This window comes from Sturnira hondurensis, unplaced genomic scaffold (genome assembly GCF_014824575.4).
Source record: "Sturnira hondurensis isolate 20B ecotype Veracruz unplaced genomic scaffold, ASM1482457v3 Scaffold0014745, whole genome shotgun sequence".
In the NCBI taxonomy this organism is placed as follows: domain Eukaryota; kingdom Metazoa; phylum Chordata; class Mammalia; order Chiroptera; family Phyllostomidae; genus Sturnira; species Sturnira hondurensis.
In genome coordinates this window covers 3246920-3317056 of record NW_028087376.1, presented here as the reverse complement: position 1 = coordinate 3317056, position 70137 = coordinate 3246920, and the positions used below count along the sequence as shown (strand labels likewise).

Genomic DNA, 70137 nt, shown 5'->3' with positions numbered 1-70137 from the left:
AATCACTGCTGTAGGCGCTGGAACCCAGGCATCATATTTTAAAAATCTTCCTAGGTGATTCCAATGTGCGGCCAAGTTTGAGAATCAGTGCTCTGATGGAGTTTCCTCTGGGAAGTGCATCCTGATGGAAAGTCCCGGGAATTTTAGCACGGGGTTTTGTAGACTGTGATTGACTGCTGATTTGGTAAGAGTGGACCTCTTCTGAGCTAGATGAGCAGTTCCACCCATCCTATCTAGTAAGAATATTTCTTTCTATCAAGGGGACTTTGGAGAACAAGGAGGATGTGAACCTTCTGAGAAGCGAGTGAAGCCAGATGAGCCTGTAACTCACAGAGAAGCCTTGCAGAAAGTGGTGAAAGGGACCCAAGCTAACAAAAGGCCTAGCAATCAATACTCGGTGACCCACAGGTTGTACCTTATTGGTGCCAGGATAACATCTACTGTTGACTGGAGGTAACTTGTGAACCAGGGTCTTGTGCTGCGGGATCTGTTTACATGTCACTAAATAAGGCATGTAAATTATTAACAGCATGTTAGTACTGTAATAGTTATAACAGTCAATAGGTCTAGTTTAAGGAATAGACATGTCCATACTTCTGAAACGTGTTTTCAACCTAATTGGTCTACCTAAGCATGTATACATTTTGAGTACGTTCCCCAGTCTCGCTGTGGCAGGAACCGTGGTTTGGCTCCCACCACACCTTTTCCATCCTCTTTCTGTTGTGGAAACTCGAAAACTAAATACTTGCCTTCCAGGCTTCTCTGCTGTTGGAACAGCCCATGTGACGTAATTTTGGCCACTGGAATGCAGGCTCTGTGAGGACAGAGATTTTTGTTTATTTTGTTCTCTGCTGGTTAAAACTCACCTAATTTTACACTCTAAACACGTCCAGTTTAGGTGGAGGGGGGATAGGACAGATGTTGTTTAAAGGTACAAACTTGCGCCCTGGCTGGTGTAGCTCAGTGGGTTGAGCACGGGCCTGCGAACCACACGATCGCAGTTCGATTCCCAGTCAGGGCACATGCCTGGGTTGCAGGCCAGTTCCCTGCAGGGGACTCATGAGAGGCAACCATTGATATTTCTCTCCTCTCCTTCCCTTCCCCTCTAAAGATAAATAAATAAAACCTTTAAAAAAAAAAGGTACAAACTTGCAAGCAATAGTAAATAAACCTAGAGATCTAATGCATAGTGTAGGGACTGTAGACGACAATATTGTATCATAATCATCAAACTTGCCAAGAGACTAGAACTTAATTATTCCCAAACTAAAAAGAAATGATAATTATGTAACATGATAAAGGTGCTAATTACTGTCACATGGCAATCATATTACAAAATATAAATGTAAATGTATTAAATTAACATGTTGTACGTCCTAAATTTACATGTTACATATGAACTATATTTTAATAAAAAGTGTTCAGTTTACCTCAATTTTATTTCAGTAACGTGAAAAATAAGAGAGCAAATTGTTAAGATTAAAAGACAAACTACATATTAAAAAAACCAAAATATTTCTTAGCCTTCAGGAAGCTGAGGTGAGAATCCTGAGAAGGGAGACACCAAGCCCCTGTTTCTCTCAAGTTCAGGTAAATTGCAGAGCCACCTGAGATTTATCCTGCTAACACTAGATGTCAGGCTTGTGCTGTGCAAAGCAGCTGACCCACTGGAGTGCTATTTAGTATTCAAGACAGGTTCAAGCTGTTTAAATGTTTGAAGACGAAGGTTCATCACCACTCCATGCAAGAGTATGATTGCTGTGGCCTCATTAAATCTCCCTGAACCTTGATTTTTCTCTTGTTTATGATTCATTCTATATCCCTTGTGCCCAGAACTGCTTGGGACCAAGCTAGAAGGAGATGAGGGCGCTAGACTCAGTGCTCCCGGTGAAGAGTGTTCCTGTGCAGTTGTTTCCACCTCTAGGTCTTTCCCTGGGCCCTGTGCTTGCTTCTCCCTGGAGGCCTCACAGCTGCAAGCTCTGTTACACAAACCTGAGCTGGAAGGAGAGCAGCCCTGGGATGGGGAGCACTAAGGAAGTGTCTGTAGATGGTGCAGCTGGGCATGGGCATGGAGGGAGGAGAGGCGAGGGGTCCAGCCAATGCCTATCTCCAAAGGAGCTGTCTGCACTTTTAGAGCAGGAAGCCTCCTGGGTCCCTTCACCGAGAGCTGGGGATTTAGCCAAGGCTGTTGTAGTGTCCAGTTGTTTTGGAGTGTCCAAATCTACCAGGTTGGTACAAGAAACCAAATATAACACACAGAAGTTAGTGTTCCCAAAGTCTTAATGATTCCTAGACATTGGCCAGAAACTGGGGGGGTGGAGCATGTATTGTATCTGAACTATAAGAGAATGATTAGTGAGAAGAGAACTCACATATTTAATTTGTTGCATTAGTAATGTAGGAATTTATGTTCAGGATAGTATAGTTTACAGGTACATGAGGCTTTTGTCCACAGTGAAAGGAGCAAGCCCCCTCCAGGTATTAGAAACAGAAACTGCTCTCTCTCTGTTCACAGGCTTATTTACCCTTAGACTTACAGAAAATAACCCAATCACCTCGGCAGGGTATGTCTCATCCATTTTCTGCACTGATGCTTTTGAGAATGTTTTAACCTATTTACATTTATTGTGACACATTTTGGTCTGATATCTCCCATCTTCAATGGTTTTTAACAATCACTTGTGTCCTACTTTTGCTATATAGACTCTGCTTTTGCTCTTTATCATCGTTTGTTATTTTTTTTAAAGATTTTATTTATTTATTTTTAGAGAGGGGAAGGGGAGGGAGAAAGAGAGAGAGAAACATCAATGTGTGGTTGCTTCTCATATGGCCCCCCACCGGGGACCTGGCCTGCAACCAGGCATGTGCCCTGACTGGGGATCAAACCTGCAACCCTTTGGTTTGCAGCCCCTGCTCAATCCACTGAGCTATGCCCCCCAGGGCCATCCTTTGCTATTTTTGAAGATACTTCTGTTTCTACTTACTAATGGTACTATTGAGATTTTTAAAAAATTTAAATATATTTCAGGTGTGGAAAAATATAGAGAATAATAAACACCTATGTACTTCCCTTCAGCTTCATATCCGAACATTTTGCCATGGTGGTTTTATGTTTTCAGGGACTAAAGCATCACAGATGGGACTGAAGTCCCTTGTACTGAATCACATTTCTCTCCCTGTGGCTCCAGAAATACTTACCACCTGAATGTGGTGTTAATTGTACCCATAGATGCTTTAAAACTTGTGATATATGTTTTTTTCCATAAACATCATAACATTACTTTTGCATGCGTTGAATTTGTATAAATGGAATACTCAAGGTATCTATCTTTCTGCATCTTACTTTTAAAATTCGACATTGTGGAAATGAGATTTAACCACATAGCTCAAGTTGATTCATTTCCAGTGATGTTTAGGAGAGTATATCATTGTGTGGTATATACCTCAGCTGACTTAGCTATTGTCTTAATAATGGACATGTAGGTTTGTAGTGTTTCAGCTGGCACAGTCCAGTGAGCAGAGCTGGCCAAGTGCAACCATGATGAGTCAATCCCTAAATACCAGCGCTCTTGAAGGCTGGCCTCTGGCTTCTTCCACCTCATGCGAAGATTGGGAGAAGATTGAGATGTGTGCCACTGTAGGCACCTTGGATAGATTGCAGCCTCCTCCTCCGAGGGGTGGCTCGGGGGGAAAGGGAGAGCCGGTCAAGCACCAGCATGCTGGAAGAGCAGAAGCAAGGCCCGCCAGCCACGCGGGGGTGGGGTGGGGGTGGGGTGGGGTGGGGGGGGCGGGGGAGGTGAGCGACGCGTCCCCAGCCCCAGGTGAGTGTGGGTGGAGAGGTTGTTTTCAGTGTTCCAGGTGGGTGGTGCCTTGGGTTCCAGGGGTCTCTTCGAAGTGGATGTGAAAGGGAGGTGGGCGGCGGCGCGGAGCACTGGAGAGCCAGGTGGTCTACAGGGTAGTCCTGCCTTTCCCCATTCCTTTGCACCGCCTTGGCTGTCCCGTGTGGGAATTGGGGACTGGGTGTGGCCGCCGGTAGAAGGTGTGGCCCAGGGTAACCAGCACGGTGGCAGTGCCGGTTAAAGGCCACGGTGCAGTCCATTATCCAGGAGCACCTGCTAAGTGCGGTGTAGTTCCAGGTTCCAGGGATGCAACTGTGAATAAGACAGACTCGGGTACTTTCCACCTGATGGGAAAGTCTGTGTTAATCAAGTCTGACCATACCTCTGCCCATGCTCATAGCAACTCCATTGTTTGGGGGCAGTAGACCGTCCTTCTGAATGTTCAGGGACTTTCTGGCCTGGCATCTTGCAGCCTCCGCACCCTAGGTCTTGTAGCACACTCCCCTTGTCTCTGCTACAGGCTCCTTGGCCTTGCACTTGGAAAACGTTGTTCCTTTGGTAGAGCTTCCCCCCCTTGTCCTCATTAATTCCATTTCTTAAGGCTTCCTCCTCTAAGGCAGTGGTCCCCGGTTTCTGTGGCACATGGGTTTTCAGAGCACCGCATAATCTCTTTCCTAACACTTAATGCAGTTGTAACATCACACTTCTTTTAGTTACACAGGAACAAGAATTTTTTCCACTGAGTGTTTGAGTCCCTAGAGCCCGCCACATTGCACTGCGCAGAGGCAAATACATTTCCAACCATCACACCGCACTGCCCTCCATTTTCCACAATCAGCTTGATTGGTTTCTACAAAAGTTCATGCTAGGGTTTTGATTAGACTTCTTTGATATATAGGTCAATTTGGGGAGAATTGACATCTTAAGAATATTGAATTTTTCAGTCAATGAGCATAGTATCTGTCTCCATTTATTAGGTATTTTTTCAATTCTTTTGTCATTTTGTAATTTACAGTGTGCATATCTTGGACATATTTTGGTAGGTTTAGACCTGAGTAATTCATGGGTTCTTTTCCTGTGCTGTTGTAAATGTAAAAACTTATTAAAATTGTATTGTAGGAAATTTTATTGCTGGAAATTTCAGTTTCTAACAATTGATTTTTTTCTACCTTGACCTTAATTCTGTGATCTTGCTAAAGTTACTTGTTAGTCCTAGGAGATTTTCTAGATTCTTTGTGATGTTCTATGTAGACAATCATGATCTTTAGAAATAGTGGCAGCTTTATTTCTTTCTTTCCAATCTGCGTGTCTTTCATTTCTTTTCTGGCCTTCTTGCATTTGCTAGACTCCCGGTATGATGTTGAGTTCTGTTACTGTTGTTACACTTTCAGGTGCAAAGAGATAATTTCATCAAATCTCATGACAGTATAGCTACTGAAACAAGATGTTTAGTTTATGTTGTTTTGGCAGCCAAGGCAAAATTTACTTTGTGCATGAAAGTTAAGTTCCATTATAACTCCATCCCATTTGTGGGCAGGCTTTTCAGAGAGCTGAGAGAGAAGATGATATTTCACCCACCATTTTTAAGTTAGGAATAGCAGCAAATATGCTAAGAGGATATGATCTTACATTGCTCATAATCTAAGTTAAAGGCAGATAATGTAGGAGTTAGAGGGAGAGCTGGATGTTCATGCCACGAGGTAAACAGAAGGAGAGAAGGTGGTTCCCAGGGGGCTCCAAAGAGTGGCCAAGGCTTTAAAATAATTGTGTTTGATGTAGAGATGGCATAGACATGGGTATGAGGATACATTTCCTTAGTGGTAGAGGAACAATAGATCAACACCAATTAGCTATTATTCATTAATCCTGAAGACTCACAGGGAGACTTCTAGGCAAGTGAAAGTGGAAATTACTCACTAACCATTCAACCAAAAGGAGGACTTCAGAATGCCTAGGCTTGCCGTGGCTGGTGTGGCTCAGTGGATTGAACGCCAGCCTGTGAACCAGGAGGCCTAGAGTTTTCCCCATTCAAAACATCCTAAGAACATTGAATTATAGTCTTGGTCAGGGAAACCCAGATCACAAAGTCCTAGTATGAATTTATTTCTAAATATCAAGTGAACAGAGCAATATGCACTCGGATTCTTTAAAAAGTGTGACTGTGCAGGAAATAAACAATGATGTTTAACTTCTAGTTCTCTCCATGAGTCACTTACTACAATAATTTAGAAATAATTTTTAAATAATCTGAAGGAAAAAATACCCATAAAAAGCAATAAAACATGGAGAAGCGGGGCATGTAAGTTCCAGTCTTGCTAGGGGGCATCTGCTGGTGCTCTGTGGCCAGGCTTGGAAGGGCGGCGTAGTGCATACTTTGTCCAGAGCCCCTGCATCTGCTGTGCGACTCAGGTCGCACTGCTTCGCAGCTTGGAGGGGCCACTCACCAGGGATAACCGAAACATCCTCCTCACTGGCGTAACATGTGACTTTTGTTGAGAGTTTTCGCAGATGAACAGTATAGCATTCCCTACCCCCAGCAAAAAAAAAAGTCTAGCTCTGTTTAAGTCCTGCTACTAAAGAAACAGGTAGGTTCCCATCATTCTAAAGACTAATAAAACTACCAACAGCAGGAACTCCTTTTTTGTTGTTTTATGTCCAGACTTAATGAACATTTATATGATGGTTATGTCCAGAATAGGCAAGTGTATAGAGTCAGAAACTAGATTAGCAATTGTCTAGAATTGGAGGAAGGCCTGAAGGTGGGGGAGAAGAGTTAATTTTTGTCACTGCTGTAACGAATGACTGCAAATGGTGTCATAAAACAACACAGATTTATTATCTTAAAGTTCTAGAGATCATTAAGTCTAAAATGGGTTTCACTGGGCTAAATTCAAAGTACTGGCTAAGGAGAGATGTTTCCTTGCCTTTCCCAGCTGCTAGAGGGCACCCACTTCTCTGTGCATTCCTTCTTCCAGCTTCAAACCCAGCAACGTTGGGACAAGTTTCTCTGAGGCTGCCATCTCTGTCACCCACTTTAAAGGATCCTCGTGATGACAACAGGCCCACCTGGATAATCCACGATAATAATCTATTTCAATAGAAGCTGATTAGCAACCTTAATTCCACCCCAAACTTTAGTTCTTCTTTGTTATGTAACCTGAGATACAGGTTCCAGGGATTAAGACATAGACAGCTTTGAGGGGAATGCCATTCTGCCTATCACAGGAAGACTGGGGGGAGAGGGTTGGTGTGGGGTTTTGAGAGGGATGATGGACATGTTTTAAAGTTGATTGTGGTGATGGTTGTACAGTTTTGTGACTATACCCAAAACTACCGAACTGTTCCCTTTAAGTGGATGAGTTGTGTAGGATGTGAATTATATTTTAATAAGGCAAGTGTGTGTGTATATTCAGTATTTCTAAAACGGAATTCTGTTGTCTTCCTGACTGAACCAGCTCCTCTTTTCTGAATTCCTCATCTCAATTAATAACACATTCATACATCAGGATACCCAATATTTATAGCTGTCATAAATCACATCGTCTCACAGCTCTTAGGCAGAGTTCTTAAATGCCTACTGTGTTCACTTTACCGTGTCCCTTCTTAGTCCTCGTTTTTCTTAGTGTGACCGAATCTTTGCCTCTATGGAAGACAGTTATTTTTTTCTTGTTCATTGACCTATTTTGCAGTATAAGGACATCTGACACCCCCAAAACCAATTATATTAAAATACGGTTAAATAGTTTCTAAAATGAATTTGTGATACATTAATAATGGGCAGCATTACCAATGTGGTGAATAACAATATCTAAATGTAGGCCTAATAACTATTATAATTTTGAATTTCTGGACAAAATAAATAGAGGCCAAGGAAGGCCTTCATGGTGGCCTCACAGACTCAGAGACCGAAAGTAACCACATTGGATGGTCTGAAATTAAAACTTCCTAACCAAAAAGTGAGTCATGTTGGATTGTCCTATTCTAGGCCAGCATTTTACCCTAACTGAGCCTGTCTGTGGTCTTTTTACATCTGTGACAACATACCTGTGAAAAGTGACAGTAATTTCTCTTCCAGACCCCTCAGGGCACAATGTCCCACCAGAGCAGAGGCCACAGAACCATCATCGTTCTCTTAGTCCCCCAAGAGTCTCTGTGCTGTAAATGCTGTTAACTATCCCATATCCACCAATGCAAAAGAAGCATGCGTCTCTCTGTTGTACTTTATCCAGCCTCAGAGATATCCTTGCTTTGCTTTCCCCTGCCTCCCTAGGCTACCACCGGTGGATTTCTTGTAACCCCCTTTTGCCTCTTCCTTTGATTCTCGTGTGTAAAATAAGGCGCAAAACTGCCATTCTCTGGAGCATTTTTTCAGTCCCTTGAGGTTTTGCTTCCTGGCAATTGTCATCGGTTCGGCTCAAGTAAAGTCAGATTTGGAAGTTTCTTGCATTGATGAATTAGTGATGAGAATAGCCCTCATTTTGAGATATCTACATCAACTGTAACGTGGCATGAAATTTCTGTGGTTTCTATTACTGACAAAATCACAGGTACTGCTGGCACTACTGTAGTTTGTTGCCAGCACGTGATTGAAGGAAATGATAAATTTCCATTAGAGATGAGCGAAAACAAGCATCGTCAGCTTTCTCTCCTCTCCCGGGCTCTGCGGCTCCCTTTGAGAGCTCCCACCAGGAGTCCAGGGAGCCACGGAGCTGCGCGCCGTGCGCTCCGACCTCCTAGAGAGGAAGCCCAGGAGGCTTGGGCAGGCCGCCACGTGGCGCACTTCTGGTCGCTCTGGGCTTTGCAGCTTTGGGCAGGTGAGTGTTGGGTTTGCCCGCAGCAAGTTCCCTGCGCTCTTAGGGAAGGCTGTCGCCCTGCTGCTGAAGCTTTCAGAGACAGGCTGCGAGCCAGTGCCGCCCTCCCTCAGATGCTTTCGCTTGCTCCAGCTGGCTTTGGGAAAGGGAGGCTGTGCATGAAAAGGAGACGCATGATGTCCTCGGCACAGCCACAAAGTTGCTCCGTTCATCGGGCTAACCTAATTATTGGCAACTAAGGGCAAGTCGCTGTTGTAGGTTCCCGGGATGCAGCCGTGAATGAGACAGGGTGTGGGGCCGGACCTCAGGGAGCTTTGAGTTTAATGGGAGAGTTACATACTAATCAAATCTGATCATTTCACCCCACCTGGTCGTAACCAAGAGCTGCACAAGGCCCTGCGTGGCTTGGTCTCATGCAGTTTTTGCACCCTCATGTTGAAGCACACGCCCCTTGTGTCATCTTGGACTTTCACTTTTGGAACATGCTTTTGCACTTGCTGTTACTTTTGTAAAGGTTTTTCCTTTTAATCTAGTTATCTCCTGCTAAGTCTTATCCAGACTAGATTCTCCCTGACACTAGTCACATTGTGATCTTAAAGTTATTTACGAGAGTCTTTGAGTAACATGTGTGTTTCCTTTAGTCTAAAGCAAGCTCAGTGAAGAAAGGGATCACACCTTTGTTTCTTTCTCCACTGTATCTGACACTTGGCCTGGAATGAAATAAGCATGCAATAAATGTTTATGGAAGGAAGAAAACACAGATCAATGTATAATCTCAAACTAGGAGATGCGGTATACAGGAAAGGGAATGTGAAACTAGTGGAGTGTGTAATACGGGGACCTGCCCTGGTCTGTAGGGGCTGATGGGAAGGATGAGCTGGCATTGCCTTGGTGAAGAGGAGTTCAGGCCCCTGGGGAGGACTGCAGGTGGACAGGATCAGCGGCAAAGGTTCTAAGGCTGGAGCAGAGTGATTCACACAGAGCAGGTGCTAAGGTCCTGACTTAGTGGAGTAGAGGAAACTGAAGGCAGGCTGGAGTGGCTAAACTTAGGGGAAGGGTGGCACAGAGGAGCCTAGCAGGAAGCTAGAGCTTGCAGTGAGTTTCTTTAGGGAAGGTGCTGATTTTTTGGTAAATGTGACTGCTTAACAAGAATACAGAGTGTTCATAGGACATATAATTAAAGTAATAAGCCATACACTCTGCCATGTTGAGTAGCTTTTCTGGGTCCTTTGTGGTTATCACTGGGTCCTAGAATGGAGTGGTGTACAAAAAAGATGCTTGTGCCAAGGACCAAGAAAAGGAATACTTCCTCTGAGATTCGTCTGAATTTTCTTGGCTACTGATCTATTCTTCCATATTAACCTTTGAATCACTTTATCAGGTTCCAAGAGAAATCCTGCTGGGATTAGATTGGAAGCAATTTAACGTAGTTATTAAAAGCATGGTCTTTGGAATCTGGCAGCTCTGGCTTGGGATCCAAGTTCATCCAACCACCAACATTGACCTTGGTAGAGAAAGTTATTCTGTTAGCCTTGTTTTCTCATTTATGAAAAAGAAAAGGTTCAGAGGATTATTATAGTTATTGAGTGAGAAGATGAGTATTTTTCATCCAAAAATATGGCATTTGCTGCCCTGGCTGATGTGTCTCAGTGGATTGAGTGCCAGCCTGCAAACTGAAAGGTTGCTAGTTTGATTCCCAGCCAGAGAACATTCCTGGGTTGCAGGCCAGGTCTTCCAGCTGGGGATGTGTAAGAGGCAAACAATTCATGTTTCTCTCACATATCAACGTTTCTCTCCTCTGTCTCCCTTTCTTCCCCTCTCTCTAAAAGTAAATAAAAATCTTTTTTAAAAATTTAAAAATTGGGTATTTGTTTCTATTTTCTTTAGTCTTTTAGTTCCCAGTAAAATTATATTTTTAAAAATGAAGGTCTGGGTTTCCTCTCGTTAGGCTTTGCTTGTAGTTTTTTGGTGTCTTTTTCTCTGTGTGCACTCATGTTTGCCCTGTGCTCGTGTCCTACCCAGGACGGCGTTGTTCACCGTCGGGGAGTACAAGCTCTGGTGCCTGAGGCACCTTTCGGAATCTTTCCTCCTAATTTAAACCTGTATAAGTGTCTATCATTTTACTTCTTATCCAATGCCACAGGTTCCCCCCTTTGCTTTTCCCAACCTCCTTAATCTATCACCAGTGGATTTCTCGTAACCCCCTTCACCTCCTCTTGCAATTATAACCTCCTGATTGTAATGTATAAAATAAGGTGCTAAACTGCCATTCTCTGGAGTGTTTCTCAATCTTTTGAGATTTTGCTTCCTGGCAATTATCAGTTTGGCTCAAATAAACTCATAAAAATTCTTTACAGGTTTGAATGTTTCTTACGTTGACAACTTCACGGTATGGTCTGGACCCGTGGTGTGGATTTAAAAAAGAAAATATTTATACACCACTTACCTATGGGCATTTAGTAAATGATTGCTGCTGTTATTAGCAAATTTGATGGTTTAAAGGAGACCTCTTGACTAGGCCAGGCTCACTCATGGTTCTTTTTGCTTCTTCCCTCAGTCCCTGCCCTTCTCCGAGAGGGAGCCCAGGGGATGGCAGCCATGACTCGGAAAGCCTGGCACCAGGTGAGATGAGAGTCCCTCAGGTCAGCCTTCAAGGGATAGATTTGAAGACAATGGGCAATAGGAGGGATGATTCTGGCAAAAGTCTTAGAGCCAAAGCAGCAGGAAGACCTCTGTTGCTACTCTGCGGTAGGACTGGATGCTGGATGGTGAGGGGCTGAGCAGCCAGAGCCTACCAGGCAGTCACTGGAGAGAGTGTCCTGGGAAGTGGAATTGTAATCTCCTACACTCTGAGGATTTCTGCTGAGCCGGAGGGTCCCCAGGTTTAGAGGGATCTGTGAGAATGAGAGAGTCAGGCTAGTGCTGTAAGTATCTGGTCGCAAGGGTCCTGGGAAGTGGTGACAGGAGAGTGGCGGGAAGAAGACAAGAAAAAAGGAGCTTCTATCATTTATCCTCCTAAAGAAGTTTTGGTTTCAGAATCGAGGAAAGTACATCCTCCTCGAGGCCAGCGCTGCCGGCTAAGGCAAGGCAGGGCTATGATAGGAACCATCTGTACTAGGACAGGACCCCCGAATCGGGGGTCTGTCAGTGGCCTTGAGTCAGTCACTTAACCTTTTTTCACCTTAACTGAGTTCATTTGTAAAGGGAACATTAAGCACCTTGCATTAGTGGGACAGGGAAACTGATTCTCTGAGTTGTATTTCATGTTTTGAGACTGATGAGTTGCTGAGTGTCACTTTACCATTTCCTTCCTGGGACTTACTTATCCAGTAACTTAGCATCCAAGCACCATATCCCAAGTGCCAGTCCCAGATTTCTGACATTGGGCAGAATGTCAGAAATGTTCCACTGATACGTTGCGTTCCCTGTAGCTCCGGCCCTCTTCTGGTCTTCTGTGAGTACTGGTGAGTCACTGGTATCACCATCGCGAAGTCCTCACCACTTAGTTTCCAGATTGCTGAGTGCTTGTTGACTCTTCTTCCCAGGTACCGCTTCCAGAGAATCGCCATGTCTGATGGCTTCCGCCTGCTGTCTCTTCCACTCGTCCCATATTTATATTACCTTCACTAAGGACTTGTTGTTTCTTCTCTGGGATTTTGTTTGCAGAGCTTCCCAGCTAGTTTCTCTGTGTACCGTCAGTCTTGTGCCTCCCTCCTTACTGTCTGCTGGTCACCTGATACAGCTCAATTTCCTGAGCTTGGGTTTTTTTCTTCTAGCCCAGCTTTCTCAGACTTGAGCGTGCATTATAATCACCTGGAGGGCTCTTGATGCAAAAAGTGCTCTCAGGGGCGGGTGATGGGTACCAGTTTGCATCTCCGACAAATTGTCAGATGCTGTTGCTCTGGGGAACCACACTTTGAGAACCACTATTGTGGGTAGTGGTGACTCATTAAGTCATTCAGTTGGGTGGGTCAGGTTCCCATCTATTGAACAAAGTACTGATTGTACCTTGATGATGAAGCGTCAGATTCCAGAAATATTTTGGCAATAAAATTGCCAGGATTTGATTACCAACTGTTAGAAGTGAGCAGTGACTGGGGCGAGTCAGTCTAGGATGAATCTTAAGTTTCTGATATAGGAGATGGGGCTGGAATTGGTGCTATCAGCTGAGATGGGGAAAGAAAATTGTCACTCACTGTGTTTATACAGATTAGAGAGGGAGCCCATTCGTGGGGGCAGCTGAGTTTGGTGTTAGATGGGGGCTCAGACACATTGGGTCAGCAGAGTCTGAAGCAGTGCGGGGTGCCGGACAGTGGAGGATGTTCACCGCATGTTCAGGTATCCAAGCTTGATACCGAAGTTGGAGGAGTGAGTAGAGGGTCTAAACCAGGTGCTGGAGCTTTCTGGCAAGGTAGCCTTCAGAGATGGGGAAGGATGGCTATGAAAACACTTGAGGCTTGGTTGACAGAAGCTGTTACAGATGGCCTTGGGGATATAAAAAGTGGCCAAAGGAGCTACCCAGCAGCAATTTGATTCCAGAAGCATATTCTCCCAAGAGAAGGCATCAGAAAGCAGAACACAAGGCTGCTCCCTCAGCTGGCACTGAGCTCCCTCTGCTGGGCGTTCTCAAACACAGGCAGCACAGGCCCTTCAAGCAACAGAGGTGGGTTGGGTGATAGGGGCTCATCCTGGCAAACCATGACTCGGTTCTTGCTATGTGGGGTTGAGGTTTGGGGCAGAGTACATATGGGGGGGGCGGATGGATTGGCTGGGCACTGGGGCTAGTGACATGTGTCATGGGAACAGGTCCGTGGTGAGATGCCACATGTGAGTGAGTGTCTAGACATATTGAAGCTAATTGCCCACTTGTAGGTGTGACAGTAAAACACTGCCAGTATTAACAAAATCAAAGAGATTTTGCTCTGGGAAGTTTCATTCATGGGAGACTCTCCAGGGTTTTTGAAAAATTTTTTATCATGTTTTATAATAACAGTAAATTTTATGTCCTAATGGAAGCTCTTCTGATAGTGAGAGAAATCCAGATTTTTGGTTATAGAAATAGTCATTTAAGGGTCCAACAGTCAGTTCTTTCATCTTTTCTCATCAGCCTTTCCTAATAAGACCCCTCCCTCATACTGTCGTCTGTGTCCCACACTCTGGCCCTGCGTCAGAGAATTGGGTTGTGGACAGCAGGAACCTCTTGTTTCAGCAGGTGGTGACCTTCGAGGATGTGGCTGGGGACTTTTCTCAGGCAGAATGGGCTGTCCTTTCCTCCACACAGAGGGCCCTGTACAGAAGTGTGATGCTGGAGAATTATGGAAACTTGACATCCCTGGGTAAGGCCACTTTCCCCCTGGGACTCAGATCTATGCTTTCCTGCTTCCTTCTTTTTCCCTCCTGGCTGGGGTATGGTGTGGGGAAGGAGGGGTTGTCTCTGGTACCTCCCACTGCTCAGCTCCGGGGCTGAGGCCAAAGGACCCACTTCAGAGATTCCTGGGTGGTAGGGAAAGGTCTTCTGCCAGTTTGGCCCCAATGTAGGGAATGGTTGTCCCCTCATAAGAGCAGTCTCGTCCTCTAAGGGGCTCTGCACAGTAAGGAACAGGTGGTTTCTGTTGCCAGAGCCAAGCTCTCAGCCCATTGCTATCCCCCCATTGTCTTGGGAAAGGTGCAAACCATTCCCTCTGTTTGCACCTGTCTTGCAGGGTCTCACTAACTTACCTCCTCTTATATGGGCAGAGGTTGGTTTCTTCTTGATCAAATGCTCAGTTTCTCCTTGAACAAAATCTTTGCTGTCCCCAATCTCGAGCCTCTTTCTGAGGCTCTTGGGGTTTTCCCTCTTTTGATATAACAGACACAGGGCTGAAAGGTGTCATTTTCTCCCTCCTTTTCAGGCTACACGGTGCCCAGATCTGCCCTGATCCCACTTCTGGAGGAAGAGAATTTGCTTTGGGGACTAGAGGCACAGGACGACCCACTACAGGGAGGACCACAGATTTCTGTAGAGGTAAGTGAGGCAGGGCTAGAACTGGCAGCTGTAGAGGCTTACAGAGCAGTGTATTTTATTTTTTAAATAATGGTTATCAACATTGAAGCTTTTCTTTTTTTTTAAGATTTTTTATTTATTTATCTTTAGAGGGAAGGGAAGGAGAGAAGTATCAATATATGGTTGCCTCTCATGCATCCCCTGCTGGGAACTGGCCTGCAACCCAGGCATGTGCCCTGACTGGGAATCGAACTGCAATTGCGTGGTTCGCAGGCCTGCGCTCAATCCACTGAGCTACACCAGCCAGGGCCAGAGCAGTGTATTTTAAAATGACCTGTGCTGGTAATGATTTAAATAAAGTAAAGAAATTTTCCTAATAGGTAAAGCATGAAACCTTTCCCACCAATTTTCTTACCAAAGTAACTTATTTCCCCTTTATGCATCTCATATACAATTCTTGGCTTCGTCATTTCTTTCTGAGTTCCAGCGTTGCTTACCCCAGTGGCCCTCCTTCCTCGGACAGGATGGATTTATTCAGGAGCCATTTTTCAGCACTTGCTGGGTGCCAAGCTTTGTTTAAGACTAACTGGAGGACACAAGTTTTGGAGACAGGCGTAAAAGCTTTAAAAAATGTATTTTGAATGCTTCTGTTGGTACGTAGGCAGTGGGCTGCGGAAGCGTAGCAGGAGAGGCTAGAGAAATTCCCACTTAGAAGCTCCAGCCATGTTTCTTCAGGGACAGGGCCATTTGTTCCAAATTCACAGGTTACATTGGACACCATGTGGAGAAAAAGAAAGTAGATTATCTGGCCTGAAGAGGGGAATAAAAGACATGATAAGTCGTTGTGAAGAACTTTGCAGAAGTGCAGAAGAATCACAGGCGTGGGGAGGGGGCTGCTATTTAAAAATGGATATTTTTTTCTGGAGCCTGTCTGTAGGTATGCTCTCTATTCTAGTAAGCAGTGCAAAAGCGTGAGGCTTAGGACTCAAAGCCTAAACAAGATTTCCTAGAATCCGAGGCTGGCACAGAGTCTGCTGTATACCCTGACCCTCTTTACGTAGCTGATGGTGTAGGTGAGTGTAGTTGGTGTGATATGTCACCCACCCAGCATTGTGTGGAATATCTAGAATGCAGATTTTGTGGTGGACCTGAGGGCTCTGTCCTGGAGAATTCACCACACAGGAACAGGAATGAGAGAGTAGGCAAAACCACGTGGAGCAGGAGCGGTGCCCCAGGCCATAGTCGCCTGGCCACTGGTGACATAGGCCCGAAAGTGCTGTGTTTTAGGAGTATTAATGTGGTATGTGATTTGTTTGGCATGAAGGAAGCTGAAGACATAAAATCTTGTTAAACTGTTATTATATAGGAGGCATTAACTTTTTAAAAAAGATTTTATTTATTTTTATTTTTAGAGAGAGAGGAAAGGAGGGGGAAGGAGAGGGAGAGAGACGTCACTCAGTCGCCTTGCCTCTAGCACACCCTCAACCAGGAACTGGCCTGCAACCCGGGCCTGTGCCCTGACTGGGAATCGAGCCAGCGACCCTTTGGTTCGCAGTCCGGCACTCAATCCACTGAGCCACACCAGCCAGTGCAGGGGGCATTAACTTTTGAGTAAGTGAATTGGGTAGGGCATAGTGGTCATGCAAAAATGGAAGAGTAAGGAGTGTGTGGTGGTGGAATCGACCAGAGCTTAGTCAAAACTCACCCACGAAATGGAGTAGTTGAATCAGGTAACACTGGCAAGTCGTGACACGGGAGGAGCTTTCTGAGCCTGTGAGTTCAGATCTGAACACAGTCCACGGTTCCTTCGGCAAGTGAGAGTGGCTGGCTGGAGCAGGCCATTGAGAAGGCAGGTGTAGAGATTCTGAGGTGGATGTCAGATCTACAAATACGGGTGCAGGTGCCGTCTGCAGAGTTTCAGCTGACATGGCCCCGGGGAGCAAAAAGGAGGGCTGTGTCTTAAATATTAAGGAATATGCCATTTTAGTGAGAGAGGGAAGAGAAAGACCGCTAGAGGCAGGTCTCCAGGAGGGCACAGGGAAGCTGAAGCCAAGGGTTGCAGCGTAGGGGAGACCGTTTGCAGAGAGGGGCAAGTGGGAGATGACAAAACAGACAGAACGCGCTAGCCTCTTATTTTGATTAGGCTAGAAATGAAACGTATGGTGAATAGTGGCAAATGCTTTTCGACTCTTTTGTTGATGAGCTCCAGTGGTGGTTACACTGTGCCTCGGACCCTGTGTGCTCACTCATTTGTCCACGGAGACCGGAGGGTCAGGAGACACAGTTTGCCCTTGGCATTACAGTGTGTGTGAATCCTATTCTCTGCTATTCTAATATCGGCCAGTGTATTTCATTTTAAAAATTGTTTGGTGGTTACATACTGTGTCAATTTTACAACTAATGGGAGGAAATTTGAAAAACACTCTTATGAGAAAAAATTGGGTGTAAAGGGGTGCTCGTTGGGCCCAGGTGGATTTGCAGATCTGAAAAGGGTTGAAGAGAAGATGGGGGATGATACAGTGATAGAGCAGTGCATCCGGGGGAGGGAGGACGTGGCATCTGGACCACTGGGAAGAATGAGGCTTGCGAGTAACGGAGGGGAAGGAAGCTGAGGACACTGCATCTGGGAGGCTTTGTTCCTTTGGCAGGAAGAGGGCGGTGATCACTGGAGAACTGGGAAGGTGAGGCTTGCTTAGAAGAACTGTGGGGATTCTGATTGAGAAGACTGGTGGAGTACAGGGCAGCAGGAAAGATAACTGTTTTCGTCATAGATTGCTCAGTCCCGATTCTGTGACAGTGAGCAGCCTGCTAGGGAGAGAGGCACTGTGTGAGAACGAACCACTCCTTTTCAGACTGTTGGTTTCCCTGTGTAGTCTCAGCTCTCTCCTTCTGAAGGCCTCACTCATTTAATGCACCCTCAAAGGATGAACCCGATGAACCAGCAGACAATTCAAATTAACATTAAAATGAAATTAGTTAAGCGTTTTATACAAAATAAGTTGACTTTACTTAAATGTCATCCAATGTTCAGGAACACAAATGCCATTTTATAGGCGGCTCTTTGACTCCTTCTTGCTTAAATATAAGGAGTACCCTGCCATCCTGGTGCATCTGAGCAAACTGTGTTCTATCCATTTCAAACAGGCAGTCTACTTAGCACTGTAGTTTCTGCATATTTGAGGTTCAGACGTCTCTGAGAGTCTGATAACAAGACAGCAGTTGCCAGCAGTTTGAGCATGTTCGCTCGTCATCTGTGGAGTACCAGGGGTGATTTCCTCTAAGCGCTTCTGTGATTTTCTTTTCTTTGTCTTGCCACAGCCTAGTGCCCTTAAGGTTCAGTGTCTCCAGTCTGTGGGGACTTCTGCAGGGTATGAATTTTTTAAAAGAACAATAATATGCCCTGGCTGGTGTGGCTCAGTGGATTGAGCACCAGCCTGCAAACTAAGGGGTCGCCAGTTCAATCCCCGGTCTAGGGCACATGCCTGGGTCGCGGGCCAGGCCCCCAGTGGGGGATGCGAGAGGGACAGCCACACACTGATGTTTCTCTCCCTCTCTTTATACTTCCCCTCTCCTCTCTAAAAATAAATAAAATCTTTTTAAAAAAACAATCCATTTATTACCTTTGCATTCTGACTCTTCAGTTTTACTTTTTGACTCTGAGTTTTGCCTGCCTCAATGTCACTGCTTCCTCTCAGAGCCTGTACCTTCTTTGGTATTTTGTAGGCCTATGAGTATCATAAGGCCAGAAGATATGAGAACATACTAGGGAGAAGTCGTTCAGATATAGAGTCTGGAAGAGCTTAGGAAGCAATCTGACATGTCATGTGCATGCTGACACCTTGTCCCACCTCAACAGTTCTCTGCCTGTGTGAAAGTTGGCACTTTTCTTGCTCTCAGGCCTGTGTGGGGTTGAGGAAGTCATCTGTAAAAGTCCTACAATATTTGACGCTCTTTTGCTTCTAATATAATTCTGAGGTGGCACTTGTGTTTTCTGTTTGTCATGTCAGATACTGAGACCAGTGCCGACAGTGAGTCCACATCAATGCAGGGAATTTCTGAAAACAGAGATGTCATGGTATCTTGGGGTCTGTAGAAGGATGCTCTTCCGAGAACCAGCTTCCTAGAAATGGGTAAACTGGAAAAGCATCAGGAAATTTCCACAGTGGAAAATGTTACAGGAAATGTTACAAGAACCCACGGTGATAGGAAACCCTCCCGATGTGAGGTGTGTGGGGAGGGCTTCAGCTATTCTTCTCACTATGTTTGACACCAGAGAATCCACACTGGGAGAAACCTTACAAGTGCAATGAATGTGGAAAAAGCTTTTGCTGTCAACGTTAAGTCAGCGTCAGAGGAGGATCCACAGTGGAGAGGAACCCTGTGAGTGTGAGCAAGAGTGGGGGAGGAGAGCCTTCAGTGACTGTGGCAGTCGGATCAGCCTTCAGAGAATCCACAATGGGGACAGGCCCTGCCACTGCCAGGAGTGTGGAAAAGTCTTCACAGTAGTTCTGAGTTTGTTAGACACCAGAGAATCCGCTGGGGATTCTCAAACCTTATGCATGTAATGCGTATGGCAAAAGCTTTGGAAGGACTTCCTATCTTAGCAAACATCTGCTTATTCACACAGGGGAAAAGCCTCATTCTTGTAAAATATGTGGAAAAGCCTTTAATTTGCATGAAAAACTAACTCAGCATCAGAGAGTCCACATCGAGAAGAAACCCTTTGACTGTGCAGATTGTGGGAAAGCCTTCCGTGCTCAGGACCAGTTAAAAAGGCATCTAAGGATCCATACTCAAGAGTCTTCCTATATATGTGGTAAGTGTCAAAAAGTCCTGACTAGCAAAAGAAATCTTCTGCAGCATCGAAGAGTCCATACCCCAGAGAAACACTGTGAGTGTGTCAAGTATGAAAAACCCTTTAGGACTTCTTCGCTGCTAGGCGATCATGAGCATGCCCGCCCTGGATAGAAACTTGAGCTGGACATTTGTTTTGGCCTCCTAGAGTTTTTTACCCCCCTGGAGTGGTAGTAGTATATTAAATTTCCCTTGAGATTTCATCTTCTCAGGGGTAGAATGTGTGATGCAGGCCCGGCTCTGGAGCACATTCCTTCTCCCAAGCCCTGGTCATCAGTTCAGATGTCAGTAGGTGACCCAAGGCGGTCTGATTAGAGTTCCATGTGTGGCCAGAGTTAACAGAAGGAAATGCTCTTCTCCTTGGTCTTAAAGCTGAGAGGAATTCCTGGGTTCTCGTGGGAGCTGAGAATGGAGTCGACACAGCAGGAACGAAATCAGAGTTGCGGAGTAATCTCCCTCGACAGCTCTGCTAGAACAGTTGCATTGCGCCATAACTGAGGCTAGAAACACATCTGGGTTTTTAAGTCCCAGTAACCAATAAATTCCATTTTCGCTTTTGTTTTATTTGGTTTTGTTTTTTGCCCAGGTAAGTTTGAATTAAGTTTTCTTTTCCTGCAACAGAGAGCCTTATCAGAGTAACAGATATTTTAAATAATTGTTTTAATTTGATAATCTCCAGGGATAGCCAACCTGATGAAGGAGAAAAGTTTTGTGGGTGTGACGTGTGGGAAGGTCTCCAGCATAGTCCTAGCAGCCTCCCTGACTGTAACAGTGGGAAGCCCAACGGAACACAGGACAGCCAGGAATGCGTCGGAACACCAGCGGGTAGAAGTTCTAGCAGCTGAAGCTCTGTGACCAAGATTTTAGGGCGGGACTACAAAGCTGTCCATCAGTCCATTCTCAAGAGAAGTCAACTATGTAACCAAAAGCCATTACTAAAACTTTCACTTTGTTTACTCCGGTTTTCTTTTTAGAACAGATACCGTCCTGGGCATTAAACTGGTAAATGCCAGGGTGTTGTAGCTTTTCCATCCGGGTGTTGTCTAGAATAGCAAGCCTGCCCCACCCTTTCATCTGGTTAGTGGACCAAGGAAATACTCTTGGTCCCACTCCTAAGAGTGCCCAGATGTCGCAGTAGGAAAACGAAGAGCTGGCCCTTCCCCTTGGATGATGGATGCAATCTGCACCCTCTCTTCCCCCACACGCCCTCGTGCGGCCAACCACAATGGCAGTCACGCTACCTAATTCTACACTGGACCTGCCTGCGTGGCTTCACCCTCTTCCTTACTTGTCAGCAGTTGGATGAGCAGTTGTATCATGTGCTTGGACTGACTATGAATAAATGGGCTGGGGGACCAATTTTTAAATAAACATTTTTCAAAATGAAGTATAATAGACACAGAAAAATGCACAAGTCACAGTCATATGACTTGAATTAAAAAAAAAGCCTTATAATCACGAAGATCAGGAAACAATGTCCCAGCACCCTGTTCGTTTCTCTGAATCCTGTTTTGGTTGTTACTTCTTTGTCCTGGTGACCTGTATTCTGACTTCTGCCACCATGAACTTTTACATAAATGGGTCAACAGTATAGGTTCGTTTACATCGCTGTGTGGTGTTCCATTACCTGAATATACCACAATTTATTGCCTACTGGCAGCAGGCATTGGGTTACTTCTAGGGCGATCATTTTGAGACCAGAAAATTTAAAAGTCATTCAGGAAAAAGACAATGGGGTAGAGTAAACAGGTTTGGGGCTTGGTTTCACGTGTCGCTGCATCAGCTATAGCTGTCCTTTAATGAATGGCTGTCACAGCAGGAATGCATTTTGGCGCTCACCATATGTCAGATACTTTCCTAACTTAATACAACAACTTTACGAAGTAGGTGTTGCAATGACCTCATTGTTACAGCTGAGGGAATGGATTAATTAGGTCATCCAAGGACACTGGAAGTGGGACGGTAGGGATTCCAACTGGCAGTGTGGCGTCAGGGCCCATGTTCTGGCCATCACGGTATTGCCTCGTAGAGATTGGAGGTCTCTGGGACAGCTGTGCCTCAGTAACAGAAGAATGGGGTTGTTTGAGGAGATGGTTTGGCTCCTTTGGGGCAGAAGAGAATATCAGGGTCAAGTCAGGGGGAGGCAGTGCCTGACTTCACAAAAAGGGATATTAGTGGGAGCAGGCAACAATGAAGGAAAGCATAGGTTGAAACAGAATAGTCTCCGAATTATTGACTCGGAATCGTTAATTTCTTTATTTCTTCTTCAAAATGGTTTGAACTTGGACTTGCAGATTTAATCAAGATGAATACCCTTCCTATTGAAAAGTTACCTGTGCCTTCCCATTTATACAAGGGTTTTTTTCTTGGTTTACCCCCTAAATATTTAAATTTTTCTTCATCTGTGCCTTAAACATTTATTAGTAAGCTTATTCCTAAATATTTTTGGCTGCTTTGTTGTTTTTGTGAATAAGACCCCTCCCTGCCCTAGTGTATTTCTCCACATAGTAGGTTGAGTGCTCAGTTTATTTAATTCACAATATCAATAAAAAAGGGATATTTTATAATATTGTAAATCCTTAAACTCCTGGAATGAAACCTAACCAGGCTTTTATTATTTTCCCACAATTTTCAAGAGGAGAAGCAGGCAGAACAATTTTTACTCTGTCATCTTAATACTGGGAACACCAAAAAAAATGTTTCAATGTGAGGAGATTTGTCCATTTTCCCTGGTGGGCAGGGAGGCCCTGGAATGGTGGGTGGAGGGAGCAGAAGAAGCCATACCCAGTGGTGGGGGAAACGTGGCTGCCGGCCCAGTACAGAGACAGATTTCCAGAACACGGATGTATGAGAACCAGCCTCTGTTTTGAAGTGCGTTGTGTGCTTTTCCATCGTTTCCGTTGGATGTGGTCTTGGTTATTGATTCAAAGGGCCCAAATCAATGCGGTTTAGGTACGATGAAAGCTTGTTTCTCACTTGTGTATCATCTGAGGGTAAGCCATCTAGGGCAGACACAGCAGCTCCATGACTACTCCCAGCTGCTGTGTCATCTCCAAGGGCCACATCTTCATCCCCATGGTCCAAGATGCTCACCTCCTTGATGGCATTCCGCATAGTCGATTGGGGTGGGGTACTGGTCCAGGGAGGATATGTTCCTTCTCTTTAAGGGCATGGCATCACTTTGCTTTAAAGGGGGCCAGGAAGCATATTATTTTTCTGGACCATCTTTGTCCTGGTAGAGATTCTGCTACCATGTAAGAAAGGAAGAGCAGAGGTGGACAGGCAATGCGTGGTCTCTGCTTCTGTAGAACTCCGTACCCTGGCCTGTGCCTGTCTCAGGAGTTGGAGCTTCCTGGTTATACAGGAGGCCTTATTTTCTTATCTATAAAATTAGGTAGGTTGTGTTAGGTTGTGATCTAACATTTGGGGCCAGGATTTCTGTGACACTGATGTGCTAATTTCTTCCTTAGACAATTGTTTATTTTTAGCTAAAGTTCTGCTTTCCGAGCCTAGGAAGTGAACACAGAAGAGCAATGTGCCCCCAGCAGTCACTCTGCCCAGCTGTGGGATCGCTTTCCAACTGAATGAGAGAAACCACAAAAATTGCTCATTCCAGGAAACAGGGATAATCAAGTTCAGGGCGAAGCTCCTGGCAATGGCCAATGATCTTAGGCAGAAGACATATCCTAACTCCAGTGACACAGAAATAAAGAAGGGTTCTACCCTGGAGTGGGAGCTGGAGTCTTTGGATTAGGTCAACAACAAGTATTTGTTACATACCTTCTTTGTGCCAGGCCTTGGCTTTAGATGAGGATAGTGGAGTTGAACAAGATGCAATAGATATAGTCCCTGTTCCCTGCAGTGACCAGAGAAGACATAGTTAAATAAATTGTCACTGTTAAATAAGCACAAATGTGTAAGCGCCAAGACATATGAAGTGCTGTGATGCCTCGTAACTGGCGGACCTCCTTTTGGGTCAGGGAAGCTTGCTTTCCAAGGGAAATGGGATTTGAGCTGAGACCATATAACAGTCAAGACAGAGGGTGGAAATGGGAGTAAGGATGTATCTTCTGCCTGGGATCATTGGCATTGCAGGCTTAGAAAATGGCCTGTTCAGCAAGAGGGGTGGCGTGGAGAGAGGGGGAGAATGAGAGTGCTGAGAGGCTGGAGAAGTGATTGTGGGCCCCTCCAACCACCTTCCAGTGCAGGGAGGGATCAGAGCTGAAATGAAAGGCCAGCACTGTCAGGGTTGGGTAGGACCCTAATGGTAATCCATCCAGTGCCTTGTAGTGCCATTCACTATCCCCAAGGTCTCATTTTAGGATTTTGTGGAAGTATTTTTTTTTTGTTACAGTGTTTGGTGGTATTGGATGGAAACCAGGAGCGCCAGCAACCCTGCGATGTCCAGGATGATCCCTCCTATTGAACAGTTTCCACAGACGTTCCCGTCTTCTCGGACCTTCACGTGGGTATAAACTGCTCATAAAGTCCCCGAATCTGGAGCCCTGTTTTGTTGATAAACAGTGTGCTTTTGCACAATGTGCAGAACATGCTGATTCTTCAGGAATATGATCAAGACAAGATTGTACTGTGTTTCATTTAAACTTTAACGAAAAGGGTTCACCATTTGAACCCCACCTTGTGATTTTTTTTTAAATGTAGTTTACTGATTATACCATTACAGTTGTTCTATTCCCCCCTTCATTCCCCTCCACCCGCACACTCCCTCCCCCACCCTTCTCCCCCCTTAGTTTATAACCACGTGTCTCAACTTCTTTAGATTCTATATTTCCCCCACTATTCTTGCCCTCCCCCTATCTATTTTCTACCTACCATCTATGCTATTTTCTGTGCCTTCTCCCCCCTTCTCCTCCTCCCACTCCCCTGTTGCTAACCCTCCATGTGTTCTTCATTTCTATGGTTCCACTCCTGATCTAGCTGTCCTCTTGGTTTGCTTTTGTTTTAGGTGTGGTTGTTAATAACTGTGAGTTTGCTGTCCTTTCACTGTTCATATTTTTCATCTTCTTTTTCTTAGATAAGTCCCTTTAGCATTTCATATAATAAGGGCTTGGTGATGATGAACTCCTTGAACTTGACCTTATCTGAGAAGCACTTTATCTGTCCTTCCATTCTAAATGAAAGTTTTGCTGGATAAAGCAATCTTGGCTGTAGGTCTTTGGATTTCATGACTTGGAATACTTCTTTCCAGCCCCTTCTTGCCTGTAAGGTCTCTTTTGAGAAATCCGCTGACAGTCTGATGGGTACTCCTTTGTAGGTGACTGTCCCCTTATCCCTTGCTGCTTCTAGGATTCTCTCCTTCATTTTAGTCTTGGCTAATGTAATTATGATGTGCCTTGGTGTGTTCCTTCTTGGGTCCAACTTCTTTGGCACTCTCTGAGCTTCCTGGATTTCCTGGAAGTCTATTTCCTTTGCCAGACTGGGGAAGTTCTCCTTTATTATTTGTTCAAATACATTTTCCACTTGTGGCTGTTTCTTTCCCCCTTCTGGTACCCCTATAATCTGGATGTTGGAACGTTTAAAGATGTCCTGGAGGTTCCTAAGCCTCTCCTCATTTTTTTGAATTCTTTTGTTTCTTTACTATTTTCTGGTTGGATGTTTCGTTCTTCCTTCTGGTCCATTCCATTGATTTGAGTCCCAGTTTCCTTTCCATCACTATTGGTTTCCTGTGCATCTCCCTTCATTTCAATTAGTTTAGCCTTCATATGTTCCTCTAATTTGTGACTAAGTTCCTCTAATTTGTGACTGTACTCTACCAATTCTGTGAGCATCCTGATAAATAGTGTTTTGAATTGGGCTTCTGAGAGGCTGGCAATCTGTTGGTCACTTAGAGTTATTGGCTCTGGGACTTTGAATTCTTGCACCATCTTTTGGGCTGTTCGTGCCTGTTAAGTAGCAGGAACGGAGCCCTAGGTTTTCACCAGAGCAGGGCAACTCAGTCGCTGGGTCGTGACGTTGTATGTGGGGGCGGGGTCAAAGAGGGACAATGGCTTCCCTCCAGTGCCTGCCTCCGTGACCCCCACTGGCACCACAGCCACCACCGTCACCAGGGCCACGCACCCCGCTCCACTGCACGCGAGTGTGCCACCACTGTCAGCCCTCCACCACTGGGTTCGCCCCCTGGGGCCTGCGTGGTCCGTCTCACTGTGCGCGAATGTGCGACCTTGGTCAGTCTGCCCCGCACCCCAACTAGGTCCGGGCTGCCTGCGCTCCTAGGTCTGTCCTTCCCGACCCTGCTCTGCTGCTGGCTCTGCCTCTCTTACCGTCCCCATTGAATGGTTTGTAGCTGTCGGACTTCCGTATAATTCAGTTTTCTGGTCTCTGGGTGTGTCTTACTTCTCCAAAACTTTTGTTGTATCCAAACTTGGTTGTGGGAGAAGGCACAGTGTTTCCACCTATGCTTCCATCTTGGCGGAAGTCCCCACCTTGTGATTTTTGAAACACCAACATAAGACCCAACATGGTGGCTGCGGCATTCAGGCACCTTCCATGCGAAAAGGAAAATATCTGACCACTTCCTCTGTCCCCTACTGCAGTAGTCATGACCAAACATTTACATATTGAAATATGGGTTTTTCCCCATTTATTAATCTAGACTTTATTGAGGACCTATCATGCTGGAGTGCCAGGGATGCAGTGTGACCAAAAGAGACACTGTATTCATCCTAAAAAAACTTACGATCTCACAAGGGTGACATTTCTGTGTCTCCAATGACAGATCATCTCCACCCACATTGAACTTCTTCACCAGCCTGACTTTCCTTCACTAGAATAAAAGCACCACAGTGAAAAACAGGGATTTTGCTGGCATTGTTGTTATACTGTTTCTCCAGCTCCTATTGCTGGCAGTGAATGTGGGTGAGGAGGCTGTCCCCGGAGTCTGGAGGGATGGAGAGAAGGTTTAGAATCCTCTCTCTGAACCTCATGAAGACAGGGTTAGGGGGTTAGCTCGGCTCCAGCTTCCGCTGCCCGCTGCTCTGCTTGTCGCAAGTCTCTGGCCAGAGGAGAGGAAGAAATAGAGAATGTCCCGCTACTGGCCACCAAATTGTTAGGGTGGTCAGTGTAGCGGGCTTTAAAAGAATCCACAAAGGGAAGAAAGGGTAGAGAGTAAAGCTCTTATCCACTTTCCAAGAAAGGAGAGGGGCATGGTACAGAGAGGTACACCAGACATATGTGTTATAAATTACAAATTATTTCCCGTTTCTTTTATAACAGTTAAGGCATTAGTTTTTAAAATGTAGGTTGTTTATATTATCTGTGTCCTTCTAAGTTTTATTTATTATTCTCACGGCAGGAAAGTAAAGTGGTCACTAGGAAATATGCTACAAAAAGGGTGGCTTTGGGTTTGATACCATGTAAACCACTGATCCAGTCCTTGGACTCCCAAATCTGGTTGCACCCGCAGCTTTACTAAGATACAGATTCCCCGCACCACCCCAAGTGTTGAATGCAGCGCGGGTTGAATCCAGCTCTAGTTTCTGAATCTTGCCTCCCCTAGCCCACCCTCAAGATCTAAGGCAACCTGAACGAGACCCACCGCAGGGAGCTAAGGACGCAAGGATTACGGGCACTGGGGTTTCAGCGCAGGGGGCGGGACCGGGGCACCACCGAGAGGGCGCGACGCTGCTCCTAGAGAGGCTCGGACGCGCCCGAGAAGCGCTTCCGGCTGTGCCGGGGAGCGGCTCGCTGCGGAGGTGAGTGTGGGGTTTCGGGCGGCGGGGAGGAACCCTGTCCCGGAGGCTCTGGGTGTGTAGGGAATGGCCTTCCGCGGGGTTTGGAGCTGTGTCTCCTGCCCCTGCAGGAGGGAGCAGGGTGGTGGCCCCTCCTCAACTCCCGCCTTGAACTCGGCAGCTGAGAACGTTCTGGGTCGAGAAGCCTGTGTTACTGTCCTGTCCACGAAGCCCCAGATACTTAGCTCAGGAAAGATACTGTGGCTTTGGGGAAGGTGTGCCGTAGCAGCCAGAGGGTGGAATATTTGCAGGAGGGAAGTGGCCTGGGGTGATAGTCAGGAGTCTTTTGACATGTGGAGGTCGTGCAGGGGCTTTTACCAGGTTGGGATTGTATGCCCTCTGGTTCCTGACACAGGACATGACACAAGGCCCAGTGGAAGAGCTGAAAAGGCATCCACCCGAGAGCAGAAGATACGGGTTTGTGGAAGGCGTTGTCTTCCGGAGCGGTGTCAGTTCCGGAAGGTAACTGGGCCCTACTCTCGAGCTGTGGGATGACAATGACCTGGGAATGCTTGCACCATGTAATTACTGATTGCTCAGCCCTAGAATACACACACAGTCATTCCAGAATTGCGAATTCATATCCTCATGTCTAGCAAATTTACTAGTGTCGACCAATAAAGACCCGAGGCTATAAAACAAAAGTTTATTTGGGGTCTTAAAGGACTCGAATCCCAGAGATGCGGATTCAGGTAACAACCCAAACTAAGTTCTTGAGAGAACGAAGAAAGGCAGGGTTTATAAAGATGAAAACCACAAAATGTAGTTCTTTCATGCAATTGAAACGTTGCTGGCTAGGTTAACAGGATTTGGTTAATTCCAGTTATGGAAGTGAGGGAGGTGAAAACTACTAAGGAAGGAAGTAAAAGTCTGTATACGTCCACACAGCAGTCCCAAGATATTCATGGTTCCAGCATGTTTATGGCTCTGCCTTGAGCTGAGTGTAGCAACAGGTCTTGGTTTTGGTTTTTGGTTTAGCCACTGGGTTAGGCAAGTAAGAGCAGCTCTGAAAACAGGACAAAATGTGCATAGGCTCTACTTCCTTAAGAGCCTCTGGGCTCTATTGTAAGTGATTCTCAGCAATGTTTATTACATTTTTCCTCACAATCACTAACTAGAGGACAGCTTTTGAGCACAGGTCTTTATAGCCTTACAGTATTTAGTTAAAATACTGTTTTCCAAAGTTACTTAGTTATTTTCTTTCCTAAAGAAAGTGGTGAAGGAACACACTTCAGTGTGGTTATGTTATTCAATCCTAGGACAGTTAGGCTCATTTCCTGTTTGGGTTCCTTTTTTGGGTCATTACCCCCATCTCGTTCCTGGTTGGTTCATTTTATATATGTATGTGTGTGTATTTATTTGTTTGGGTATGTGAAACATTACTATGGTTATGAAAGTGAGACATTCAGAGAGGTGTCACCCCTCCTCCTCCCATCTACCCAGTTTCCTTCCATCCTGTCCCCATCCCAGGGCTCCTCTCTCCCACGTCCCACCCACACTTGGTGCATCCATTTTCCTTAGGTTTTGGTTTATCCTTCCATTTCTTTTTGTATAAATGACCAGAGCACATTTTCTTATACTTTTTTTTGTTGTCATTACACAAAAGATAGCACACTACCTTTTGCACTTTACTTTTTAAAAAAAATTTAACAGTATACTCTGGAATTTATATCATAGAGATGACTGTATTTTTTTAAAATGCCACTCACATATACACCAGACTGCATCTAGTATGTCAGCTAAGAAGCATCATAGTAGAACGAGCACTGGGAACATACCTCCCCATTAAGAAGGAGACCATGACCAGTACTGCTGCTCCTCCCCACCCAGCTCCCAGCTTACCACCCCCAGGGGTAACAGCTGTTTTGAATTTTGTGCTAATAGAGCCTTACCTGTTTTTAAAAATAATTTTATCACATATACATGTATATGTAAATAATGTGTTTAGTTTGCTTTTGAGCTTTATGAAAATGGCATAGTACTTGTAGTCATGTGGACTTGTGTAACTCAATATTGTGTTCCTAAATTCATCCATGTTGTTCTGTGTAAATGAGTCATTCATTTTTGCTGCTTGATAATGTTCCATTGTTAAAAACTATGATGACTTATGTATTCTCAATGGACGTGTGAGTATGTGAGTGCTTCCAGTTTTTGGTGATTAAAATACTGCTGCTGATGAATAATTCTGTATGTATCTTCTACATACAGAGTTTCTCTAGGGCATAAGTTTTTTAATTTAGGCATAAATGTTGAAAAATTTTAAAAGATTTAATTTATTTACTTTTAGAGAAGGGAAGGGAGGGAGAAAGAGAGGGAGAGAAACATCAATGTGTGGTTGCTTCTTGTGCCCTCCCTACTGGGGACCTGGCCCGCAACCCAGGCATGTACCCTGACTGGGAATTGAACCAGCATCCCTTTGGTTTACAGGCCAGCACTCAATCCACTGAGCCACACTGGGCAGGGTTGAATGTTGAATTTTATCAAAGGCCTTTTGGCATCTGTTAGATGAAGAGTATGTTTATCTTGCTTTGATTTATTAATGTGGGAAAGTATACTAATTTGTATCCTAGTATTGACCAGAGGCACATTTTCTACTTCTTTTTTGTTGTCATTACACAAAAGGTTACTTGTGTTCATTAGACGATCCCTCTTATGCATGGTACATCCCTTTATGGATTACTGGAGTCTATTTCTCACTATTTAGGATTTTTTTGCATCAGTACTCATAAATGAGACTTGTCTGTGGTTTCATATCTATATTGTTCTGGTGTTACCCAGCTCAAGAGGTTTGCCAGTTAGGGTGTTCTAGTCAAGAATGAGATGATGTTGTTTGGTAGTTTTATCTACTTGCAGCAAGTAAAGGAGACAGATTCACATCCAAAGCTCTTTCCCTGGAAGAGAGGCCTAGCCATTGCTTATGTACACTATTTGGTCAACTACATGTTGATTTCCTCTTTTACAGTTGGCTAAATTTGTCTGGATTTGGTTAACTGTATGTTGATTTGTTCCTTCCTTTCTTCCTCCCTCTCCCCCCCCCACCTTCTTTTCTCCCTTCCTACAGTTGACTAAACTCTTGGATTGGGTGGTCAAGTGCATCCTGGGTGGACAAACAAACTCAAGTGGCTACAGCTGCACCTGCAAAATGCTGTGCTACATTTTAACATTTAACAAGAATAGCATTTAGTAAAAACTGCCCAGACCTTGATACCCTTGGCCTATCTGACACTGGCATGCTCAAAAGAGTGGAAAACTTTTTTGGCTCTTCTCTGCTACCGTTTATATAGTGTTAGAATTACTCATTTTTTCAAGATGTGAAAAGATTTGCCCATGATACATATGGGCTTAGTGTTTTGTGAGAGTTCACTCTTTACTGGCTATCTCAGTTTAAGTAAAAGTAATCACATAATACAGAGAAAAATCTGTGTAATAAAATCTGTAGAGTTGGTTCTTTAAATTCATGTAGAATTACATGATTTTCCAACATAGAATAAGTTTTCTTTTTAAGCATCTATAGACTTTTTAGGTGGCCACTTAAGCTATTAAAAAAACAAAAAACCTCAAACATCTTTAAAGCAGGAGTAAATATATCAGGCTATTTAAACACCATGCAGTATAGCAAGAAATTGCAAATAGAGAAGAAATTTACAACATACTATCCTAAACAATTCTTTGGTCGGAGAAAAACACAGTTGCTAACTAGCTATAAAATAGTAATTAAAACATGACATAAAACCTCTGTAATGTGGCTAATTTTAGTGTATTCAGAGGAAAATATATGGCCTTATGGGTTTTAACTGCCAAGTAGAGAAGTATGAAAATAAATGAATAAATCATGCAACCTCAAGAAGTTAGAAAAGAAGGCTTTTGTAGTCTAGGTTCCCCCAAAAGCAGAACACGACAAAGATTTGTGTGCAGGTAATTTATTTGGAAATGTAGTCCTGGGCAGAGTGAAAGACGGGGGGAGCGACAGAGAAGGACAGAGAGCCATACAAGGGTGCTTTGTCGGTTTGGCCCTTCCGCATCTGACTAGTGCTCTGTCTTGCAGATTTGGAATCTCATGTGGGAGGCTAATGGGGAAAACATTTATCCATCGGTCTCCGTCCCCTATTAAAAGGGTGGCTCCATAGACATGAACTCTCCTGCACTTCAGGGATCAGCGGGTGTCCACAGGTTTCTGCAGTGTTTTGTACAGGACACCAGAGAAGCCCCAGGGCAGGCGTCAGGCATCTGTGGTGTAGATTCTTACAGAGGCTTTGGTAGCTTGCACCTGCACAAAGCTGATCTAAGCTTTTGGAACTGGACTAAGTGAGCCGAAAGGAATGGAGTGGTGCCTAAGCTGTCTCTTACAGAGCTAAAGAAACAAACTGAGAAAGCAGAACTTAGTGAATTAAAAACAATTACAAAAAGAGCAGTGTTCTAAATAAATAAAAAAGCTGGTTCATTGAAGATGAAATGACATTAAAATAGATAAACCACTGCTCAGCCTCACTCTATTGGTCTGGGATGCCGCAACAAACTGCTATCGACTGTTAGGCTTTGACATCAGAAATGCACCTTACGGCTCCGGAGGGTGGAGTCCCAGATGAAGGTGCTGGCTGATTGGGCTCTCTGCGACAGCTCTCCTTAGGTTTCAGATGGCTGCCTTCTCACTGTGTGTTCACGTGGCAATGACCTGTCAGATCAGGGCCCTACCCTTATGACCTCAGGGCCCTACCCTATTACCTCCTTGACAGTCTTATCTCTAAATATAGTCACAGTGGGGGTTAGAGCTTTAGCATATTAATTTGGGGAGGGGGCACACATTTAATCCATAACACTGAACAAGGAAAACATCTGAAAGCACATATATTTGAAAGAAGAAGTGGGAAAAGCAAAGTAGCTCTAGATATGAAGGAAACAAAAAGAATCATAAACCAGTGTTTTCTGCAACTGCACTCAAGTTGAAATCCTGGAAGACATAGATGAGATTTTAGGAGAGTGTAAATTTTAAGACTGATTTTAGAATCAATGAAAATCTTGAAAATCAGAAACTAACTAGTCCATGTGTTCGGAACATTACGAACAAGGGGCTCAGGGTCATGGGGCCTAGATCCCATAGTGATCCTCTCTCTCAGGAAGCTGAGGTCTCGGCTTCTTCGCTCTCAGAAGGCTGGAAAGTATGAAGATGCAGCCTGGTACTTCACTTCTGGCCCAGCTTCCCCAAGGTAAGTGTGGGCCATGAGGAAGGCTGACCTCACAAGGTCTCCACAGAGCCATTAGGACTCTTGAGGACACTGAGCCGTGTAAGGAAACAGGATGTGGGGGAGCAGCTGTTCCGTTGCAGGTGCCTTCTCCCTGGACCTGACTCTGAGGCCTCTGTGCTGGGGCTGCAGTCCCTCCAGCCTGTCTTCTCTTGCCGTGTAATCGAGGATGATAGTTGTTTAGAGAAAGAGAAATAAATCAAAGATCTTGGTAATGTTCTGTCTCTTGAGCTGAATCACTGACACACGAGTATTTGTTTTAGTATTCTTGGGCTCTGCATACATTTTCATGGTATACTTTTCTGTGTATGATACATGTCAGAACTGTAAAAACTTAGGGTTCCTGGTAGTGGGCATCAGGGTCATGGCTGGGAGGAGTCCTGGGTACTGAGCAAGTGAACAGATCACCCCCTTCATCCTGTGGCCCCTCCTGCTCACACTCCTATCTGGACACAGGCTGCCTGCGTCTTAGGTCTTCCGTTCCTGATTGGGGTGGCTTGCCTCACACCTGCCTCTCTCTGTGTTTCTCTTAGCTCCAGCCCTTCTCTGAGAGGGAGACCAAGCAATGGCAGCAGTGCTCCTGACAGCCTGGCCCCAGGTGAGCTGTGGGTTCTTCAGGTCTTCCTCTTTTAAATCGAAACTGAGAAGGGAAGCTGGAGAGGGCCTCCATGCTTGTGCCTGCCAGATTGGAACTTGTGGAAAGAGTGGTGACTGAAGGGATGGAAACAGCAGGAGAGCGTGCGCGAAGGCAGGGGTGTAGTCTCGGACACAGTGAGGTTCTTTTTCCTCTGGTAGTACGGCTCCCCAGCAGAGGGCTCTAGGGAATAGGAGATGTGGACACTGACCAGGTAGGATGCTCTGCTTATGGTTGTGAACGGAGGAAGCAGCAGAGGACTGGGATTCCCAGAGACTGGGGTGTAGGTGAAGAGGAGCCAGATCAGTGTAAAGGACAGTTGCGCTTCTAATTCAGGGGAAGATGAGGGGATTGGGGTCAAGTGAGCTAAAAAAACTGGAAGCCCCGTGGGACATGAGGTCTCATTGTGTCCTGAGAGGCTTTCAGGGCATGGGATGCACTGACTCAAACTTTAGGTCTCCAATAAGGGTTCTGGACCTCTACCCCAGAAAAATATACATGTGAACCAAACTTTTTGTACAGTTTCAGGGACTTCGTGGACCCCCTGAAGCTCATCCAGGGAACTCCATGGATGGCAGGTTGGGAATAATCATAGGCACAGTGGCTCCAGCAACATTAGTTGAGGTTTCCTAAGCTGCAGGCTCCATACTAAGCGCTTTGCGTGGATCACTCAGTCCTGACTCCTGCCCTCTGAGATAGGTGCTCCGTTGGGCTCGTTACACCACAAAAGACACAAAGGCAAAGGGAAGTAGAATGACTTGCCCAAGGTCACACAGCACTGGTGTGAATCTTAAATTTTTTTGATTTGAGAGAGAGAAACATCAATTTGTTGTTCCACTTCTTTGTGCATTCATTGGTTGAGTCTTCTAGGTGCCCTCACCAGTCACTGAACCCACAGCCTTGGCATATCTGGACGATGCGCTAACCAACTGAGCTACCTAGCTAGGGCCCACTGTGTGATTGTTAACAGCCCAGCCTTATGACACGTATGGAACCAGTGATGTTGATTTTGTCAGATCTGTGATGGCCGTGTAGGGAATGACTTTCAGGGATATTCAAACCCAGGGTGATAACTTCAGAAAGGATTCCACTGGTCCAGGCGATGTGGGCTTCCTCAAGGGAAGCACTTGTTAAAGAGCGGGTATGTAATTCAAGTAATCCTGCAGATACAAGTCTTTAGAGGACCTAGAGTCAGAGTTAGGAGATGGGGGTGAGGGAGAGGGAGAGGGAGATCAGAATGACTCCCCAGGGTTCTAGCTGAGGATTCCTGCACATAGTGATGGATGGCACCAGGTGCGTTGTGAATTCATTTACCTGGGTAAAGGGTGGTGGCAGCAGGCAATGAAGGCATCTGATTTTGTTCAGAGAAGTTGTTTGACCTGTCCACGGTCACACAGTGAGTGTTATAGAAAAACCCAGAAGTTGGACTAGATTTGTTGCTGGGTAGAGGTTGGTAGAGTCGAGCAAGACAGATCCTGGCAGAGAGGAGTTGAGGGCAAGTCCCTGCTGGTGTGTCCCCAAGGTTGTTAGAGAAGGCTGAGTGGGGCAGAGAGCAGCCAGAGGAGAAACTGAATTTTTGGGTGAAGTTGGAAAGGATGGGGCTTGAATGGGAGGGGATAACAGAAAATGGTGGGTCTTTAGCAGGACCTATGTGGAAGCAGAATGGGCCGCTGCCTCCACCCCTTGACCCTTGGTCTCCAAGCCGATCCAGGAAGCCCTGAGCTTCCTTCGCTGGAGGTTCTGAAGCAGAGGCTGATGATGAGAAAGTTGGTGACAGGAATCAGACTGCAGAAGGGGCTGGATGAGATGGAAGCCATGGCCGTTACTTGGGGGTGGCTCAAGGTTTGCGGGTGAGGTGTGGGGAGCAGCACAGGGCTGTCATTAGGCATGAGAAACAGAATGAAGAAGCCAAGATCTCAGATGAAGTAGGAATGCTCAGTTCAGCCCTGAGCTGTATTCACCGGTGAGGGAATAGTTACGCTACTGTATTTTTTATAAGTATAAAAATGACATGAGGTTTCTTTGCCATGAGAGAAGTCAGATATTCCCTGATGTACTTTCCAGTTGTTTTTCTCAAATCTTTCACCTTGTTATTAATTTCATGCTCTTCACAAGCTCCCTCCCCAAGCCCTTATACTGCCCTCTGCCCCTCACTTAGGGCCTGAGCCATGGAGTTGGCCCTAGGGCAGCAGGAACCTGTTGTTTCAGAAGTTGGTGACCTTTGAGGATGTGGCTGTGTACTTCACCCCAGCGGAGTGGGATGGCCTGTCCCCTGCACAGAGGGCCCTGTACAGGGATGTGATGCTGGAGAATTATGGGAATGTGGCCTCCCTGGGTAAGGCTTCTTCCCCTGGACCCAGATTCTGGCTCTTGGGATTTCCTGACTTCTTTTTCCCTTACATGTTATAGGGAAAGGATTACAGGGTCTCCAGTAGTTCTTTATAGTGTGGGAACCCCAGAGCCTGAGTTGCTAATCCCCTAGACCCAGGGTTTGCTGGGAAGAGCAAACCCCAAGCCCTTTTTGCAGTCAATGTAGGACTTGGCTGGGACTAATACGCATTTTTTTGTGCACTGTGGACTAATATGCATTTTGTGCACTGTGGACTAATAAGCATTTTTGTGGACTAATATGCATTTTTTTCCCCCACACTGTGTTGGACACAGTGTGGGGGAAAAAGTAATTTCCTATTTCACAGTGTTCTGTTTAGGTTCCCCCTCACCCCGCCTGCGTCTTAGGTCTTTCCAAGGATGTCAGTGTACTCTGAATATCTCAGGCCAAGCTCAAAAAATGACATTCCTTTGCATAGATTCTCCCTGTTTGTTCTACATGAAGTCTCTTGGGCCCACAGTCTGGGCCTTTCCTCAAGACCACCCCCTCCCCCAATACACCTTATAAGAACCCCTCCCCTCCCCCACCACTAGTCCTTAGGCATGGACACCCTGGGGCTCTTACCTTCCCTCTCCACTGCAGAGACAATCTGAGAAGAGGCCAAGGAACTCATCCATGGGAGATAATTCACCCTTCTCTCCTATTTCCTTGCCCCCAAACAGGATTTCCACTTCTCAAACCTGCTGTGATCTCACAACTGGAAGGAGGAGGTGAGCTAGGGAGCCCATCTCTGCAGGCTGCTGGAGTGGGCTCAGACCTTCCAGGCCTCTGGACAGGTAAGGGAGGCGCATGTTGCCCATTATGCTGGAAAGTTTCTCTTTAGGAAGAACGAGTTAGCATGTAAGCATGAGTTAACATATTAGAACATTTCAGTATGCCACATTTATTGGCCAACTGTACAGAGTAAAATTTAAATAAATTTTGATGATTTATAGAAGTAGGTTCAATTGAGACCTTTTCTGATGGTTTTCACAATTTGCTCTTTCTAATTCTAAGAACAGCTCATTTTTCATATGCCTCATTGTAACTCTTTGGAATCCTAATTTTGGAATTCTACCTTGCTCAGAAAAAAATGAATGGATTCAATAATTTGGGTGGGCATTCTTGCCTTTTCTCTAATCATTGTCTATTTAATGCAGAGGATACAGAATCCTTTTTTTTTTACACAAAAAGTTCCTAAAGTTACAGAACAGTCTTTTTATACAAAATGGCATAATAACCTGCTGGTTAAAAGTGTAGTTTTTGGAGCAGACTTTCTGAGGTTCGTTCCCAACCGTAAAACTTTCTAGTTGTGTAACTGTGAGCAGGTCAGTTATTTATTGTCTGAGAATCAGGGTTCTCATCTTTGAACGTGGGATAATAATAATAAAGCTAGGTTATTAGTGCTAATCTTTAGCAGGTTGAGGGTAAATGAGATGTGTGTCATGTACGTGGTTTATAGTGAGATGATATATTAGTTTTTATTATTTTTGGTGTTTTGGAGGAGACAGCTTTACCTAGTAAGCTGTAGGGAATAAGGCAGAAGGGAGGGAGTGCCCTCAATTCAGTGCTTCTCAAACCATGTGCAAATGAATTACCTGGGAGTCTTACAAATATGCAGATTGTTATTCAGTGATCTGGTGTAGGGCTAAGATTCTGCATTTCTGTTAAGTTTCCAGGTGATGCCAACGCTTCCGGTTCCCACACCACACTTGAAGTAGTGAGGTTCTCATTGGCTCAAGCAGAGTAGCTACCAGATAACTTCCTGTTTCCCATGTGGCCCGGCTTTACTTCCCACTTTACTTCCCTGACCCACCCCTTACACCACCTCCTTCAGCCCTGGTTGGTGTGGCTCAGTGGATTGAGTGCCAGCCTGTGAACCAGAGGGTTGCAGGTTTGATTCCCAGTTAGAGCACATGCCTGGGTTGTGGGTCAGGTCTCCAGAATGGGGTGCATGAGAGGAAACCACACATTGATGTTTCTCTCCCTCTCTTTCTCTAAAAAAATATAAATATTTAAAAAATTAAAAAGATGGTTTGAGGGATTTTTGTTCCTGTCATTCAGCTAGATGATCCCTGACCAACAAAGACATGTTTTGGACATGGAGAATTTGAAGTGGTTGGCATACAGAGGGAGAAAAACAATGATACTGTGGAGATCCTTAATCAAAGGTAGTCTGGATTGCATTCTGTAGGCAGCAGATAGTCCTGAAGTCTTTGAACCAGCCATCATGATCTTAGCTGAAGATAGAAACATTGGTCTAGTTAGTGTTTGTAGCTTTATTGGGGTGACGACTCAAATGGGTTTTGGGCAGGCAGAATGGGAAGGTGTGGGGTACAGGGCCCATGTCAGCAGAGTTGACTTTGTTTAAGAAAAACAAACACTCTTTCAGAAGCCCCATCTAGTGATTTCTGTTTAAATCTTATTTGTTGGAATGAGGAAATGGCCATCTACACTGCAAAAGAGGGTGGAAAATACAGTTTTTAGCTGTGATTTTTATTGTTACCTCATAAAAAAAAAGGAAGATGTGCTAGTGAGGAAGAAAGAGCAGATATTTGATCAACCAGTAATCAGTAACATATGCCACTGGTGTAGAAAATTGGCAAAGAATGTAAGTGGTTCATTCACTTAAGAAGCACATATTTTAATCAATACAAAAAATGTTCACTCTCAGTAGAAGTCAATGAAATACAAATTAAAATGAGATATTTCACCTGTATAGTGAAAATGACTAAATTATAGTAAGTGGTGGTGAGAGTACAGCAAAACAGGAATAGACTTCTAGAGGAGAATGTGAGTTGGTAGGTTTTTTAGAGAGTATTTTAGTGATACATAGCGAGAGCCCCTTAAAAATTTGTACTTGATCAATTGGATAGTCCCTTTTAGGGCTATATCCTAATAAATTAATCAAGATACAGACAAAGATGCATGTGCATGAAATTTCATTATAATTTTATGTAATGAAATCATGGGAATAACCTGAATTTTCACATAGAGAGAATGGTTAAATTAGGGTACCTCTCAAAAGATACAAACTTCTAGTTACAAGTATTAGGAATGCAGTGTACAACATGATGACTGCCTACCATTGCTGTATGATCTATAGTAAAGTTGTTAAGAGAGAAAATCCTGGGAAAGGAAATCCTTGTGATGGGAGTTCTCATCACAAGGAGAACATTTTTTCCTTTTTTTAAAAGATTTTATTTATTTGATTTTAGAGAGAGGGGAAGGGAGGGAGAAAGAGAGGGAGAGAAACAGAATGTACAAGAGATACATTGATCAGTTGCCTCTTGCATGCACCCAGCTGGGGACCTGGGCCACAACCAGGCATGTGCCCTGACCAGGGAATCAAACTGGTGACCCTTCAGCTTGTACTCATTCCATTGAGCCACACCAGCCAGGGTTCCTTTACTGATTTATTTTATCTGTACGAGAAGATGGATGTTAGCTGAACTCATTGTGGTAATCATTTCACTATATATATAAATCAAACCACCATGCAGCGTGCCTTCAACTTATACAGCGATGTATGTCAATTATTTCTCAATAAAACTGGGAAAAAATAAGGTACCTGTGCCAGAGGGAGTGCTATTTAGCAGTTAAAAATATTTTTACAGAATATCTAAAGACATTGGAAAGTTGCCATTATTAATGTGAGGGAAGAAAAACTTCATTTTTGAAAAAATGTTTTGAGAAAAATGATCGGAAGGAAAATTGGGGAAGAGATACCTCAGAAGATCAGCAGTGGTTATTGTTAGGTGGTTGTATTTTAGGTCATTTGAATTTTCTTTTTTGTAAGTTTATGATGCAACAGATGAATATTATTTTTATAATTTGGGGAATCAATAGTATTTCGAAAATATTTGTTAGGGAGATTGAGATCATTTGGGTCTACTGAGGCAAGGGGCATATTACATGTGGTTGAGGAGAGATGAGAGATAAAAAATACAAAGAGAGCATTTTGGGCCCACTTTTGAGAAATTTGGGAACAAATGCAGAGATCGGATGTAGCTCTGTTGGGACTATAGGGATTATAGAAAGATGAAGAGTTTATGGAAAGAATTTGATGGAGTGACTAATTTTGGGATTGAGTAAAGAAGTAAAAAGAAAGGCAAGGAGAACGCAGCATTGTTCTGGAGGGGATGGGAAGGAATGGGATTAAAGGGATCAACAGTGGACCTAAACAGAGCCTTTCTGAAGCAGAGAAAAAAGAAGCTGGAGGAGGAATTTAGGGAAGCCTAGAGTTTTAAGTTCTAAGGAAAGAACCAAACTTCTTTCCTTTTTGCTTCTTGGCATTGCTAACACTTGCCATCCCTAGTATTGCCACATGTTGGATCCTGTGCCTTTTCCTTCTTAAGTTATTTCCATTTTTATTAACAAAGGACTCAATGGCATAGGGGGAACTGAGGAGAAACTGCAGAGTGTAGTAAAGTATGGTGTGATGGAAAGAATGCTCCTTTGCTGGATAAGACCTAGACTTTTGTTCCACTGCTGTCTCTTTCAACCATCATGTTGTTGGTCATTGTTTTAGAGACAGGCATTTTTAAAAATCATTATTTTCACATTTATAATATTGGCACATGCTCAGAGTAGCACAAAGTATATAACATGTGTGTGGTGGGGGTGGGAATGGGGGGGAACCTACCAAGCTTTCAATGTCAGTTTGCTCAATTTCTTGTGTCTTGTTCCAGAAGTTTTCTAGGCACATACAAATATATATGTCTATGTCAGTCCTTTTAATTTTCCTTTACACAAATGGAATCTACTCCACATACCATTTCTCAACTTGTTTTCCCATTTAACAGTATACTCTGGGCATCTTTTCCTGTCAGCATATATGGATTTATTTCATTTTCTTGCCAGCTACATATTATTTTGCCTTATGGATGAACCTTAGATTCTTTGCCCTAAATTTTAAAGACCCCCTTGATTATTGTGATCCTTTATTCTTTCTAGCACAGTTCTTTTTTTCTAACATGATTCTTACATGACATTTTGTTTTCTGTTTTTTTTATAGTAGATATTGATATCCAGACTGACAATGATATAACAAAGGAACTATACAAAGAAAAATATAACACATCATTTGTACTCCAGGGGAACTTTTTCCAGGAAACAGACTTCTCAGAAGCCTATACTGTAGAAAAACAACAGCAGGAAGTCCATCTTATAGGAAGTATGAAGAAAGAAAACAGCAATGTTATTGATGGAACAGTGAAAGACAACACAGAGCCCATGGAGAAGTGTTTGTTTAGTCAGAGTCCAAACTTGAACCAGTGTCATACCATCCTCTCCACTGGTGAGGAACCCCCTAAGTGTATGGGACTGAAGAAAGCCTTGAACTTTGACACAAAACTTACTTATCATGAAATAAGTAATTCTAGAGAAAGACCTTTTGACTGTGAAGGATTAGTAGAAAACTTTAAGTATAACTCTCAACTTAATCATCATCAAGATAGCTACACTGGGGAGAAGCCCTACCAGTGTAAGGAGTGTGGCAAAGCCTTTAGCATTAAGGCAAAACTAATTTGGCATCAAAGACTTCATAGTGGGGAGAAACCCTTCAAATGTGTGGAGTGTGGGAAAAGCTTCAGTTACAGTTCCCATTACATCACACATCAGACAGTCCACAGTGGGGAGAAGCCCTATCAGTGTCAGGTGTGTGGGAAAGCCTTCAGTGTTAACGGGAGTCTAAGCAGGCATCAGAGAATCCATACAGGAGAGAAGCCCTATCAGTGCAAGGAGTGTGGAAATGGCTTCAGCTGCAGTTCTGCATATATCACACATCAGAGAATTCATACTGGGGAGAAACCTTATGAGTGTAATGATTGTGGGAAAGCTTTCAATGTTAATGCAAAATTGATTCAACACCAGAGAATCCACACTGGAGAGAAACCTTATGAATGTAATGAGTGTGGGAAAGGCTTCAGGTGCAGTTCCCAGCTCAGGCAGCATCAGAGCATCCACACTGGAGAGAAGCCCTGTCAGTGTAAAGAGTGTGGGAAAGCCTTCAGTAATAATGCAAAACTCATTCAGCATCAGAGAACACACACAGGTGAGAAGCCCTACAAGTGTACTGAATGTGGAAAAGCCTTTAGTATCAAAGGGAAGTTAATCCAGCACCAGAGAATCCACACAGGTGAGAAGCCCTACAAGTGCAATGAGTGTGGAAAAGCCTTCAGGTGTAACTCCCAGCTTCGGCAGCATCTGCGAATCCACACTGGAGAGAAGCCCTATGAGTGCAATGAGTGTGGAAAGGCCTTTAATGTCAATGCTAAACTAATGCAGCATCAGAGGATTCACACTGGGGAGAAACCCTTTGAATGTAATGAGTGTGGGAAATGTTTCACATCCAAAAGAAACCTGCTTGATCATCACCGAATCCATACTGGAGAAAAACCTTATCAATGTAAGGAATGTGGGAAAGCCTTCAGTATCAATGCCAAACTAACTAGGCATCAGAGAATACACACTGGGGAGAAGCCTTTCAAATGTATGGAATGTGAGAAAGCATTTAGCTGTAGTTCTGACTATATTGTACATCAGAGGATCCATACTGGAGAGAAACCCTTTCAGTGTAAGGAGTGTGGAAAAGCTTTCCATGTTAATGCCCATTTAATTCGGCATCAGAGAAGTCACACTGGAGAGAAACCCTTCAGGTGTGTGGAGTGTGGCAAAGGCTTCAGCTATAGTTCTGACTGCATTATACATCAGACTGTCCACACTTGGAAGAAGCCCTTTGTGTGTAATGTGTGTGGCAAAGCCTTCAGGTTTAGCTTCCAACTTAATCAGCATCAGAGTGTCCATGGTGAAGAAAAATCCTAGTGAGAAGGATGTAGAAAACTCTCAAGATTAATGCTGAACTGAATCAGATGTCGTCAGATTTACCCTGGTGGGAAACCCAGAGAGAGAAATTAATATTATGGCAGTCTTCACATGGCAACAGACTTTTTTCATTTTATTCCATTTTAAATTGGGAATGATGACCAGTTAAAAAATAATGTTTGAAAAACAAATGCTTTGTTTTATATCAGCAACCAATTAGAATATATCCGATTCCCAACACAATCAAGAAAAGTAGACTTTTCTAGGAATAAACTTAATTATAATGGAGGACCTACATAGATCTCCACTGAGATCTCCATCGAGGGCCACAAAAGGAAACTTAATGGGGGAGAGAAAGAGAAACCTTGTTCTTGGATAGAAAAACTTAAAAGATATTCACTCTACTTAATTTATTTCCCTTTCATTTTTGACAACAAGCATGCATAACTTTTGTAAAGAGGAGAAACAATAAAGATTTCCTTAAAAGAAGAATGTGAGTAGACTTTATTTTCATGGAATAGAGAAAGCCTTCCTAAGCATCAGATGAAATCTAGAAACCAAATAAAAGGGGAAATAGTAATAAATTGACTTCAGAATTAAATGCTTGTTTTTGTTTTAAATAATCCAAAGTAAGGTTAAATGATAAAGCACAAATGTAGAAATAACTGTAAAATTTGTTATAGAAAAGTAACACATGCAAAGAGGTCTTACCATTAAGAGAAAACTAAATAATCTAATAAAACTCCACAAATGACACTAGCAGGCAGCTTTTAAAAAAATACAAAGATGACTAAGATGTTCAGTCTTGATAGCCCTCCAAGGAGTGAAAATTAGAACGTGCATACAACCACACACAGGAAGCTCCATATCTTCCTCCCACAGACACAAGATGCACACATGGACTCTCCTACAGTCACATGCATCAAACATGGACATAGAGACAGGCATAGGCCACCTCCCTACTCCTGTGCTCTAGCTTCAGTGAGCAGTGTTGGCCAGGAGTGCCATCTTGAGTACTTCAAAGGAAATATTCCTGTCAGAAAGCTAATGACAGCATAGGACTTGAGCAGTGTCCAGAGATGCCATTGTAGAGGTCCCCCTCTCCCCCACTTTCAAGCTAGGAGCTGAGCATGTGTGGAGGTGGACCCTGGAGCAGGACTCTCCTTCCCCTGACCCTTTGGCCCTGTTCCTCTGGGAAATTCCAGACCACTGAGACCCAGAGATGCCCCAAGTCATGGGGTCCAAGTCCATTTACTTACAGGGAAACAGACCCAGAGATGGATGGCATTGTCCCTGGTCACACAGCAAACCAGTGGGTGATGTGGTCACTTACCAGGCCAAAGGAGGTTAGAGGGCCACAGCTCGCTCTAACTTAACCTTCCTGGTTCGCAGACAGCCTGTAGATGGCTTCAGCCAGTCGGGGGAGGTGGGAACAGGAAGTCCTACAATCCTGGTTCCCAACAGGGTCTGGCAGTTTGTGCTGTGGCAGAAACTAGGCAGGGATTGAAGGAGGGTCAAGAGTCACTGAAGACAACTCAATATCCAGGATCTGCCACCAATGTTCTGTGTCACCTCTCTGGGTCTCTCTGGTCTCTCTTGGCCTCTCTGGGTCTCAGGCTCCTGGTCAGCTTAGGGTTAGGGGCTGGTCCTAGGCCTCCAGGCCCTTCCTACCTGATTGGGCACTAAGGGTTTCCTCCCTCTCTGTGTTTGGTTTTGTCCAGGGCGGGTCCTTCTGTTCAGACCCCAAGGACACCAGGAGAAAGTAGACGCTTGCAAGGCTTCATTAAGTCCCGTGGCCCCCCTGCCCAGAACTCCCTGGGTCCAGTGTGGAGGCCTTACAAGGACAAAATGGAGCCACAGTGCTGGAGACCCCGTTGCTCACTTTTCTGAATTGGAGCCATGGGCCTGAAAGAGCCAGGGTTAGCCTTTCTCCGTCAGTCATGGTCAGCACGTTCTGTCGCTGTAGAGGGAGCACCTTCTACCCCAGTCTGTCACACAGGAAGGGCTCTCGGAGAATATGCCGTTATGCGGGGCCCAGGTCAGGAAGGGAAACTGAGGTTCAGAGGAAGCATGGCTGCCGCACACACCCAGCAAGTCTGGGAAGAGCATGGCGAGAGAGGCCCAGGCAGGACGGAGACGGGTGGGCCCTTGAGCTGGTGCGGGCAGGACTCAGCGTCGTGGTGGTGGGGTGGGGGGCAAGAGGCTCAGTGCAGCCCTCCCCTCCACGCGGTGGGCACAGGCTCCTGAGGTGAGGCTTCTGGGCTCTGGGCCTGTGAGGGCTCCATCCTCCCCAGACCACAACCCCACTCTGTCTGCTACCCTATCCTGACGAGGGCCCCAGGCCACCTTCCCCTTACACAGACGGCCCCATCCGGTTGAACGTGTGTGGAAGGCAGGCCCCTTCGGCGGACCGGGCCCCTCCTTCCCCTGACCACTGAGACCCAGAGATGAGGTGAGCAACCTGAGGTGAGCGAGCCTCGGCCTCCTCAGGGAGCTCCACGCTGCCCCTGCCCCCACCTCCCAGGCGCCCCCGGCACCACACACCACGTGGTCTCAGCACACCCGACAGCTCCCAGGACTCCCCCGGGGCTCCAGCCTGGGCTGGGCTCCCTTGGCAGGGCTCCGGGTGCTGCGCCTGCCCTCCGCCGCCCGGCGCCTGAGCCTCCCTCCTGCTCCAACTTCCTCTCCCACTGCTCACCCGCCCGGATCCGCGCGGGCTGGTCCGAGGCTCCGGTGATCCTGAAGTGTGGCCCCATCCCCTCCCGGCCACTGAAATCCCACCCACGCTCAGCCCAAGCCCAGCCTCCAGGAAGCCCTACCCGGCTGCACGGTCGCACGGCACCGCCTCTCCTGGCTAGTTTCCTTCGGCCCGCCACGGTAAGAGCAGTTGCGCGTGTCCGCCGTCCACCTTCGGCCTCAGAGCCCAGAGCCCACGTGCTCCCAGCGTGTGGACGCGAGGCTCCGGATCCCACCCGCCCTGGGCCGCGGGCGCGCGGGGTCAGGAGATGGGGGGCGGCTTTCCCCAGCGACCCTTCCCTCCCGAGGCAGCCTTGGGCGCGCGCCCTCTCGCCCTGGGACTGTTTTGGCCTCCGTGTGAGAGGGAAGAGGGAAGTCAGGCCTGCGCGTCTAGCGCCCGAGACTTGCAGTTGGACCAGGAGAAGCCATTTGGAGTCACTGGCCGCCAGGCTTGGCCTCCTGCTACCCCTGGTGGCCGGTTCGCTCATTGCAGGGCAGGAGCCGCCACAGCCCGCTCTACTGTAAGGGCGGGAAAACAACCTCAAGGGTAGCCCGATCCGAACTCTTGGTGGAAAATCTGGCTCATCCGCCGGGCTTAAGGGTAGGGGTGGACACGATCTGAGAAACCCGGAAGGCCTGCGGGGGCGCCTGACTGCACAGGGCTAGGCGCGGGTGAGAGCCTGCGCCCTCCGGAGTCGGACGAAGTCTCAGAATGGTTAGGCCAGAGCATCGCAGACATTTTAAAAGAGAAGCACGACCCCCCCGCCCCTCTTCCCACCCCAGCGGTCCATACGGTAAACTCACATAAGGAAGGCTACTGTGGAGGACTGCGAAGAGGGGCCAGCTGCCAGCGGGGCCATGAGAGTGAAGGGCAGTGGGCTTTGCTTAAAAAGGTAAAGGGGCCAGGGGCCAGCGTCCAGGACAGGAGTCGATAGGCAGGATTCGGAGTACAAGCCGTCCACAGCACGGCCGCAGGTGTGAGGTGGTAAGATGGGGGTGATGGGACTCCCCACCATGCTCTCCTGGGCACGTGATAAGGAGTGCTGGCGGGAGGCTACCGTGACAAAGATCGAAGAAGAGAGAGGAAGCACAGGGACCATGTGAACAGTGAGGAGGGTCCTGGGTATGCCATGCGGTGTCCTTTCTGCAGGGGAGGGCTTCCCCTCTCTCTTCACAGTGAGCTGAGCCAAAAGCCACCTCCCCCTTGCTGGCCTCCCTGTCCCCTTGGTCAGCATTGCCTGCTCTGCGTCCTCCTCCCCCAGCTCTCTGTCCCCACCTCTGTCTAACCACTCCTACTGTGCCACTCACTCCCCTTCCCCTTTCTACTTGGAGCTGCTGATTTATTGGCTCTCCCTGTGGACCGCAAGCTCACTGGTGGGGGTGGGGGGTGATGCCAGTGAATCAGTAAGAGAAGTGTTTTGTGCCTGTGCTTATGCAGTTTATACATTTTCATCAACAACAGAAGTCCAGGTGAATTCCCAGGGGGCTCTAGTGCTGCGTTCGGTGGGGGTAGGGGAGCAGTATCCTAAGCACGACCATCAAGCACATCGGGCTATGAACACAAGGTCTTGGAGGTGGTAAGAATTGGGTTGCTCTCCTGTTGCCCATCAGAGGGCACTCCAGCCTCCAAATAAATATCTGGAGACTGAAGTTTCAGGTCCAGCTCTGAGGAACCAAACTCTGGCTTGTGTTCATCCACCAATTGTTAGGGCTTCCCACTCTCACCATCACCACATTCGACTATAGCTGGCCTGAGTCTCTGGGCAGGGGCACCAGCAGCTTGCTGGCTCATCTCCTAGGGAAGCAAAGGTAAGAAAGCCACCAGCCAAACTTCCTGAGGCCAGTAAATGGAACAGAAGAATGTGTTCAGGGGGAGGGCAGGGCCAGTGGTGGAGGTGAGTGGAGGGAGAAGATCCAGCTTCTCTGCCCCTTCCCCTCCTGCCAGAAATGACTACCAGACAGAAGGGATAGGTGGGGCTTCTCAGACGGGGCCCCCAGACCAGCAGTAGCACAGCATGGTGACATCACATGGGGACTTCTTAGAAATACAAAGTCCTGGGCCCCACCCCAGACCTAGAGAATCAGAATCCCTGGGGGTGGGCCTGGCACTCTGCGTTAGCAAGCCCTCCAGGGAGTTCTGATGAGTGCCCAAATGTAAGAACCACTGGATGAGACAGCCGCAGCAAAGAAAGGCTTCCCTCATCTTCACTCTCAGAGACACTGGTGAAAGATGAAAGGTCCAAGCCAGGCCTGCTCAAGTCAGATGGCAGGGAAGAAAAAGAAAAGTGTCTCTTCCTTCCTCCCGTAGTCACCCTGTTGGTGTCGTCCCAGAGTTAGCCTTCCCGAGCAAGGGGATTCACCCAGAGATGAAAATTTGAAATGGCTCCTGTGTACAACCCAACCCAACCATCCAGCTTTGAACAAACACTGGCTCTTGTAGGGTGGCCCAAACACAATCTAAAGACTTGTCCCCGTAAAAATTTCTCATTCCGTCTCTCCTCCGGCCATGAATTTACCTGGCGGATCCCCATTTGGCCCCTCATCCAAGGACACAAGGATTAATCAGAAATGGCCGCCCAGCTGTGGCTCTGCGGTTGATTGTGGTTGTGGCCACGCCCGGAAGATAAGCCATTCATGGGCCAGACACCTGGCCCAGGTTCTGACCTAGGGCTTGATTATAATTAGAGTCAAGTTTCGAAGCGGCTGCACTGCAGGGGCAGGGACAGTACTTGGGTGTGGAAGGGAAGGTCCAGAGCTAGGAGAGGGGGGTTGTCAGAAGGAGCTAGAGCTCAGCTCCACTGACTTCCCAGCTCCAGGATTTGACCTTCTGCTTTCAGAGGTGAGTTTCACTCCATGAGGATTGGTGAGTGTTTATCTCATGGGCAGGGTTGACTCCCAGCTCTAGCATTTTGTGTTGAAACTTGGGAAGGAGAGAGTTGCCTGGTAAGGGAAAGGTCTCTGCATTTTCGGCTCCAGGGAGAGAGCTGAGGGGGAGTCTGGGCTGTCAGCTCTTCCTTCTGCTCTTTCTAGAAAGCCTTATCTTATTCTTGGGGTGAAATCCTGGTGAAATGGCCTCACTGCCTTTAAGCTTTCCCCCGCAGCGGGAGCCTGGGCAACTGGCCCCTCCTTATCACACTGGGCTGGGAACACGTGTGCTCTGTGCTCTTACCCAGCCCTGGCACCCCAGTTAAAGGGTCCTACAGTGTGTCAGGATGGTTTGTTAAATTATTTAAATAAGTAACTAGGACTCATGAGGGCCCCAAATTATCATTGGGAGGAACATGACTGAAAAAGGACTTGGCTGAGAAAAAGACTTAAGTACCAACAGTTTTAAATTTAGGTTCAAATAGCCACAGATATGCAAAAGCATACAACAAATCTCCCTCCCATTCGTTTTTCCTCTTTGCCAGTTTCCATCCCCAAGGGCCACACTCTTCCTAATGTGTGCATACAAACATATGCAGAAAAAGGTTCTCATTTCCACCCTTCTTTTACACAAAAGCTGCATATTTCCTGAATCCACCCCTTACCCCTTTAACACACCTTGGAATTTTCCATATCCATGCATTAGTGTCCTTGTTATTTTTCACAGTTGTGTAGCATTCCCTATTGTGCAAATACTATAATTTATTTCACCTGTCCCTTCCCGTGGACTTGTCCAATCATCTGCTGTCACAACTAATGCCACGATGCTTCAGCTTGTACACGTATTTTCTTGCATACATTCAAGTACACCTTTAGGATGGATTTTTTTAAAGATTTTATTTATTTATATTTAGAGGGGAAGGGAAGGAGAGAAGGAGAGAAATATCAGTGCATGATTGCCTCTCGTGCATCCCCTGCTGGGAACTGGCCTGCAACCCAGGCATGTGCCCTGACTGGGAATCGAACCTCCATCGTGTGGTTCTCAGGCCTGCGCTCAATCCACTGAGCTACACCAGCCAGGGCAGGGTGAATTCTTCAAAGTGAAAGTACTAGGTCTGAGGGAAACTGCAGTTATAATTAGGGGGTATATCGCCTTCCTTCCTCTGACAGGGAGGTAGGGAAGGAGACTGTTTGGAGCCAGACAGGGCAGCATTTGAACCTCTTCTCTGTGCTTTCTACCTATTTTCTCACCTATGGCTGAGTTCAGTTTTAAACATTTATGAAATGTGACCCACACAATTGTGAGAGTAAAATGGGCTCAGCTGTGAAAAGCATTGGTTGGTGACCAAACACATAGCGAGAGCTCAAAGGCGTCGAGAGTCATGGGGGCTGCAGTACAACCGTCCTGCCTTCCCCCAGGCGCAGGCGGCCTAGGTTCTCTGGAGAATGTGCTGGAGCGTTTGGGTGGGGTGGTGTCTGAGAGCCAATGACTGAGGCTGGTCAGCAAGGCCTTGGTTCCAATGGGAAGATGCCCTCCCCAGTGCCACCATCATTTTGCCCCTGGGGTTTCTAATATGCCCTGTTAAATGGAACACTGGATTCCACCAGCCCCCCCACCCACCCCCCAAGGGCCTTCTGGGGCTAGCCTGAATGAAGGCACTTGGTTTGCCTTAAATCCTCCAGGCTTTGGTCCCTGGCCCATTCTGCAAATAAACACAATCTCTGCCACTTATTGTTTGTCACTAACCTAACATAATTCTGAGTATTCTCCATGCATGATTCCATTGAGTTCTCAGGGTTCTCCCATAGGATGGGAAAGGTTACCACCGGCAGCCAGCCTCTTCATCACTCTGTAGCCTTGCCCCATCCGGATGGAACATCCTGTTTGCGTGACTCCTTCAGGGTTCTTCCATGCTGTCCCCTGCAGGGGACAAGAGGCCCTGTGATGTGAGTGGAGTTTCCTGTGGCCTTCCATTTTACACAGCCTTTGTTTGACAAACTGACCATCAGATTTAAGGGTGAGTTTGATTTTATAGGACTGGAAATGCGGTCTGTGTGTCTAATAGGAAAAACATAATGCCAGGTAACATCTCAAAATGTCTGCGTGAAACTCTTCACTATTGCTGCTGACTTTGTGTATAAAAATTTAGCCAGCAGCCAATGTTTCGAATCCTCTCACCGTGAGAGGTGTTCTCTGACCATTCTAACTAGGCTCCAAAACAGCGCATCTGTTTCCTCTCTTGCTTCAGGGGATCAGGACGAACTGGGAACCCAGCATCTGTCTGACGGAGCCATTTCTCACGCCCTACAACCAGGTGGCTCAGGCACTTTGTTTATCTAAGAACATGAGTGGAGAGAAGGAAGAGAACTCGTTCACTATCCTCAGAATTTATGATGAACCAGAGGAGAGGAAGTATAAGTCAGAAGACTCAGACATTTCCATCCAGCATGGGCTTAAAGCACAGTCCCAGCTGGATGAAGTGTATGATATACCCCAGTGGCCCATAGTTTCTCCAGCACAGCAAGGCTCAGTTTATCAGAAGATGAGCTCTCCGACCCCGCAGCAGCGGGCCTTCCAGGCCCTAGATGGGTCTGAGCTCAAGGCCAGCTGGTTATCTGCCGGGGAGCCAAGAGAAGATGCAGAGTTTGGCTCCAGGTAGGTCTCCCTTGCACAGACTGGTGGGGGAGGGAACTCACCTGTGGGGTGGGGTGGGGGAGGGTGGGAATGCTAGCTCAGAGCTCTCCATTTCATGCTCTCTTTCCTCTTCATTTGTCATAGCTACCTACCAGGATCCAGGTTTGGTAAGTCTCACCAGGATAGTGTGGGCAGGGAAGGTGGTAGCTCAAAGTCTTCAGATGGGGACCAAAAGTGAGGCCCTAGCGTCAGGAGAACAGGCTGCCAGGCACCCTCTCTGTGAGCAGGTGGGCATTGATGTTTCCCTGCAGGCCAGCCTGGTTCTTTGCCACCTTCCAGTGATGAAGTCTGGTCATTCTTCAAAGCAATTGTAAGTGTCTTATTTTTTAAAAAAAGCACAACAACTTGGGATCTTCCCCATCTCTGTCCCCCACCCCCCAAACAAGAAGCTAGTAAGAAGAAGGTGAGGGTGTGCACTGTGTCCACACTCATCCTGCCCCATAGGTGGTGGGTGTCTTGTGGTTCCCTGCTGCTTTTGAACTAGGCTGCCTCCCTTCTCCCACCACCAGTGTACAAGGCCTTCCACTCACAGACTCACCACCTAGAGGGCTGTGTCCTAAGGGTCTCTGAGTCATGCTCTGCACTCACTGCTGTTGCTCAGAATAATCTCAAAAACTCGGCCCCATTTGTGAAGGAAGGAAACCTGGGCTAGTGCAGAAGGTGTTCCTGGTCTGGGGTTCCCAGATGAGGACACGGTTCCTCCTGGGGGTGAGCAAGGAGCTGTGGCATGAACGGTGAGGAGTGTAGTCAGAGGACAGGGACAGGCAGTCCCCGTGGATGATGGTGGCCCAGGGCTATGACCCATTCATGGCCACCTGCTTCCTCCCCTCCCCAGCCTCCCATTGCAGGTGAAGTGGTTGTCAGGCCGAAGACCCCACATGCACTCTTGAAGGTTGGCAGACTCCACCACGGCAAGAGAGTCTGTGCCATTGCCATCAGTAGCTCGACTCACCACGTGTACACGTGTGGTCACGGCTACATCAAGGTGTGGGATAAGAGTGCTCTGCACACCTGGAACAAGGCCCCTCGGGCTCAGCTGAACTTTCAGGTGAGGGTGTTTAGAGGGCTTGGGGGAACCCAGACAGTGTTCTGTGAGGAGGCTCAGAGCCTATGCTTGGAGGAGGCGGTATGAGAATGCAAACCATTCCTACAGGACCGTCGGAACTGTGTCCTCACCTGTAAGCTGTTCCCCGATGAGCAGAGCCTGATCACTGGCGGGGTGTCCCGGACCCTGACTCTTTGGGATCTGGCACCCACACCTCGGATCAGGGCACAGCTGGCCTCCACAGGCCCCATATGCTACTCGCTGGCCCTCTCCTCCAATGCCCAGATCTGCCTGGCTTGCTTCAAAGGATTCGTTGAGATTTGGGATTTGCAGAACCAAATCTTGATCAGGTATGACCTGGGAGAGGGCCTGATGGTAAGGCACTTGGGAAAACATGTGTCCTTGCTGGACCTCACTTTCCCCTCTGTGGAATGGGACTCGGTGAATCAGTGTGGAGAATATGCCTGGGGTAGCCCAGAAAGGGCCCCAAACTTCTGGGGGGTCTAACAAATACACAAACCTCTGAGTTCTTTTCCTCCAGGAAGCAAGAAGTCCCTGAATATGGGTCCCGATGTGTGGACCTCATAGGCAATAAGTTCTGGACGGGAGGTGAAGACACCAGACTGTACTCCTGGGACCTGAGGAGTTGCCAGAAGCTGCAGCAGCTCAGTCTGCATCATGAGGTGCCTGGCCAGCTGCCCCTGGGCTGAGGGCAGCTGCCCAAGACTGGGAGCTGTGGGTTTCCGCAGGAGCAGGCCTGGAGTGTCAGGGCGGGCATTAAGGATGGGGTTGGGCCGCCTTGAGCTCTGACTCCAGATCTTCTCCCCAACAGATCCTCAGTATTACCCACGACCCCAGTGAGGAATGGGTGTTAGTGGGCCTGAGAACAAGTGATATCATAATCCTGCACTCACAGCGGAAGGAGAAGTTTAAGGCCTCCATTAGTAAATATGTCCACCACCACAACCTGAAGTTTGCCTCCTCTGGTGAGTGAGAAACCAGGTGACATACCTGAGGGTGACCTGTCACATTGCAAGGTGTCTACTTACCTGTAGAGCCTGGGTCCAGCCTTAATTCAGACTCCTGATTCCTCCCTCTCCAGCACTGACGGTGGCCAAGCAGTGACCCTCGTGTCCACCTTCACACTGTTCTCACCTCTGCATCACACCCCCTTCCCACCGATGGCCTGGCTGTCTTTCCTGCCTTCTCTCTACTCACCTCCTCTCCTTTCCTGACTGTCTCTGAAATGGTAGCTTCCTCCACAGAGTGACAGCCTGAAGACACAGACAGACAGAAGAGGCATGAAGCCGGGGCTGAGTGTCCTTTTGTTCAGTGATGCTCACCACGATCCTGTGTGGCTGGGGCAGGGGCGCCGGTGAGGGGATGGTTTGGGTTTGTCTCTGATTTTTTGTTTGGGGAAACTAAGGCAGAGAAATCTTTTCCCTAGTCCAGTTGAGAACAGAGCTGGGACTGGAATTCGGTGTCTGGCCCCTCCATCAGTCTTTCCTTCACAGGGAGCTATTTTGTGACCACACTGGGCGAGTCCATCCACTGCCTAGCCGCACCTTCTCTACAGAGGTTGTTTCAGGTACTGGAAAGAGGGATGTGAACCCCAGGCATTTGGAGCTATAGCCTCAGATCCTGGTTGGTCAGGTCCCAGAGAGAGTGCAAGGAAGTAGCTCTGAGATGGCACCCGGGGCCATTTAGTTGGGGCAGGGGAGAGGACTTAAGGTCCTATACACTCGGGGGCTCCACCTTGAGCCCTGATGTCTGGCCTTGTCCCCAAACCGAGTCTCAGGTCTCCACTGAGCCTTGGAAGAGCCCTAGATGAAGACTGCCCCTCTTGCCCAAGCCTGGCCCCTGCATGAAGTCCCCTTTTTGGCCTCTTTTCCCTCTAGGCAGAGGAGTCTACCGAAATCATGTGTTGTGATGTGTCCTCCGACAGCCAGTACCTAGTCACGGGCTCCAAGAACTGTGCCTCGGTTTACCAGCTTTTGTACTGAAGGTTGCGCACCATGGTCCTGCTGATGAAGCCCAGAGGCCAGCCTGCTGAGAGGGTGACCTTGGGTGCTGGGCAACTTCCAAAGCCACCTGCACCTCTGCCTCATTCTCAATGGTGGCTCTTCTGTGACCCCTGCCTGCCCCCAAACATGCCCCTAGCCCATCCTCCTAGTTTTTTATTGTACAGCTTAGGATTTTTCATTTTATTATTTTTCCACCACTGATTGCTGGGTTTTGGTGGGGAAAACTTGCCTTTGTAATTAATAAAATAAGAAAGCAAAAACCAGAATGGCCTGGATATGTGGTAAGCTCTTTACAATAACAAACTCATTGTGGTGGATTGCTTATGCCGCCATTCAGCAAATTCCAGGGTAGGGTAAGAATTTTAGACCAGACTTAGTTTTGTTGTAACATTTTGGGGTGGGTGGGGGGTTTCAGGGGATTCTTGGAATTTAAGAAGACTCAAGAAGAAATGTATGTACATGTACACACTTTCAGGATGTCTCAGAGTTGTTAGACCAACAGTGTGCTACTCTTGCCCTGAATGAGATTCCATGAGCAGGTCTCACTGGACCCTGAGGAAGGGCTCTCTTTCCTTTTAGCATCCTGCTTCACGATGCCTCACCTTACCTCAGTCTTTGGAAGTCATCCTAATTCTGGCATTTGATGCCGGTCAAAAGCTCCTTATCTCTCTTTCAGGGCAGCTTCCTTATGTTTCAGGATGTGATGATGTAATGTCTTGTCTGGCCGCCTCCAAGAGGACAATGCCCCAGCTCCCGAAAGCAAGCCAGAGAGGACTGCCTTCTCTTCTAATTCTCTTCTGTCCCACCTCCTCTTTGCTTAGTGCTGGCACGGCTGAGGTGGGTAGCTGCCCACTAAAATTTGTAGCTTCTAGTTGTCGCTTGGAGGAGGCTGCAAAGCCAGGGACCACGTGTGCCATCCATCCTTTGCATTGAGATGTTGCTGGGTACCTAGTTCTTGCTGACGGGTCATGAGTGAAGAATGTGTCTCATTTCTGGGCCAATGCTAAAAGAGTTAGGAGTGTCCCCTCCAGGTTCCTGTCCTTTTCTACAAGCTCAGGGTGAATGATATGGAAGCCCTCGAGGACTGCAGAACAATGAGGTGGAAGCATCCTGTGTCCACAAATCCAATGTAGGGAAAAGTAGACCACTTTGGACTATTACGTGGAAGAGAAATAAACTTGTATTTGAGCTGTTATAAATTTTGGACTGTGTTTGTTACCATAGTCCTGAAAACAGGCAAACTTAAAGGGCCGGGTCATATTTTAGGCTTTGCTGTATGGTCTTTGCACCAATTACTTCACTTCACTGTGGTAGCATGGAAGCTACAGTACATGAATGTATGGGACTGGGTTCCAATAAAACTTTATAAAAACAGGCATCGGCCAGCTTGATCTGCTGGTAGTAGTTGATCTAACCTGCTGTAGCCAGTTGTGCCTCTTAAGTAATGTAATTAGCATCCATGTAAAAATATGATACAAAGGGTAAAGGCTAACAGTAGACCAATCTACTGGGCTATAAACTCCAAAATTTGTGGCATCCATCAATGGATGAGTGGGTAAACAAAATGTGGTTTTATGTATATGCAGGCATGTGCCGTGTAACGACTGTTTCGTTCTGATGGAAGGTATGTAACTGGTCCCGCAGATTATAGTGGAGCTAAAAACTGCTCATCGCCTAGTGATGTAGCCATCATGCTGTCATAGCACAAAGCCCTGTGTGTTTGCTGGTGCAAACAAACATGCACTGCCATCATATAAAAGTACAGTACATACAATTATGTACAGTATATAACATCTGAACAATAAATGTTACTGGTTTACGTATTTACTATACTATACTTTTTATCATTATTTTAGAGCGTACTCTTTCTACTTATAAAAGAAAGTTTACTGTAAAACGGTGTGCCAGATTACTCCAGTAGCAGCTTCATATACCTCGAGTTCACCTCATCTCTTGATTGCATCATTTCTTCTTCTCAACTTAATCTTGTGTTGTCTGCACAGTATCATACTATACAGTGCTGCGTCCTCAGAGCGATAGGCCGTGCCATGTAGCCCAGGTGTGCAGTAGGCTAGACCACCTAGCTTTATATTAGAATGTACTGGGACCTGAGCCACAGCCTATGCTGGAACAAAGAAGCTATGTGTCATGCACTAAATACCTGACCATGAGACTCCCCATTATCAGAAACAACTGAGGCATAGCTGCAGGCATCCTGATGGAAACCGGTTGAATCCTCACTGCCTCTCCTCCCCTTTCCCTTGAGCTTTTCCCAGAAACAAGGCCCAAAAATCTCTCGGGCTTTTGTTCCCAAATCAGCCATCCCTGGTCAGAGGACATTGTCTTGCAAACACCTATACCCAGGACACCTGGGGCAGATCAGTAGGGTGACCCACCTTCCCCAGGGGACTGCTACACACCCTTAAAAACCCTCCCACCCTTACCCTTGCCCTTGCCCTTGTAGTCTGCTCAGACACAGCCTGCCGGATTACAGTGGCCCGCCTCAAATAAAAGCCCTTAATCAGAACTTTTGGGATCCCTGTCCTCTCTTAGCCATCTCGGCTACCTATCAGTTTGTATGGCAAAATTGCCTAACATTTCTCAGAATACATCCCCATTGTCAAGTGGCCCATCACTCTCTCTCTCTCCATATATATAATGCAGCCATTATAAGGAATTTCTAACACATGTTACAACATGAATGAACCTGGAAAATATTATGCTAAGTGAAATAAACCAGTCACAAAAGGACAAATCCTACATGATTCCACTTACATTAGTTAGAGTGGTCAAATTAAGAGAGACACGTGGTAGAAGGGTGGTCACAAAGGGATGAGAGGAAAGGGAAATGTAAGGTTATTGTTTAATGGGTACAAAGTCTCAGTTCTGCAAGATAAAGATTGAATACGATGATGGGTGCACAATAGTATGGATATACTTAATGCCACTGAATCGTACACTTCAAAATGGTTAAGATGGTAGATTTTGTATGTTCATTTTACACAGTTAAAGAAAAAAGCTAGGAATCATAAAGATCAAATTCAGAATAGTGCTGATCTCTAGAGAAGGAGCTAAAGACTATGGGATACAAAGGGAGCTTCAGCCCTGGCTGGCTGGTGTGGCTTAGTGGATTGAGCAGTGGCCAGTGAACTACAGGGTTGCTGGTTTGATTCCCAGTCAGGGCAAATGCCTGAGTTGCAGGCCAGGTCCCCAGTAGAGGGTGCTTGAGAGGCAACCACACATTGATGTTTCCCTTTCTTTCTCTCTCCCTTCCTCTCTCTAAAAAAAACACACACACACACACAAAAGACAAAGGGAGGGAGCTTCAACTCTATATGAAGTGTTCATTTCTTCAAATACAAAATCCATCCAATTAAAAATGAGTGGCTCGAATGAGTGCATCAAGAAAGTAAATAGACAACCCACAGAAAGGGAGAAATGTCTGCAAATCATATTTTTCAGCAAACGACTTATATCCAAAATATATAAAGAATTCATACAACTCAACAACAAAAGATAAGCAAACCAGTTTTTAAAGAGAAAAGGATGTGAGTAGACCTTTCTTCAAAGGAGGTATACAATTGGTCAGTAAGCACATGAAAGGATGCTCAGTATCGGGAAAATGCAAATGAAACCCACAGTGAGATATTACTCCACACTGACTGGGATGGCTAGAATAACAAAGACAGACAATAACAAGTGTTGGTGAGGATGTAAAGAAACTGGAACCTCCATACATTACTGGTGGGATTGTAAAATGGTGCAGCCCCTTGGAAAAAGTTTGGTAGCTCTTCTAGAATGCTGAAAGCCAAGTTACCATACGATCCAGCCATTTCACTCCTACATATATGTCAAAGTGAATTGAAAACAAACACACATAAATTGAGAGCGTAATAATTGAGAGTGATAAAGTAAAAAATTTCTAAATTGTTTTCTGAAAAGCTACAATGCCCAATTATATAGTAATCTCGATAAGTCAAGGAGTAGCATTATAGTTTCTAGGTTAATTACAAAATGAATATTAAATAAGGGTACAGTTTCTAACTAATAGAAGGAAAATACTGAATAATAGAATATAATCATTATTTCACATTTATAATTAATGTGAATGTATTAGTCTATTACATTAATACTGTATCATTTAATTTTATATTATCTATTATTAATATGCATAAAATTATGTAATAATAATGACAAGGCAATCCAAAGGAAGAAAAGCAACAAAAAAATGCAGAACAAACAAAAAAAGCTTATTAAAATGGTAGATTTAAATTTAAATATAGGAATAATTATAGTGAATGTAAATAGAGTAAGTATTCCTATTAATCTGTTGATATTATATGACTGGATGTTTAAAATTCTCAAATGTACATGTTTAAAATATTAAAATAATATTTTACATGTAGAAAGTATGAAAATAATAAAAGATATTTCTTTCATCACACACTAAATCAAAGCAAGCTGATATATTAATTTTAGATTACATGCTCTAAAACAGCAATATGTGACATAAAGGTGAACACTTCATAAATGTTGAATTCATCAGGAAGATGTACGAATTCTATTATGCTTTATGCATTTATTAATGTAGTCTCAAAATATATAAAGAAAAATTGACAAAAATAGACAAATCTATTTCTCACAGTTATTAATAGTTTAAACAGGCAAAAAAATCATAGTCGAGTTGAATAACATAACTAGAAAACTTAGAACAATTCATACAACCACTACAGAATACATTTTTTCCACATACACAAAACATTTAAAAACTTGACCACATTACGGCTCAGTAGCCGTAAATTTCAGAGGATTAATTTACAGACTGTATTTTATGACCACAATGCAATTAAGATAGAAATTAATAAGAAAATAAAAACTAGAAATATTCCTATTTTTGAAATTAAGAGCAAATAGAGAATAAATCACAAAGTTTTGAGATCTATTGTAAACTTAATCAAAAATGGAACATTTGAGATCTTGCTTCCAGGCATATGTCGTCGGTTTGGCTCAAATAAAATGTTTATTTACAAAAACAAAGTTTTTAAAAAGGAAGGATTCAGCCAAACCTATGCTTACAGCGCGGACATTCCCGGGGCAGCCGGTCCCGCCCCACCTCGCTCTCCGGGACCACGTTGGGGGCGGGCACTGACCTCCGGAGTCTTCCCGCCTCCCGAAAGGGGGTCTAGAATGCACCGAGGATACAGCCTCTGAAGACAACTGGAAAGAACCTGGGGACACGGTCTTGCTCCCAGAAAGTCGGGGGAAAAGATCAGAAATGGCCTAGGAGACTGATTTTCACCGATGTCGCAAAAGGATGCAACCCCTCCGCCTCGGTATGTCGGTTCCCCGGAGGCGCCAAGCGCGTGTCTGGAGAGGAAACCCCCGTCCCTCCGGCGGCGGTAATGTCCCCTTCCTTAGTTCAGCGGGGGCACCGGTCACGTGTGGGGGCCGAGCACCCGCGCGCTCGGTTTCCCGGCGGTGCCCGGCCCGCCGTGGGGGAAAAAGTGAGGGGCTGCCCTCTCTGAGGCTCGAACTCAAGACCTTCAGATTATGAGACTGACGCGCTGCCCGCTGCGCCAAGGGGGCCGCCGAACACCACCTCTCATTTGTTCGTGAAGGGAAAATGATGCCTGCAGTCCCTTTCTCCGCCGGAGCGTCAGTCTCTCCCGGGAGAAACCCGCTGCGTTCCCGGCCTCCTGCGGGCCCTTCGGCCGCCGGACCCCGCCCACACCCGGGGCTGTTTGGGGAGCGCGTGGGAAAGCAAGCGGGGCGCCCTTCGGCAGAGGAGGGGTCTCCGCGGGTGGAAGGGGGCGCCGAGCCAGCCGGGCAGGCGAGGGCCATGGCCCGGCCCACTCGGACCCGCCGCGGGCGCACCTGGCTTCGGCGAGGGGGCCGGGGGAGGCGTGGCAGGGGCGGCGACTGGGGCGAGCGGCCGTCGGCGCCGAGGTCGTCTGTCCGAACGGCGTCCGTCGCTGGAGCGGGCGGGAGACGATCGCCCGTGTCGCTGACGGACGGCGGGTGTCGGGGCGGAGGGTGGCTGGGAGAGGGGCCTGTGGGGGCGCCCAGAGCACCGCCGTGTGGGGCCCGGGGAGCCCGCGGGCCTGCGAGGTGCGGGCTGAGGAGGAGAGGGGGTCCCGAGGGGAGCTCGGGGTGGGAAACCTCGGGCGCCGCGCTGAATTGAAGGCAGGGGCGACTTAGGAGAAGGGAGAGAATATTCCAGAAGACTCGAGAGCGTGACGTCAGTGGGAAAACGGCCTTGGATTTGTCAGGTTTTTAAATAAAATATGGGTCCATTCTGATAGGAATAATTGGCTGTGTATATATATGTTTATGTATATTGTGTATATAGTGTATCTACACAAGTCTATATATTGAGAGGCAGCGGAATTGCCATGTGGCAGATAGCACAGTAATAATGGTGACAGCTAAGAATCACCAAGGGGAAAATTGTAATTCTTCCATGGACACACCTGCCAGATATCACCTTTTCCAAGTCAACAAAGTTAAAACCCGCAGCAACGATACATGTCAATATGATGAACTGAGGACAGGACATCACTTCCATGTTATTTTGGCCCCCAGTGCATCATCTGGTTTTATTCATGGGAAAATAGTAGATAAAACCACATTGAGGGATGGTCTAAAAAGTTACTGGCCAAATAGCACTCTTCCAAAATGCCAACGGCTGAGGAGCAGTTGGCCCGTTGGAATGTGGGGCATGTGAAAAATATTAAGAGGCAGTTGGGAGGCAGTTCTGGGTGGAGAGGACCGTTGGGAGAATGACTGTGGAGGGGTAAGTGTCAGAGCTTGGAGGATTGGGTGAGCTGTACTGGGAGGCATACAGCACTGCTGTGCCGGGGCACTGGACTGAGAACTAGGTATGTCCTGTATTCACTGTGCTCTGGTTTGTGAGAAACCCCCCGAGGAGAGATTCTTGCGCCCCAGAATCCACAGCCAGGGGCAAGAGGCCCACTTGGCCATGCTGAACTAGACTTCTGGGTAGAATGAACTCAGTACTATGATGGAGATAGAAGTGATGAGCTACCTGAGGCACCGGCTAGAGGAAGCAGGTGGGAGCTTGGGGCCAGCTGGGTTTCAGGGAAAGACATCCATGGAGATACACGCTGTTGGTCTTTGGAAATGTGGATCTGTCAATCAAAGGATAAGATGAAGGCTCAAAACAAAGAATAGAAATTGGCCCCACAAAGGTCTGAGAATGGGTTACGAGGGAGAGTGTGGCTCAAGGGTTCATAGAGGAAGTCCTGGGCAGTCTCCCTTTGGAAAGCCTGGCTAGGAAAGGGGTGCTTATCCAATAACCTGACCTAAAACCCTATAGTGTTCATGTGGGAGCTCTGTCCTTGAGTGTCCTCACCTTTAAGTTGGCGTATGAATAAAACCTGCCTCCAGTGATTATTGTAGGATTAAATGAGTTCATATAAAGTGCTTTAATATATACTCAACAAATGTCACCATTAATTATGGGCAAGAAGACATCGCAGGAGAGCCTCAAGTGGCTGCAGAGGATACGGAGGCATGCAAATCGCTGAGGCCCTGGGAGGAGCTGATTTTAAGCAGAATGGAGTCATGATATCGAGCACCAGCTAAATGCCAGGTATGCAATGTGTGTTATCACCAACAGTGATATGCAGTGTATGTTATTGCATATCACAAGTATGCAATGTGTGTTGTCACCAACAGTGATATGCAGTGTATGTTATTGCATATCACAAGTATGCAATGTGTGTTATCATCAACAGTGATATGCAATGTGTGTTATTGCATATCACAGGTATGCAATGTGTGTTATCACCAACAGTGATATGCAATGTGTGTTATTGCATATCACAGGTATGCAATGTGTGTTATCACTGACAGTTCTGACTGTAACCTTATGAGGAAGTTTCTGTTGTCATCCTCACTCTATGATGTAACAAGCTCAAGGTCACAAGACCATGACTTATACTTCTGTTTTTCTAGACTTAGAGACCGTCCCACAGCCTGGCTCAAGGTGAGAGGTTATACTGGCCCATATCATGTGTATGTCCTGAGTTATATATGAGGATGGAAGCACCTTGAGCCAGGGATGGTATCTTAGCCATTTATGGGATCCCCACAGCCCACATGCTGAAAGCTATTGGGAAGTTCCAAAACCTACCGAACTTCTGCCACCATTTATTGCCATCTGGTGCCCAGGCATGGCTCTAGGCTGGAGGATCAGGGTGCTGTGGCATGGGAGCAGGGTCTTGAGGTTCATGCCACCCCACCCAATGCATGGCTAATGAGCATGCATTACAGATTGAGCATATGGATTCTCTCTGGGCTTCAGTCTCTGCAGCTATAAACTGTAGATACCGTATTGGACTAGAAACCCCCCAAAAGGGCCCTTCTGATTATTAGGACCAGCATTCCTCAAACTCTGATCTGTGTGAATTCTCAGGAGAACTTGTTAAAAGTTCAGGTTCTGATTCAGGTTTGGATGGGCCCTGAGATTTTGCATTTCTGACCAGCTCCAGGTGCTGGAGGTGCTGGTGGTTTGTGAACCCTGCTTTGAGTTACAGAGGTCCAGCCCTGTGGTTGTCTGCCCTTGCTGAAAAGCAGAATGGTCTAAGAGGTTGCTCCTCCTCCTCTACCTACCTCTTTCCCCATCTTAAAAATTAAAGGTCCTCTGGGGACACGAAACAGTGTCCCCAGAATTGTACCCCAACTCTGCTAGGGTTGTACCCCAGACCAATTTAATTAACTTATGGACTTGGGAACCTGGCATCAGTGTTATTTAAAGCTTCTCCGGAGAATCCAATGTGCAAGCCAAGGCTCTGCCTGGTGGGCAGAGAATTTAGACAAATTACGTTTTCAATTAAAGCTTTTGACTTCTGCTGCCCCCTTGTGGCCATCTTGTTCCTGCACATTCAAACTCAAGCTGAAGAAAAATAAAATTCTGCTGCTGCTCAGGGTGAAGGGGCTTCCCAACGCCCCCAGGACCCACTGAGCCAGGACTGGACTCCTCTTTGCCCTTAACTCCCTGTCTCCACCTCACACATGCAGATCCCGGCACCATTGCCCATGGGGTTCTCAGCCCTTCTGCCCCACTTCCTCTTGCTGTAACAGTCCTGAGTGAATTCACTCCTTCCTCTGAACCTCTCTCAGCATGACTCCTTTGCACCTTGTTTCCTCCTTGTTTGGGGTGATTTCTTTTTCTTAGGAGCAAGGGCACATTTAGACCAGGGGTGTCCAACCTGTGACCCATGGGCCACGTGCAGCCCAGGATGGCTGTGAATGCAGTCCAACATAAAATTGTAAATTTACTTACAACATTATGGGATTTTTTTGATGATTACGTGTTGCAATTTATTTAATGTGTGGTCCAAGACTCTTCTCTTCCAGTGTGGCTCAGAGATGCCAAAAGGCTGGACATCCCTGGGACTTCCTGAATCCCCTGCATAAGAAATATCCCCGAATATGGAATTCTCAAGTGCCCAGATTATGGAGAAGCTTCTGGAGGATTCAGGAAACCAGGTGTTCATCACCAGGGTCAAGGCATGAGGGCTGGGACAGTCACAGGGACTGTACCAGACACGGACCTGGCCAGAGAGGGGAGCTGCAGCCTGGAGAGGTGAGTGGATTCTCAGGTAAACAGCCACGGTGATCCATGGTGAATTAGGAGGGAAGGAGTGAGAGAAGAAGAGGAAGCTGCTGGGACGAGGGACAAGTGAGGAGGGGCGTTGGCTTTGTCTCCCCCCCCCCCCCCAGAAATGCCTTTCCTTTTCACATTTGTGTAGCTGTGAGAAGGAAGCTCACCATGTCTGCCGCTAGAGACCCTCTGATCCATGTCCTTGGTACTCGGTTCCCCAGCCCGCTGCATTCACCTCTGTCAGACCTGTGCCTCACTAGTCTTATTTGGTTGTTGCCTCACTCAAGAAGCTCCTTTGGGGCTAGAGCAGTGTCTTATCATTTCCAGTCCTGAAGTACCAGACCAAGTGGCTGGCTCGCAGGAGGCCATCAATAGATGATGCCCAGTGGACACATTCAGGGATGCAGCAAGAGAGAAAAAGTGCCTTGTACATGGTGGGCATGGTTTTACCATCCATAGGGGCCCTGGGGGTTCCCCAGGGGTGGTCTAGAGGAAAAGGAGAAACTCTCCAGGAGGGGTATGCTCTTAACTCTACCCTTAGCGTTCCTGGGTATGATCCACAGGAAGTCTGAGTCAGACCTAAGGTTTGAGCTGCTAAGCAATTGGACAGCAGGGGGCACTCTGGCCCCACCTAGATTCCTACCTCTGGTGCCTTAATCCTCTCTCTTCACCAGAGATGCTGACCCCAGAGGCAGGATGGCCACAAGTGGAAATGCAGCAGCTCCCAGCCTAGCACAGCTGGCTGGTTCCTCTCTGGGCCGGCCCAGAGAGGAAGGGGGAAGGAGACCAGTTTTCACAGCCTGCTCTCTGTGGGGTGAGGAGTAAAAAGGTTCTGATGATGCCACCAGCTTGCAAATGCACTGTGGCCAAGGGTGCAGGTCTAGTCCCTACCTCACCACTGACTGACTGTGTGATCTTGAAACATTCACTTACCCTCTCTGGGCCTGCTTCTCTGTTTCTCCTCCACCAAATAGCAGGTTCATCCCTTTCAGCCTGTTCTAGTGCAAAGCATGCCCCAAATCACTCTGGGCTGTGGTGCTGCCCCCGACCGTCCATGCTTTATACTCCACACATTGTCCTTAGTGGACCAGAGTCACAGAAATAAACCTTCTCCCACTGTGGAGACTGGTCCCAAGCTGGGCACTTTCCACCTCCTTCCCAAAAAGCCACCCATGCACTCCTGGTGGGATGAAATATCTAGTCGAGGAAAGGAGCTGGGGGCCTTTAAATGATGAGCCCAAAGAGGGTCCAGAAGTGGGCAGTGTGATGCTTTGTCTGTAAGTTGTCAAGACATAGCAGACAGTATGAGCCATTGGTTCTGGCTTCACGAGGTCCCATTTCAGTAAGAAATATCCGGGGTGGATGTGCTGCTGACTCAGTGCTTGTCCCAGAGAGGGTCAGCTGACAGAAGCATCAGGGTGGTGGAATTGGGAGCTTGGCTTTAAAAAATGTCTACTCATTTGAAAAAACTGGTCTGGTGCACATATGGAAATGGGTAACATCTGTTAAATCTGTTGTTTTTTTTTAAACAAAACGTTTAGATTTATATATGTGTATATGCAAACTAAGCAAATGTGCCTCTGAACACAATTTGCTTGAACACCGTTTCTTGATTGTCATGGGCCTCCAGGGATGTGAAGGAACCCTGTGATCAGAGTAAAGGGTGCCCACCAGGAAATGAGGACAGAGGATGAGCCCGGGGCCATGGGTGTCCAAGCCCCGGCATCAGCCCCTGCCTGGCCCACAAGTGGCTTCATGCAATGAAACAAACGCCGAGAGAGACTGAGAGAACCAAGGAGAGTTTTAATGCAGGAAAAATAAGGAAGCCTCAGGGGCTTGCCATTACTCATTAATTTCCAGGTATTGGTTGCCTGCTGGCCTCAGAGGAGCACAGAGAGGGGCCTGGTGGGCCCTCTGAGTGAGCAGGTTGGATGCACAGGTGATGGGCCTTGCAGCAGACATGCGCACTCCATGAATCAGCTACTGGTGTGGCTGGTCATGGTCACAGGTGAGTGTGCTTAGAGGTGAAGAGGAGCCGACTGAGGCTGTAAGGCTTCCTGCCTGGAGCCTGGAGCCGGGAGCCGGGAGCCGGGAGCCAGGAGCCCACCAGAGTGGGAGGGTCAGAGCAGGGTCCCCTCCGCAAAAACTTAGGGCCTGTGAAGGGAGTGGCCTCTGCTCCATGCCAGGTGCCTATGTCCATGTCCATTGGTGAGGGCAGGGTGACAGGTCTGGCCAGGCGCTTCTGCTGACTTCATCTCCCAGAGAGGGGAGGGTGGCCGAGGAGGAGACATGACCTTGACAGAAAGCTGTTACAGAATCGGAGTGCTCCGGGCCATGCCTACAGCTCTGCCACTTGCTGGCTGTGTTACCTTGGAACAGTTATCTGTACCCCAAGTCTCTGTCACGTGGTGATACTGACAGTCCCAACCCGACTGGATGGCTGCGAGGTTTAAATAAGGTAAATGTGCCAAAGCTTCTTTTGAGAAGGGTTTCTTTACAAGGATAAAAAACATTGGGATACTCTCTAAAAAGAATACCTGACCTCAGTGCCTTGGGTGCCTGGTACTGGGTGAGGGGGCTCATGAATGGGCACCAGGAATTGTTGACTTATCCCCAAGCCCCCGACGGTCTTGTGTGCAGAAATAGTTGTGTGTAAATACTTCTTCCTCAGTGGAAGAGTCTACAGACCTACTTAGATGACCAGAGGGGTCATGGCTCAAATGGATGCCTAGGGGGTTTCAGAAGCTTTATTCTTTTTTTAATTATTTAATCTTTATTCAAATGCTTTATTCTCAACTGGAGTTTCTCAGCCTTGGCACTATTGACATTTGGGGACAGATGATTCTTTGCCTTGAGGGGCCTGTGTATTGGAGGTTGGTTAGCAGCCTCCCTGATTCTCCCCATGTGATGCCAGAGCATCCCCTCCAAGTCGTGACGATCAAAACTGTCTCCAGACATTGCCAAATGTCCTCGGGGAGCGGAGCGGGGGACGGAATCGCCTCTGGTTGAGAATCACTGCTTCACCATGTCCCCTGTGGAGTGAGCCCTCAGTAAGGGGCTGTTGTTTGCTGATCTGAAGTTCAGCAAGATGAGCATTGCTGATCCCTGCCTACCTCTGTGCTGTCTGGAGGGCCCAGTGAAATCACTAAGCTGAGGGATACAGACTCCAGACCCCAGCCCTGTTTCATTTACATGACTGGTTCTGCTGTCTGCTGGGCAGCTGGACCGGCTGGAGCTCAGTTTTCATTGTGTTTCTTTTTATTCAAGCTTAAAGGGTCTTTCAAGCATTAAATGCAATATTAATTACTTAGTCCTTTACTATTAACTAAAACCTGAGCTATAATTAAAACGTAACAGTTTATTCTGTAGGGAGCCAAGGCCTTGAAGTTTTCCTCTTTTGTGTAAATACTTTTTTTTAAAACTACAAACCTCAGAATCAGTAGTTCTTCACTCAGGGGAGGCCCAGCAGGACACTGATGTGAAAGAAGAGCCGAAAGCACTGGAGGTCCCCACTGTTTGGGAGATGCTCTTAGAGCACTCTACTTTTTTTACCCTCTTGCTGGGGTATCTTGGATATGACGAGTGCTTTTGACTAGTGTTTTTTTTTGATAATCAGTTGTCCACCGTAGACACATCAGGCTCAGGGTTGGCTCTCCTCTTGCTTCACTCCTTCCATATCTCCTCTAACATCTCACCAGGAATTCCAAACGACTCCAGGGTGTGTCCTTGCTCATGAGTGAGGAAGTTTCATCCACACTTTGGAAGCATTTTCCTGAATGCTCACAGAGCTTGCTTCTGGGCAGCCCTTTAGTCATGGGTTTACCGGCACGATAACCCCTCTCTGTGGGGCCTGGGGTGCCTGGTAGCAGGCAGCAAGCTTTGGAAATGCTCTGGGTACAAGAAGTGCCTCTGGGTGGGGACTGCCTTAGACTGAGGGAACCTGTTCCTGTTTTTGCCTTGAGTTGGTCCTGTGCTCTGTGGCATTTGGAGATCTCGTCAATGACCCCGGGGTTGAGGGTCAGTGTGAAGTCTGGTGTGCTGGGAGGTGTGTGTCAATAGTATGGTGTGTGGCCATCAGAGTGCCCCTGGGAGTCCTGTGGACCTGTACTGCCACATGCATACCTGGTCCAGTGAGCTTGGTGACTGCACCTCGTGCCACCGTTGTTGTGCTGCGACATTTAGGATTGGGTGAGGCATGTGCACCATGGCAGTGTGGTTGGTTGGTTTAAAGCATCAGAGATGGTTCTCTGCAGAGCCAGCAGGCCATTATCACGGGAGTCGAAGCAGTGGCGCCAGGAGGGCGAGGGCTGCACGACGGAGCCCTGGAGCTGCAGTATCAGGTTTGGAGGTCTTTGCAGACAGTACCTCCAAGAATACATCTCTTTAAGCCAGGCAAATGGCACTGAGGGTTGTGGTGCGAGTTGTCCTAGCATTGTGGAGTCCATTCAAGTGCTATACCGACAGTGGAGCCAGTGCTGGCCAGTCTCCACAGGGGGGCCAGCCTAGTCATTCTCACTTGGAGGAGCCAGGGAGGGCTGCTGAGGAAGATGATGACAGGGTTGGCCCTAGGTTGGCCGTCTTTGTCGGAACCCCATTGGCTCCTCCTTGGCACTGGCATAGTGGCTCTTCTCTGTACTTACCTGCTGAAGTGAAAGGTTTCAGCAAAGCACAGGAGAGGCCTCAGATGAGCTGGTGACATGGTCTAGGACCTTCTTCTGAGGCCTAAGGAACTCCTCCAGTGAGGGACGAGGAGGACCTTACAGGTTGGCTCATTGTTGGTGGTGGAAAGAAACAGTGCCGCCAGTGTCTTTGCAGTGGTCTGACCATTTTTGAAACCCCTGAGCCTCAGACTGTTGTCAGCATATACCCTCTTGGGAAAAGGGAAAATCTTTCTTGGGGAGAGCACAGATTGAATTTTCTTAGTAGAGCTACAGCGAACCATTAGGTGTGGGGAGAGGGTGAGGACCACAGTAGGTCCTCCCAGGTGGGGCAGTGGTCTTCCCCATAGGCTGGGTACCTTCATCTTGGTGTGAACATGGAAATCACGGGAATGACAGGTGGCCTGTGACATCCGGCTTTTTAGAAGAGAAGGGTTTCTTGCATCTACTGGGGGAACCCCAGCTGTGCCAAGTAGGAGGCAGGCACTGCACTTGAAGCCTGAGATGGCCCTGAGGAACTGGTGTTGGGGCTTCCTGTCCCAGCCAGGCTCCTGCAGCAAGACGAGGGCAACCCCACAGGTTGTCTTCTCGCTGGTGCTGGGGGCAAGATTCCACCTTGTTTTAGTGGGTGGGCCAGAGAGCATCTCTGTTCACTGAGAGCATCTTCCAGGATGCTTCTTGTGACTACTTCTTGGAGTTGTTTTGAGGGACACAGTTGTTGAAAGAGGCTCTCTTGGTGTGTGTGTGTGTCTTAAGTTGGCAGTTCCCACCTTTTCTGTGGCAAGAGCTCTTAACATCCTGTGCCGTGAACAAGAGATCGTGGTCTTCCTGTTTTGAACACAAAAGTACGTTCTGAAGGGTGTTTCTTGATTTTCCTAATTTGTTTCTTCAGGTCTTGGATTTTCTACATGCTCATTTTCACTTCCTCAAGCAGCTTCTGTTCTTGCTCCTTCCTGGTGGGCTGCTGTTTCCCTGTGCTTCAACATGGCTCGTTGCCAGTGGCCTTCGTGGTTTCGCCATTTGTTTTCCAGATGAGGACTGACTGAACGCAGGCGGCACTATCTTCCACATCGCCTTGCTTTTCTTATCCTTCCAACACTTGCCGGCTGGACGGACACATCGTCTCATCTGGGCCTGGAAGGCTACATCTTTTTCAACCCGTTCTTTTTCTTCTGACTTCACCATGTTGCAGAGCTATGACTTGCTGTTGATGGCCTTCTGAAGGCTCAGGTGAGGTTCCTCCCAATTTTTCAGTAGAGCGCAGGTTGTGTGCCTTCCTTGTTGCCCCTGCAGGGCTGCAGTGGTACCTCCACTCTCCGTGCAGAAGGGGAGGAGGCTGCCACCATTGTGGACCATATGTGGTCCTGGGCTCCCCGTGACCTGACTCGTCAGGTTTTATACTTTTCTTTTCCTGGGGTTCAACTGCTTTTCGACTCATCACTTATTGGCTGGCAGGTGAGGTGGAGTGAGCCGTGATCCATGGCACCAAGAAGTTGGGGATTTGCCCACCAACTCGCCCCCTTAGTTTAGGGATGCTCTGCAGTATTAGTTAATCACATTTTCTCCAGAACTTGTGATCTCTGTGCCTTTGGGGGACCATTTCTTTTGCTCTTTATATTTTTGCTGTGGCTTTTCAGCTCCTTCCTAATTAACCCAGCTGTGTCAGCTGTTTAATCCATGAAGAAATAGTCTATCTTCTGAGGAGTGTCTCCTGGCTTCAGTGGTTTTCAGGAAACCGGTGGCCAAGGAAACTGATACCAGAAAGGGAGTCCGGAGTAGCAGCCCCCTTCCTCAGGACTGAGGGCTCCTTAGGGGGAGATGAGGAGCCTCTCCTCTAGATTGAGACTCTGGATGTGGATAGTATCCCCTGGGGACACACGCTGCCCTGTCCACACTGCCCCTGAAGCAGGGGCCTACCACGCCAGTTTTGGGATTTAGCATGCAGTTTTGTGTTGAGGAAGGACTTTTTAAAACTACTTTGGTTTTTAAAATGAATATTAAGAAACCTCATTTTTCTTTAGCCTTTAAGTTTCAGTTGCAATTTCTGCTCTAACAACTTTTTGCAATCCCTCTTAAGGGTTATTGGTAAGATTCTGGGTCCTATTGGGAGCAGCTAGGGATGACTGCCCATCTCCTGCTTATGACAAACCGAGGGGTCACAGGCCGGGTGGCACAGACCTTTAC

At 46.7% G+C, this 70137-nt stretch overlaps 3 protein-coding genes and 1 non-coding gene across 9 annotated transcripts; 3 read left to right on the top strand and 1 right to left on the bottom strand.

The window, feature by feature from the left end:
* The first annotated feature begins 11248 nt into the window (after nucleotides 1-11248).
* ZNF19 (zinc finger protein 19) lies at nucleotides 11249-19719 on the top strand. The gene is given in 9 exon segments (XM_037063750.1): nucleotides 11249-11272; nucleotides 13863-13986; nucleotides 14542-14622; nucleotides 14625-14654; nucleotides 18641-18919; nucleotides 18922-18960; nucleotides 18963-19133; nucleotides 19136-19174; nucleotides 19177-19719. Coding segments are annotated over 9 exon segments (1272 nt in total). The 3' UTR covers nucleotides 19662-19719.
* Nucleotides 19720-27161: 7442 nt separating this feature from the next.
* ZNF23 (zinc finger protein 23) lies at nucleotides 27162-42854 on the top strand. 6 transcript variants are annotated; one of them, XM_037063684.1, is made up of 6 exons: nucleotides 27162-27199; nucleotides 27591-27697; nucleotides 33009-33073; nucleotides 35318-35444; nucleotides 36161-36274; nucleotides 40495-42851. In XM_037063684.1, exons 3-6 carry the CDS (start codon nucleotides 33041-33043, stop codon nucleotides 42300-42302), a joined length of 2082 nt encoding a protein of 693 aa, XP_036919579.1. In that variant the 5' UTR covers nucleotides 27162-27199; nucleotides 27591-27697; nucleotides 33009-33040; the 3' UTR covers nucleotides 42303-42851. The 6 variants fall into 6 exon arrangements, with proteins under 6 accessions (XP_036919579.1, XP_036919581.1, XP_036919582.1 ...); XM_037063685.1 differs by lacking the exon at nucleotides 27162-27199 and adding an exon at nucleotides 32350-32439 and having other exon boundaries at nucleotides 27227-27697; XM_037063686.1 differs by lacking the exon at nucleotides 27591-27697 and having other exon boundaries at nucleotides 27181-27199.
* A 7394-nt stretch (nucleotides 42855-50248) lies between these two features.
* Nucleotides 50249-53646, top strand: TLE7 (TLE family member 7). Its single transcript, XM_037063749.1, has 8 exons — nucleotides 50249-50559; nucleotides 50683-50705; nucleotides 51447-51646; nucleotides 51752-51993; nucleotides 52185-52326; nucleotides 52476-52629; nucleotides 53158-53231; nucleotides 53542-53646. Exons 1-8 carry the CDS (start codon nucleotides 50249-50251, stop codon nucleotides 53644-53646), a joined length of 1251 nt encoding a protein of 416 aa, XP_036919644.1.
* A 5534-nt stretch (nucleotides 53647-59180) lies between these two features.
* On the bottom strand, nucleotides 59181-59253 carry TRNAM-CAU (transfer RNA methionine (anticodon CAU)). The gene has a single exon. It is a non-coding gene; the product is annotated as a tRNA-Met (tRNA).
* Nucleotides 59254-70137: the final 10884 nt, after the last annotated feature.

Coding starts and splice junctions, on each gene's coding strand:
- TLE7 (XM_037063749.1), top strand. CDS start 50,249: ATGAGTGGAGAGAAGGAAGAGAACTCGTTCACTATCCTCAGAATTTAT. Junction 50,706..51,446: donor CCTACCAGGATCCAGGTTTG/GTAAGTCTCACC, acceptor CTCCCATTGCAG/GTGAAGTGGTTGTCAGGCCG. Junction 53,232..53,541: donor CTCTACAGAGGTTGTTTCAG/GTACTGGAAAGA, acceptor TTTTCCCTCTAG/GCAGAGGAGTCTACCGAAAT.
- ZNF23 (XM_037063684.1), top strand. CDS start 33,041: ATGGCAGCAGTGCTCCTGACAGCCTGGCCCCAG. Junction 33,074..35,317: donor TCCTGACAGCCTGGCCCCAG/GTGAGCTGTGGG, acceptor CTGTTGTTTCAG/AAGTTGGTGACCTTTGAGGA. Junction 35,445..36,160: donor TGGGAATGTGGCCTCCCTGG/GTAAGGCTTCTT, acceptor GCCCCCAAACAG/GATTTCCACTTCTCAAACCT.